General features: G+C 35.6%; 1 protein-coding gene across 1 annotated transcript; it reads right to left on the bottom strand.

Moving 5' to 3' along the window:
- Positions 1–12,269: 12,269 nt before the first annotated feature.
- LOC150086154 (uncharacterized) lies at positions 12,270–70,897 on the bottom strand. The gene is made up of 2 exons (XM_090373747.1): positions 70,681–70,897; positions 12,270–14,341 (listed from the first exon to the last, which is right to left on the bottom strand). Exon 2 carries the CDS (start codon positions 14,193–14,195, stop codon positions 12,402–12,404), a length of 1,794 nt encoding a protein of 597 aa, XP_090229873.1. The 5' UTR covers positions 14,196–14,341; positions 70,681–70,897; the 3' UTR covers positions 12,270–12,401.
- Positions 70,898–72,089: the final 1,192 nt, after the last annotated feature.

The following is a 72,089-nucleotide window of genomic DNA, read 5'->3' as shown; positions in this document are numbered from 1 at the left end:
ACTACTTGGGCATCTGTAAGATGTGTCCAAAAATGCTACAATGATCATAAAATATCAACTTTTTCCTACAGAAAAAGTTCACATTTCACTAAAAGCTAAAGAAATGAGACACTTATTTAAAAAAGGTTGTACTTTTAATTCTCATGAACATTTAGTATTATGAATGGTGGGTTATAAAAAAACACACAGGTATATTGCCAAGCAACAGCTTTATTATATATGCAGAGCCACTGCTAACAAGTGTGCGCAAACTTGAACAAACAACAGAACAGTAACAATGAAATAAGCAGAATAACAATATAGTACAGAGCTGGGAACAGTAATCCAAAACCTACTATGCAGCAGTAGGATAGAGTATTGGCAAATGTACTAGGAATTAATCTGAAGAGCAGCTAATTAATTTGGCTGACTAACACTGGTGGTACAAAGCAGACAATTTTATTATTGTTAACAGTGAATGCCATGATTAATATATACTGAGACAATGCTGTGAACTACAGAAGCAAATGTTGCTGTAGTTTTTAAATATCAGATATTTATGTTGGACTGCCAATTATGTCCATGTTTAACACTGTCCCATTGTCCAAAACAACATTTCACAGGGACAAAACTCCAAACATTTACAATACAACAACAAGCTTGAATGTTTATACTATTAGAGTGATCTGAATTAGTTAATAACACTTTCTTCTTTTAAATACTATGATAGAAAAGTTCAAATTATCACACCAATTGCTTAAGTCAAAGATTTATATTAAAAGCAAAACAGTGAGCTTCAAAATGTTAAAATTTCACACTTATTACAAACCATTCCAACTAACAAGCCAGGACCAGAGTTCTCTATATCAAAATATACTCAAGCTAATCAGTCATTTGCACATATTTTTCCCTTATTTGATACAGTTAAGTATATTACAAAAAAAAAAAAAAAAAAAAGACAGAATTCTTAAAACACTGAAAATGATTTATATATATATCTTGTACAACTTTAAGCTCTTCCATTCTTTCCTAAGCAAATGGATTAAGAAGCAAAATACAGTTGCTGATATGCACTTTGCAAATATATATTATTAAAAAAACATGGAATGTCACACATTTATGACTACTGCAACATTTTAGAGAAATAGGTAAAATATAGTTAGCTATCTTCATATTACTCTACCTTAATTCCTACTATAATTTAAAAATAAATCACTACAGTAACCTGCATAACTTCAGCATTTTGATTATAATGTAAAAATTTATGCATATCATTATACTATTTGACAATAATACTTCCAAAATTAATCTTTTCATTAAAGGAAACTTAGATAAAATTTTAAAATTCTCAAAGCAGTTTTATTCCATTTCAACACCAATTGTAAAAAAAAAAAAAAAAAAAAAAAACCAACCATTAAAAGCAAAAAGGTCAAACAATGATTTCCACTTGTACTAAAGCAATTAAAATAACATTATTAGATTTTCTATAAAACATTTTAAAGTAATGTCTTTGTTCAAAGATTACTTAACCATTCTAATAATTATTGCTTTGTCCTATCCCTTTAACAATTATATAATTTATATATACATATATTATCTACATATATGTATATAGTTATATATATAAAAACTGATGAACTAGATTACAAAAAAAATAATAATAGTAATCAAGCAACAAAGATACAAAAAAACAGTTGGTCGAATGGTAGTTTACAGTGTATTCATTACATAAATGAAACAAAAAAAAAAAGTAGATAAGAAATACTTAAGATATATCAAACACTACCAGAATATTAAAATATCAGCAACATAAGAATTAACCAAATCTTTCACTTAACATCAACAGAAACATTTATTAAGTAGTGACCAAAATTCAAGAGCATAGTAATAAATATAGTAATTACGGTTTTGATCATTTTGCTACATTTAAATTATATTGCTCTTAGGAAAAATCACAAGTAGAATTATTTTTAAAAAAACTTTCAAAACTACTTTGATATCACAAGCAGTTTGTTATGTAACACCTTCTCTCCCAAACCACTTTCTAAAAACTGAACAACACCTCAATATACCTATGAAAAAATTTTATCATTGTGACCACTTAATATTTCCATCTTTTTCTTATCTAAAAATCTGTTTCACATCTATAAACTTTGGCTAATGATTAAAATCTACAGAAATAATACATCCTTCCCTTCCTCTTTCCTTCCACCAAACTTTTAATTAGGTATGTATTTATGTTCAAATGAATGTAAAGATGGGTGGATGAATGTAAATATCAGATGCATGCAAACTAAAAATAACCAGAATAATTTTATTTACTTTGGTTTCTTGGGCATGAAAAAAGCATATTAAAGAGTTAATTTAATGCAACTCATATTCATATACGAGAAAATATTTTTCTCTTGGGATATATTAACATCTACAGTATTACACAAAGTGGAATACACTTTAATTACTTCAAAGCAAGTACTCAAACACAAAAGTTAATTATTTATATCTAAATATGCAAATTATAATAGCAAAAGTTCAGAACTTTTTAATTCAATGTTTGCTTCATGAAAAGATGTGAAGAGGTTTTCATCACAAGACTTTAGAAGGTGTGAGGGAAAAAATTAAGGTTTTGACCTATTATAATTAAGTTTATCCTTTCCCAGCATGCAGCTTTAAATACTTCTCTTATATTAATGAGTTTAAGCAATATTATATTTTGCTCCAACAAGACAAGCAGGAAGAGAGCAGAAGTAAAACTTACAGTTCTATAAAGAACTGGAATTTTTAACTGAATATGCAAAGGACAACTGGCAACTTGCTATATCAATCAAACATAAAATCACTTATTTCGTCCTTGTAGATAAGAGTGAAACAAAAGAAAACTTATAAATAACTTGATCATTAGCCTAAAAACACTGAAATTAAAAACTAAAACACTGTATACAAAAGTAAAATTTCTATAAAGAAATGTAAAATAATAATTTCTTAACGGATTTTAATTTTTTAAAGCTTTAATTCAATATTCCCTAATGTTACTTTATGCTTTCAAAGTACAGGGGGTCCCCAGTATTCAAGTCCCTGCAGTTATGATATGAAGAATACAATTAAAATAACGTGGAGGATTTTGGAGAAGCTTGAAAAGAAATTTCACGTAGATTAATGAATAACTCATGGAAATAGTTATACCCTGATGCTGTTCATGAATATGAAGAATGCAATGTGATCGGGTTACAAAATGAAATTGTAAGTCTTGAGCAGGATTCCATGAAGTTAACAATTCCTTGAATCAAGTGCAAACCCATTTACAAATGAGGAGCTAGCAGAATTAAACCAACTACCCACAGAAGAAGAGGAAGCCGAAAGGATAAAAATTGACAAGCACTTGAATATTTTTGTGAGAACAACCAACCCTCTTTGTGCAGCAAAAGTTAAGCGCAAAGTTAAAGATATAACTAAATGCTACGATACAATTTTATCTGAAAAACTACGGCAAAAAAAAACACAACTCTGGATTCATTCTTTATTCGTAAAATTGAAAAATAGTGCAACTTCAATAAACTTTACTTAACCTTACATTGTTCAACATATTATAATAATAAATGTCTAATAAAATAATTGTCTCATTTTTCAGTTCCTTCAATCCATTTTTTACTATGTACAACATTACAAAAATTTGGTCTCCGTTTTAAGTGGAATTTTGTGGAACCAATTATCCTCGTAATGTGAGGACCCCCTATATATTAAACGTAAAAAAATTCAGATTACATTAAATGTAAAAATAAATCAGAACTTTAAGTGTTCTGTTTTCTTTTTCTTATATTCTATAAAATAAACTGTTTTGTGTTTTATTTCTTTTATAACTGACTCATCGTTATTTTTTGTGCTTTATACAACAAATGAGCAAACTGTTTTTTTTTTTTTTTTTTGGAAAAATTCAACTTGTATCATTCATAAGGTTTTATAATTTTAATAACTTGGTCTAGAAAATTATAGTGTTAATAAAAAAACAAAAAATGATTACTTGTTAAACAGTTGTCTTGGTATTTTTTGACATAATTTAAACAATTTTAAATAGTGTTTTTTTATTTCAATTAAGAGCATTTTTTATGATTTTTTACAGTGACTAATGGCATGTAATATGTGTTCAGAACACTCTGTCCTGTCTATCCATTTTTATCAATTTTTCATTGCCAGAAACCAGTTACCATAGGTTAGTACGTATAAGCATACTGTGAAATATCATCACTACTTATGCTTATATAAGCAAGTAAACAAAGTGGGAATATTTTATTTTGTTAAATTTTCTGAAATAGTTATAAAAAAATTAATCTTTAATTAAACTATAAACAACGTAATGAAATATTAAATTTATAATAACATTAAGTATGAGAAATGTCAGGTAATTTCCTTTTTTATTTCAGATTAAAGGTTGTATAAAATTTCATAATGGTGAGGTGAGCAATAATGAAATTTCATTTTGTTGAAATAATTTTGTAAACCACTGTGTAGCCCAAGGTTATTATTTTCGAGAGCTGTGCTTCACAGCAGATTGCGTTTCAACATGTTACTGTGTAGTCGAGTTAATGCAAGCAACAAAACTGGTCTGTACTTTTTTTTGAGAATGATCATAGCAGAGCATCAAGTATTAGTATATGATCCAAACTTCTTATACCATAATTGCAGGAAAGAAAGAAAATCTTTATTTGTCCTATCAAATCCCCCAGGGACTCACATCTGGTGAGTATGGGCTTGGCACACCCAGGGTCCTGAGCTGGATATCATCATTCTTCTCTTTCTTGGTGATTTCTCTCTCTCTCTCTCTCTCTCATGGAATTTTTTTTTTGGCTGGTGCAGCATAAGCCTCAGGCTTTCTTGCACCATATGCTAATAATAATAAATATAAGGAAGTAAATCTGAGTGCAATTTCCACAAGATGGAGCCACATGTCATACAGCAAGGTCCACATTTTGCACAAAGTGTTCCAAAACAGATTAATTTGGTGTAATGAAGACAAATTGGTTGTCTCGAAGTTTCATGGCACTAGATTTCTTTCTATGAGGTTCCTTGAAGGAAAGCGTATATGTTTCCAAGTTACTGACCTTAAAATGGATTGAAAAGTATTGACAGAAGTCGATGCTATAACATGCAAAAACTTTGCCTTCTATAATAGAAAATATTGTAAGAGCACACTAGTATGTAGCACTAATCTGCTCTTGGAATATTTTCCATCATAAAAAGCCACAGATAAATATTTACCAGATATTTTTCATAAAGGATGTTGTAATAAATTTAAAATTTCAGTAGAATTCAGTATTAGTCAAGAACACAAAGGGATACTCTTACCACGAAAGACTTTGGTTCTACAAATTGCAGCATTTGGAAACTAGCCACTTGTAGGGAAACCTGATTGAAGTGTTTAAGGCTTTAGTGGATTGAGTAAACTGAACGATGATGGTATTCTTACTCTTTCTCAGAAAACACACACAAGTGGACATAAATTGAAAAGGATACATGTGTGAAAATCTGCTTTCAGCCAGAGAATAATTAATTGTTAATAATAATATTTCTTTAACTGTTATTGCTCTGGAATAATTGATCAATTTTGCATAGCTACTTGTATCAGTCGTTAGTTTAAATAGCCACAAAAAAAAATTTTGGTCCCACAACTTCAAAATTTACTAACCATAGTTTGATTGTAATTTGGTAGTTAAGGGCTGGATTAATCAGTAGAAACATTAATTTTTCATGGGGGTGATAAACAATGTCTGAAACTCCAATAAGTCTAAATTTTAATAGTTACTGAAGTAATCACATTCAGATATTGAAACAATTTTGAAATGGTCTCCTAATGGGATTCAATCTTTGCTTGCTTCATATATACCTCAATACATTTTCAGAAACTCTCATATACTGTGCCTTAAAACATTTTTGAAGATCCTCATACCCCTAGTATATAATATCATAAAAGCCTAAATATTTCTGTATAATTTGTCACTGTGCCAAATGTTTGTAACAGTAATTTGGCTATTTTACACTGGCCTGTCACAATGCCAACTGTCTGCAAGCAGGAACTTAGTTAATGTCTTACACTGGCCTGTCAGAGTGTAAATGTGAGATCATGCCATTACATCACAGTACATGGTCAAAGAGTATCTCACAGTATATGAAGCTCTTACTTATGGCATGTAGCCTTCATCAAATATAATGGTTTTAATAGAGACTGAAGTGTTTTTTTGTAAGTAAAGTTTGAAATGCAATTTTTCATAATTATTTCAAAGCATTAATAAATGAATTAATGAAAAAAAAAAAAAAAAAAAAATATATATATATATACACACACCATATTATTTTATTAAATATATGTATAAATCTATGGAGAAGGCATAGGTGAAGTATGTTACATATACACAAAGGATAATATACAAAAACTTATTGCTGTAGTTTTTGTATATTATCCTTTTGTGTTTATGTAACATACATCACCTACGTGCTCTCCGTAGATTTATCTAGGTATGCCTTTTACGATAATCTTCCCCATAAATTAATATATATATTTAACAGAATAATACAGTATATATATTACATTATCGATGCAGTGTATCTACTGCCACTACAATGGCACTAGCCCATAAATTCCGTATATTAATGATTATAACCATACTATATAACTCATTATATACAGGGTGATTCACTACCAGTGCGACAAACTTGCAGGTGTAGGGGGCACAAAGACGAATCGGAATCACATAGCATTGCAGGGTCCGAAATGCCTTTGTCATGCGGTAGAGGACTTTGAACGGGAGGTCGCGTGAACAGCGATCCCGCTGCAAGTCAGCATTTGTGAACCGGTTCCCGAGGCAGTAGGATGGACGAGTATTCAAACGTTGAACTGGCCAACATGCACCTCACGTATGGAGCTGCAGACTGTAACGGGTGCGCCACTCTGCACTTGTACCAGGAACGTTTCCCGCACAGGCGTGCTCCTCATCATACGATTTTCGCACGTGTGCACAGAAGGTTACGTGAGACTGGTTGTTTCACGAGAGGTACCATGAATTGAGAGCAAACGACGAGGACGCCAGACAATGAGGAGAATGTCCTACATCTTGCAGAAGGCAATCCGAGTACGAGTACTCGAGCGATAGGCCAACGATTGGGTATTTCCCAATCCACTGTATGGAGGATACTGTCAACAAACCAAATGAGTTCATACCATCTGCAACGCGTCCAATCATTGGAGCCTGCGGATTATCCACTCCGGAGGACTTTTGCTACTTGGTTTCTTCAACAGAAATGGTTTGCAAATGCTGACTTCCAGCAGGATCGCTGTTCACGCGATCTCCCGTTCAACGTCCTCTACGGCATGACGAAGGCATTTCGGACCCTGCAATGCTATGCGATTCTGATTCGTCTTTGTGCCCCTTGCACCTCCTGCAAGTTTGTCGCACTGGTAGTGAATCACCCTGTATATATTAGCATTTCACTGTTCATCTTCAGGTGTTCTTCAGAAGGCTAGTTTATATCATTTTTTTCCTTATCAATACCAGTCCATATAATATGATTTTAAAACGTAAGTAGAAGAGACTGACAAATCTACTGAGATTAGGAAAAGAGCAACTGGCCAAAGAACAAGAACAGTGCTGGTTGCAGCAGCAAAGCTCAAGCAAATGATAATATCACACATAAAAATTTCAAAGAAAACATTAGAATTTACAATAACAACTAAAATTTCAGAGAAACATAAGAATTTACAATAACAACTAAAATTTTAGAAAAACATAAGAACTTACAGTCGCAACTAACCTATATGATTTGCTCTTGCAGTAGATGTGATCGGCTATATGATGAAGAATACCTATAGGGAGAGTCTTCATTATACTGTATATGTGAATTTTTATTTATTATATGGAAGGTTATGTGAAAATATTAGGAGCATGTGACTGTAGTGAGCAGTGCCTCTCAAAAGGATCTCAAAAGTCAACTACATAATACAGTGACTACCACTTGTCAAACTGAAAGTAGACCCAGACAATTTATAGTTCCACATAAACAAATGATGGAAAGAGAAAACTTTATTTTGAAACACTGATCAGAAGAAAGATAGCAAAGCAGTATCACCTGCCATTAAAAAAGATATCCTCCAGATACACTCTTTGTGATAATACTAACAACAGGCTCAACCAGATAATACTAACAGCAGGCTCAACCAGTAAATGCAACATACCCACTGGAGTGAAAGCACAGCTTAAATTTTGTGATAACATGATCTAAAAGTGTACTTCTTTGAGATTATATTTACAAAAGAAACAATACAAGTAAACATATGGAATTTTATTTTTAATCTGTACCATTAATGTGTAGTTGCGCGTATACTTAATTATGTCTTAAATATTCATAAATTTGCTTCCAATATGCAAGAATTCTAGAATTAACATTTCCTAAACAGAAATCTGATAAAACTATGGCAAGCATAGCTTAATTGAGCTGCCCATTGAAAATAATTATTGCCACCTCTGGGTAAGCCATACTTAGATAATTTAACCGCCTCCCAACCCATTAAAATTAAGAAATAAAGGTTAAATCTGAATTTGCTAAGTATACTAAATGTCTTTTTGAAAGGACACTGATGATGTAAGAACTTTTTTTTATCCCCCAAATATAAGTGGCAATCACTCAGATTATTGATATAAATATGTACTGTGCTGAAGTCCTTTTCATATTTTTCTGAAAAGAAATAAAATGCACTATATACATGGGGAGGTTGGGGATTATGCAAATATGCTAATTTATATTTGGTGGGAAAGAGGAAGGGAGAAAAGGTAACCTTCATACTTAAAAATCCTTTCACATAAGCCATTCAACCTCTGTAGAATACAAAAAAATCAGTAAAATTTACACCTTTTATTAGGCAGCTTGCATCTCTTCAAAATGCAGTAAGAAATTATTATATATATAACCAAATTTGTCAAAAAATGTATAAAAATTTGCACTCAAAAAGTAGCAGAATCTTCACAAAGATACTTAGAAAAGAATTTTTTTATAATTATTATTCATTCTTTACTAAGTGATCTTGCACATTTATACATACAAACTACATAGGGTGGAATATTTCTTTTTTCCTTCTCAAGTGGCAGAAATACAAGATAACTTCACAAAAGTGTTAATATTTAAAAACTTTAAAATGTATTTAAAATTAAAACTTAATTTTAATTTTATTCTAATTGCACAATTAAAAGGGAGCTGTATATTCACTTGACAGTAATCTTTGTCATTTAAATTTTTCTCACTACAATTTTCACACTGAATCTAAGAACTAGCACCAATCTGGCAACTGTTTTCATTCTTTCTTGACTAGAGAGCACCTGGTTTTAAACCAAAATCTTACCATAAACCAGTAATTTTGCTGTAAGAGACAATGGGTTAAACATGGACTTTTGCTATGGTCTCATCTGATTGACCCACTACTACTTGAACTGAGCAGTGGCTGAGAAAACTCTTGTTTTACATGGGAGATCCATGCTAGGGATATACAGAACCTTAACTGTAAAGCCACAAAAGACACCAGTGGCCTATCTTTAACAGAAACTATTGTGTCAGCTGCCATTTCCTTTAAAAGGAACAACATACCTTTTTAAAAATAAACAAGGCAAGACAAAAACTTAAATGACCTTCCCCTTTCTATACAGATGTATTACAAAAATCACACAATCAATCCATTAAACCATTCTCATTATACACATACATGGCCATAAACAAGGCCAAAAAACGATGCTACAAAAGATAAAAATATAAAAAGGTTACATCATCTAAAAATATTCTACAAGAGGCATAAAATAAAGCCAAACACAGAATGGTAGAACAAATCCGACAAGAACAACTGGTAACAAATACCGAAGTACCTTCCCATTAGATGGGCAACAACAGGTTCAGTGAAACAGGAACATTACAGGCAAAGGGAATGAGAAACCCTTGTCTGCACCTACTATCTTACAAATTCCCTTAAGAAAAGGGTACAATGGCAGTTCTGTCAGACACAGCTGTGCTGGAGAAAAACTTTAGTCAGCTAGTAAATCACAGACAGATATATATATATATGGATATATATATATACACACACACGCGCACACACACTTTATATATAGTTACAAAAAAATCAACACTTGCAGATAAGACTTTAAGGAAAATGAGATCATTTTTAAAGGGTTTGAAGAATCAAAAATTTTAAAAATCATTTTAAACAATTTGACAATTTGAGGAATTTTTAATTTCATATTTTTAACTTCTTTTTCCTGAGCAAAACGGAGGGAGAGTGGAAGGCAGTAAATTCCACTCCTGGGTTTGGGCTTATAAAATAACAATCTACTGCCTTGCCCATCCTGTTACTCCTCTGTTGTCACTGCTCTTTTAAACATTTGTCTCTCTCTTTCTCTCTCCCCCTCCTGATATATATTTATATGCATTTACTTTTAATTACACTATCAGCGAGAACATTTTATGAAAAGGTTTTATAGGGAGGATTAATATCTTCTCCAGCACAGTGTGGATATTAACCTAGGCAGCCATAAACATCACAAATTATGAGCTAAAAGCCACACTCTTACTACTCACTACAGAAGGAACCTGTACACATCAATGTACAAAGCAACAGTACTTTTTACTTGTACAGCAGCTTTCCACTCAATATGGAAGCACACAGGAACTTGCCACCCTTGGAGAGCCATAGTCTGTATATTATGGTAACTCCTGAACATAATGAAGAGGTTTTTTTTTTTTTTTTTTTAATTCACTTTGACATCACAGGCATTTTGATGGAGACTCTTCTCGTTGGCACCAATTAGATCACATCACTGCTGCTGTTGCTGTCTCTATTCAACTGTGCACTGAATGAGTCTTGCTCTCAAAATACAAAGAATGTGGTGGAAACAACACAAGGCATTTTCTGAAAAGTACTTACCCTGAGACCATCTCTAGGTAAAAAGTAATCGCATAAATCCATTGGAAATATATATATAATATATGTTTGTATGTATATATATATATTTATATATATATATGCACATCTTGATTGCTTCGGAAGTTAACCTTATGGATACGTACAAAGCAGGTAAATGTTAACGGGGGGGAAAAAACTCTGGATCTGTACTGTGTCACATACAGAGGCATAAAACTACTGTAAAATGTACTTGAGCATTAGGTTCTTAGTTAGACTTAAACTGTAGGCAAGCTATCATTTCTAATGTGGACAACTAACAGATCAAGATGTTCACCCTGTATCGATATAATAAGAATATGGACAGACATCTACTGAATATTACAAATACTTATATATATATATATATATAGATGTATGTATGTATGTCTGCATGCATGAGTGTGTATGTGTGTGTGTGTGTGTGTGTGTGTGTAAGTAACTGTTAGGTCACCAGACCTCAAATTGGTCACACAATCTGTTATAAGACAAGCACAGAGAGGAGGAACGTGCAGTATTCTTGTAAATACGATGATTGAGTAAGTAGACACCAGAACCACAATGCAACTTTTATCACCAAAATTTTCTCTAATATAATTTTTTCCACTGAGAGTATTTCCTATATACAATATGTATTATATAAATAATAAACATGCAAGAAACTCCCCTCTGTTGCTCATTAACCACTTAAGTATATGTGATGTTTCATACAATAAAATCTCAAAACATGTTTTTATAGTAATCTTGACTACAATTATCGAAATGAGCATGTCTTATACTTTAGACTTGATATTAGCAGAAGAAAAAATCAACAACTGACTGAGTGATGAATATACCAGGCACATGTAATGAGCTAATCTCTGTTTTCAGTGCTTTCCAACTTAATGTCTTGCACATGGTTTGTAACCACCAATAACATACCGAGAGAAAACGAGATGAAAAAAAAAATTGGAAAATCCAGTGAGCAATAAGTTGAAATATTATACAAAGTTCATAGTACTACAATATTCACTAAATGTATCACTATCTTTCCTTTTAAAACTAATGCACTTAAGTTACAGGAAATATTCTGCTGTTCTAGATTCTGGGCTTTTTAATCCAAATCCCTCTAACTGTCTGCTTCCTATTAAAGCTAATTAGTCTAAAACAGAACATCTTTCGTAATGAAAGAGGTCTTTTTCTTCGTTATATTTTCCAGAACTTACTTGATCAAGAAATATAGTTTGTCTGAAATTCACAGAGTTTAAACTCTCCCCATGCATGGCTTTATAACATCATGCCAAGAGTATTATGACATATCACAAAAATGTATAAAAGAACTCACTTATCTGCAGGACAATTAAGGCTTTTCCCCCTCCAACAACTTAACCTGACTGGGTAAGCTATTGGAAAACAAGAGGGGAAAAAAAACTAGTAAAAAGATAAAGGCATGCAGTAAAGTCTCTTCAAAATGAAAATTTTAATCAAGCAACTGAGAAAAGTCAGGATTTCCAGGAGAATGGAACTGTGAATCATGAAGGTGCTGGGTATGAGAGTGCTTCTCTGAATCTCCTTGATTTCCTAAAGGATGGTGTGAGCTCATGGACCCAGATGCCAATAGAGATAGGCGGGAAAGTGGGGTGGTATGTTGAGACAAAGTATTGTAGGAACTTAAACTTGTGTGTGCCTGAAAATTGTCATAATGGCGAGAATGTCCATGAGGAAGCCATCGGGAAGTTGGAGTAAGAGGAGTAGGAATAGGAGTAGGTGGAGCTGAATAGAAAGGGCGGGAATCGATATCATGTGATGAAGGGTGACCAGAAGAGCTGCCCAATGGTAGTGGACTGGTGATGCGTGGTTGGTGTGAATTTGGTGAGAGAGCACCATGGATGTGTGACTGGGTTAATGAATCTACTGACATATGATTAGAAGGATGGGAATGTTGGAGCAATTTACTATGAAGAAAATGTGGCGAGCTTAATTCTTCGACTGGTGAAGGACTTGACAGCTGTGAATGTCGAGGACTTGGGGAGTTATCAATTTGCCTATGTACTTGATTTGAAGATAACTGCCTCACAAGTGGAAGGTGGCAATTTAAAGGAGGCTTGCAATCTACTGGTGATTCTGAATAAGGATTACCAATGCCAGGTCTGGGGCTGCCAATCTGTGATGGATTTCCTTGTGAAGGATTGGTTAATGGTTTTGGAGTAGTTGATGAATTAAGAGGAGATGTAGTAGATGCTTGAGAAGATATTGGAGATGACTGAAGAGGAAAAGATGAAATACGAGATGATGATGGCTGGAGAGGAAGTTGTACATCACTTGACGAACGGCTTGTAGCAAGTCGGGAACCATATGGTCTCTTTGAAGGCAGTTGACCAGTATGACGTTGCATGTGGGTCTTCAGATTTCCTTTCTGTGAGAAGGTTTTGCCACAGAGTGTACAGGGAAAGCGATCATCCTTGTTATGTGTCCGCATGTGTGTCTGCATGTTACCCTTCTGGGAAAAGCACTTTCCGCAGACACCACATGCAAAAGGTTTCTCCTTTGTATGGACACTTCGGATATGGGTCTTAAGGTTTCCTTTCTGTGTAAAGCGCTTTCCACATGAATCACAGGAAAACTCTTTTTCACCGGTATGTATTTTCATATGAGTATCAACATTTCCCTTTTGTGTAAAGCTTTTACCACAAACTTGGCAAGCATATGGTTTTTCGCCAGTATGAATCATCATATGCGTTTTCAAGTTACCTTTCTGGGTAAAATACTTGTGGCAAACAGGACAAATAAACTGCTTAGTTGGTTGTGGTCTTGGCTTGTTATTGGAATTTGAGGTTGAAGTCACTGGATTTGCTGTTAATGGTGGCGGTGGTGGTGGTGGCTGCGGCCTATCAGAAGAAATAGCTGATGGAATTAAGTTAACAGGCTTACGTTCTGGTGGTGACCCTGAATTTACTGGACTACTGATTGGCCTATTTGCTCCAGATGAGCAATCTGTTCGTAAGCTATTACAGAGTGATAAGTACTGCTGGCAGATCTCACATGGGTATGGTTTATCTTTGGCATCTGGATGAGGGCATTTTTGAGTTGGCTCATTGATATTTGACATCTTTTCGATATAACTTGAGGCAGCAGCTAATTGTGAAATACCAGTTCCAAAATGAAGTGGATTCTTTTTGAGAAAAAGGTCAGTGAGACTGGCCTGATAACCTGGAGGCCAGCTCTTCTGTGTCAAGGAAGAAGATGCCACCCAAGGATATGTCCCGTTCTGCATGGTGTCTGGCTTCTGAGGGGACTGCCAAAAGATATTAGATGCAGATTACCACAGACTTACATATTTTATTATTATCCTGGTATTTGTCAACCAGGAACTTGATCTGCTATTACAATGTTGTGCATCTTTCCGTGGGAACATCCACACTGTAAAAAAATGAAAATTTATATTAGAACATATTTACAAATAAATCAAATACAACATGATAAAAGCATAATTTTCACTTCAAAGTACACACTGAAAAGGAGAATGTATATTTCACATCTCAATTCATCTAAAAAATTAAACATTACTTAAAATTATTTCATAAATGAGATGAGACATTTATAAAACAACCGTTTGAAGCTGAGGTCTATTATAAAAAAAATAATTTTTTTTTTACTAATATCTAGTAACAAAAGTTTAAAAACATTATGTTTCTCATATTTACTGAATATCATTAGTATTAGCCATATGGTGCAGGGAAGCCACAGGCTTTTGCTGTACCTGCCAAAAAAAAGGGAAGAAAAAGTAGATAAAAAAACACAATTTTTGCACTTTCCTCCTCACATAAGTAACTATCCAGTTGAATTTCTTCAAACTTTCGGCCACAACTATCCACGAAGGCAGTAATCAATGACTTGTTAACTAAAAGAAAGCTTCCTATAATCTAGTCTATCTTCTGTAATTTGAATTTAAGCCCCTACTTCTGGAATTTTTTTTAATAGTGAAAATTCCACCTTTGTTTGTTTTACTAACTCCTCTCAGAGTCTTATAAACCTCAATCAGGTCCCCTCTAAGGTGCCTGGTTGTCAAGCTCTGTAGCCCACATAATTAAAGTATTTCCTCGTACAGTCGCCTTTTTACTAATCTCCCCATGCAAGTTGCCCATCTTTGGACCCTTACAAGAAACTAAATGTCACTTTTTAGATGAAGCCTTCATGCTTGAACACAGTATTCTGAATGTGGGTCTCACAATTGCCTTACATAGTGGGATTATGACCTCCCTATCTCTACAGAATACTGTTCAATATCATTGATATCACTGATAGGACACTATGAACTTTCCTGGCCACCTGTTTATACTGCTCAGAAAACTTCATATCTGCCAGTATCATAACTCCCAATTCTCTTTCTTCCTCTACTGTTTTTAACTCTACTCTACCAATGGGTGTATAACTCTACTCTACCAATGGGTGTATGGGTGTATAAGGGGTTGCTGTTCTCCAAGTGTAGGACCCTGCATTTTGCTGCATTAAAACACAACCTGCCATTTTTCTGACCATTCTTGAGCCTGTTCAAGCCATCCTGAAGGATGGCTTGAACAGGCTTCAAGTGCACTTGAAGTAGTACTGCTTATTAACGCCTCTCCCAATCTTTAGGTCATCTGCAAATTTTAACATCACACCCTTTAATCCCTTCATCAATTTATGAAAATCAGAAACAACAGTGGTCCCAAAAAAGGGGGACCTTTTTTGGGACCCACTTCTGACCTGACACCAATCTGAAGAATATCGATTAATCACAACCCCTGTGTTCTGCCCTGAAACCACACTGCAATCCACCTTAGAATCTTTCCAGTAATCTGAACATGTTCCAGCTTAGAGTAACTTCTCATGAGGGCTTGAGTCAAATGCCTTGCTAAAATTGATATAAACTATGTCAAAATTGTATCCCACATCCATCTCATGAATAATTGTGTCAAAATAGCTTACCAGGTAACATTTTCCCTTAATAAAACCATATTGTGTATCCTTCAGAATGTATATCTAAATGTCTCTGGATCGTACTCTTAATCACTGCCTCCAAGATTTTCCCTACCATTGAAATTAGACTAACCAGTCTTTAGTTACTGAGATCACTCTTAGAACCATGTTTATGCATAGGCAATATTTTGGCACTTCTCCAATCCAAAGGAATCTCTTCCAAGGCCAATTATGCCTTCACAATTAACCTTAATAGTTTCAATACACTGTCTGGCCACTTCTCTCAAAATTTCTGGGTATCTACCATCAACTCCAGGAGCCTTACCTGCCTTTAGGCTTGAAAGTTTTTCAACAAATAGTCATCTGTAATTTCAAAATCACTCATTTCATTTGGTTCAGTCTAACTTACACAGCCTCTCCTTAGCATGAAGGGTCTTTCATCAATAAAGACCGATATGAAGTACCTATTCGATTCACCAGCACAACATTAGTTGATTATTTGACTTTCCCGCACCCAGTACACAAGTATCTGATATGATTTATTTTCTTTTTATTCACATACATAAAAAAACTCGTCTCCATTCCTTGCTCTCATAGCCTGTGCTTTCTTGTGCTTAGTCTTGGACTCCCTAACTTTATTTGCGGTACTACATTTATTTTTTTTATTTATTTATTAAAGATAAAACTAACTGCCGTATGCTTCACTACTTTTTGTCACTCTGTAACTATCCCATGAAGGGCTGGATTTAAACTTGTTGTGGCCCTTAGCTATAACATGTATGAGGCTCTTCTCTCTCTCTCTCTCTCTCTCTCTCTCTCTTACTATTCACCTGTGACAATATTAAAAAAGGATTTTTTAAGATGTAGTGAGGACCCTTGTAATGAGCCCCCTAAGCTGTAGCTTGGTTAGCTTATATGTAAATCCAGCCCTGATTCCATGCTATCTTTTTCCGCTTTATTAGACTGGCCAACTCCTTTTCATCCATCTCAACATCCCCCTCATGCTATATTTTCTTAAGGTGTATATATATATATATATGTTTAATGGCTTCAGTGATTATTGCTTTAAAGGTATCCCATGATTCTAATAGGTTTTTCCAATTAACAGATGCCATGTAGTGCCTTAAGCTGTCATAGTTTTGCTGGTTATGAATAAATTTCCAAGCAGAGGGAAAAACATCAGTGGAATAAGAAATCGTAAAAAGGCAACCACAGTACAAGAGCAAGCACATATTTTGAGAACAAATGGAGAAATACCATACGCCCCTAGATTCAAAGGGCATCAAGATTGTTCAAAATTCTTCTGACATCTTTATTATGGAATAACACAGGCAGCACTGGGAAGGTTTTAACAGAGGTAGGAGTATAGATGGGAAAAAGTTGCAGCCAATAGATATGACAAGAGACCAGAATGCTTAACTACTGTTTGGACAACAACTGTTCATGGGGGCTGTACCCAACAGTCTCACCATCACGAAGGTGCAAGCAGGGGATTTGGTTGTAGCAAGAATGACTGAACTTCGCAAAATTTCCTTTCACTTGACTCAAGTGTCACAGAATATCAGTTCCATTAGTGTTTTAGACTTCCAAGTAGCAAGAATATCTGCAACAGCCCCAAAGACTAACTGAAGCATGACATGAGATGCCAATCTACCACAGATAGCATAGCTGGTCAGATCACAATCAGACCTATTCTTCCAGTGTGGCAAAACTTGTTTCTGCGAAAGTAAATATGCGAATACATACAAATTATGCAATTAGTTTTAGAAAATTTTAAGTGCATCAGAACGTCGAAAATCCGAACGAGCCAGCATTTATTTTTTATGCTGGTGCCATAAAATAATTACAGTAAGCACCAGTTATCGTGATCACGTTTGCAAATTGAATTTTGATTTATTAAACGGCAATTCTAATAAGCAAAAATTGGAGGAATATTATCCAGAGGCTATAAAAATGAAGATATAAAACAAAAATTTGTACTTTTATTACCTAACTAATTAACAAAATTAAATGATACATGAAAATCAACAAACAAAAAACAATGCTGTTCAACTCAACTCTTGTTCTCAACTCTGTTCAACTCTTGCTGAAAAGAGAGAAATCTGGCAGCAAAGAAACAAAGTTTGAAAATAGTGCAGCAAAAAATAAGTAATTATTTTTGTTAAAAGGCCTATACATATGTGTCATTGTGGCTGAAAGTTTAATTTTTTTTTGTTACCTATAAATAAAAATACATAAGTAGAACTTAAGTGTTTTTATTTCTAAACTTAATAAACTTTTTTTTTTTTTTAGTCTCTGGGACAGTATTTTTGAAAAGTTTGAAAATCAGAACAAATCGGAAGTCTGAACTACCCCCAGTCCCAATTAGTTTGAATTGCTCTAATGTATTTCTAAACAGAGAAGGTAATACTAAAGGGCAAGAACAAAAGATTGCAAATTTCAGTTTCACCTTGACAACAGATGCTTACAAAATCATTCATTAAGGTGCATGGGTGCTTTTAGGTGTACGCCAGAGAGAAAAAGAGAGAGGATATAAATATATCTGAGTGGGCATCAATTGTACAATTCATATCGGAATAAACACTGTGGTAAACATAAACGGTAATAAATTTTAACCTGTCATTTTTTGCACCAAAACTTATGGTTACATTAGGGTCATTTCAACACTTTAAAGGAAAATTCCTGAATTAATATAGAAATTAAGAAAAAACATTTTTTGAAAGGTAACGTAGATTATAGCTGGCGAACAGAGTGATTTTTCAGTGCAAAAGAGCAATTAAAAAGGAGGGGATTTAAAATGCATTTAATGCATTAGCTGCTGGATCAATATATAGCATTGGCTGCAAGCCTAATACAATATGAAAACCTCAAAGAACAGACTGCAAACACTATTGAGGAAATTAACAACTGCAGGACAGCTTTTTGAAGCAATGTACCTCAGAATCACTATGGTTTTAAAGAATAACAGATCACAAAAAACTGAGAAAGTAATAAGCATTTTGATAAGAAATAAACTCCATCCACTCTGTTCTAAATGAACAAATCTCATTTTGAGCATGGGGTAATGTAAATATTTCAAACCTATCACAATAACAGCAGGCACTTCCTCTCAAATATCCTATACTCTAGCTAAAAAAGAGCATATGAGAGCAACTGACTCATAAATATGTACAAAATATGAATATGGAACCCTTATAACATGAAAATATATTATCACTTTACAGATTATTTATAATCAAACATCAAATGCTTGACAGCTTTTGCTATCCCTGATAGCAAAAATTTCCTGTATATCATCGACAAAACTCCAAAGCTGTCCTTGCACAATTACCCCAAGGTATTTTTCATTCTCCACTTCTTGAGTATGGTACAACAGAGTTGGTATGTTAATCTGGGATTACTACTGTACATATGAAGTATCTTGCAGTTATCAATATTAAACTTAATTGCTACTTCTCAGCCCATCTACCTAATCTAGACCTTTTGCAGTAGCAATACCCTGATTACTGTGATTAACAACCCATCCAACCTTTGTATCATTTACACACTTAGACAACTTGCCCTTAATGCCATACTGGTCCAATTTATATACAAGTCTTTTATGTGTAACAGTAGCAAAAACTTTTCTGAATCTAAGTAAAGGTTTAAGCCTTATATGCCTTCATCAGTATTATTAGCCATATGGTGCAAGGAAGGCTGAGGCTTATGCTGTGCTAGCCAAAAAAGAGTCGAGAGAGAGAGAGAGAGAGAGAGAGAGAAATCACCAAGAAAGAAAAGAATGATATCCAGCTCAGGATACTGGGTGTGCCAAGCCCATACTCACCAGATATGAGCCCCTGGAGTTATATCATTAATAAATATAGAAAACAACAGTGGGCCCAGCACTGAACCCTGGGAAACTCCACTAATAATATTAGCCCAAGAAGAGCAGTGCCCATTGATAACCATTCTTCTCCCACTCAAACCACCCCTTTATCTACAGCAGCAACTTGCCCTTAATGCCATACTGGTCCAATTTATATACAAGTCTTTTATGTGTAACAGTAGCAAAAGCTTTTCTGAATCTAAGTAAAGGCAGACCTCTCTTTAATGAACTTCCATATAGCAAATTTTTTTTGATTTTCCCTTGGTCATTATATTGAAAATAGTTTCCATATAACCAACTGATTTCGAGAGACCTAGATATGCATTGTTCACACCTCTGGCCAGTGGCGTAGGAATGCCTTGGCATTGGGGCAGGTGCCAAGGGTGCCAATAGGAGAAGGGCACCACTGACAGGCCACATCAGTACAGTGCCAAGCTATTTCGACACCCAAGGCTAGCTGACAAAATAGAGCCCCTTGATGATGTCGAATCAAGATTACAGCACAGGGAGGGTGAAAATTAATTTTCACACAGCGATTCAAGCCTGCATCCATCCTTACATCTGAGTACATACTGCATAGCATCAGATCGGAATGTAACTTTGAAGGGACTAATCAGGCGATCACTTCATCAGCGCATGCTCAAATGCATAGTAGTTTGCAATTCACGCATTGTGTACTAACTGAATAGGTTATAGTGTTTTTGTGATTGCTATATAAACAAGTAATCGTGAATATTGTGATTTATAATTTAAATAAAACAATAAAGGCCAAATTAATTTTAGACATGCCACCAAAGGAAAAAAGTGGACATCAGTACCGTGTAGAAAGACTGCATAAAGAGGAAATTAGAAAAAAACATTCCACTAGTTTACAAAACTGGATTACAATAAGCCACTCCAAACCTGAAAGTGACAAAGAAAACGAACATGATTTGAATGAAGATGAAATAAATGATGATGCCACTGAAATGGAAGTCCAAGAAAAAGTTCAAACAGTTGAAGATCTTTTAAAAGATCTAAAAACATATGTCTGAATTTTAATGATCCGACCATATGGAACTTTAATGCCCACAAAAACAGATCTTTTATGGTGCAACACGGTCCAGAATATATGCAACTGTAGTCTTAAATACATATCCTGTCACTAATGGCGGATGTTTCAATAATTCGTGGAAATACAAAAATGAAGGTATTGAAAAAAAAGAGAGGATATGGTTATTTTATTGCAAAAAAAAGATGTAATATATTGTTTTCCGTGCCTCTTATTTGTATCTGGCACAAATAATGTTCCATTTTGCAGCTCAAATGGATTTAAGGATTGGAAACATCTAAATCCAAACGTTCTTTTTCATGAGAATTCATTACAACACATAAACAATTTCACAAAATGGAAATTATTAGAAAAGGATCGACTAATTGACCACGCTGCACAAGCAGCACTAAGAAGCGAAATTTCGAAATGGCATCATATATTGAAAATAATATTGAAATTTATATTGTTCTGTGCTGAAAATAATTTGGCATTTCATGGACAAGCTAGTAATATCGATACCGAAGAAAAAAAATTGTGGGGTATTTTTAAACTTGATAAAATTTGTCAGCCAATTTGATGTTGGTATGAAAAATGCTCTGGAATCGCATATTAAACATGACACTAATTATTTATCTCCAGAAATTCAGAATGAATTTATTAATTTGTTAGCAACAAAAGTACGAAATGAAATAATTTAAAATAACTAAATGCAACAAGGCATAATATGTTAAGAGTAAGAGTTTTATATTTATATAATATCGGTGTGGATACACCATAGATAACTCTTAAGAAAAAACTATGATAGTAGTGTGGGAGGCATCATTTCCTCTGTATCTCATATTGTGCTCGATGATAGGCCAATAGCTTTGAAACGGTGCCGTTTCACTTCCACGAAACAATAGATGACCGCTTGTCGGGATAAAGGAAAACCACTCTCTTCTAAATCTCCAACAAGGTGTTTACAATAGAAGGTTGACCAGAGCCTAATGTCCGAATGTTTAGAAGTCGAGTTGACCAGCTCAACTTCTCGGTATGTGGGACAGGTAGTCGGATAGGTTTTACGGGTCCCACTGAGTTGCAGATGGTAATCTCTTTTATCTTTTAATTCGGGCATAACAACAGCACTATTGCTTGCTTGAAGGCCATGGGTGCGAACGATGTGTACCCAGTTAAGTCTCGTAATGCAGTCGTTATATGGAAAATTTTCTTCGTTCTACAAACAAAGAAAATTCCATAAAACGAAGAAATAAAAAAATTCAGTAAAGAATAAAATTCTATTTAGAGAATTCTAAAAAAATTTGGTAAAAAGAAAACATTTATCTCTAAATAGAAAAATTCGCTATAAAGAAGTTTGTTAAACAGAGGTCCGACTACTTATTATTTATTATGATTTTACCAATTATCGAAAAAAGGCTCGTGGCCACGAATTTGCCAAGGGCGCCGAAAACCTAGCTACGCCTCTACCTCTGGCCTTTAGGCAATAGAGCTGATGCTGTAGAAAGCATTAATTTAGAGCTATAAGGATTAAGAATTAATCCCTTTAGCTTTTAAGAGCTATAGGAATTAATCCTTAAGAGCACAAATTAAGAGTTAAAACATTTCACAATTTAGAGGTGCCCATGAAACCTATACAGTTGCCTCTATTGTAGTACTGTTAAAAGATTAAGGCATATTCCTGATGCAGACATTGGCTCTGGTCAACATGTTTTCTACTGTAAGCACCTTATTAGAGAATTAGGAGAGAGTGATTTTCTTTTATCTCAGAAATTCATGTTGTTTTGCAGAAATGAGCCATCCACATTTTCGCTAAATTTCCCATCTCTGTTTACGTGGTAGTACAAGTGGTCCCTAAATCAGTTTTGTTTTAGCTGCTGTGCAAGTAATCTTACAATGTCTAAGAGGAAATGGCACATTATGGCCTTTGCTGCTCTTGCACCGTAAAGCCTACAAACAAACTAAGAGGAAATCCTTGAATGTAGCGGAAAAAAATTGAGGTGCTTAATAGTGTACATCAAGTCATTAAAAAAAAAGAAAGAAATTGCTTTAAAACTTGGTATCCCTGCCAGTAGTGTGTCAACCATTCTGAAAAACCATGTTTCACTTCTCAAACTGTTTGAGGAAATGGGACCCAAGTTGGAAGCTGTTGTTGTTTGGTTTTTAGTAGCATTAGCAAACTAAGGCCATATTGCTACGGGGATATGCAGTAGTCATTCCCTGACCTTTCCACATCCTCCGTATTTGGTGGTCACGGGCTCGAACCCCGGTCTAATCAAGAAGCGTGCGCTACGCACTGCTGCTCCTGCCCACCTGGCTACGGAGGCGCCAAGTTGGAAGCATGCAAAATTATGCCTGTATGAAGATGTAGATGTTTTTAAGTGGGTGAAGTTGATTTGAGACCAAAACATGCTGACATTAGGAGACCATTAATAAAAGAAAAGGCTATGGAGTACACACCTTTTCTTGGGCATAAAACATTCCAAGCAAGTTCTGGTTGGCTGGACAAATTTAAAAAGTGCCATGGCTTACTCAAAAAAGTTATTTCAGGTGAAAGTGGAGTTGTAATCAAAGAAGCTTTGGTTTTTTATGGTGCATGGGTGACTAAGGCCATAATGTGCCAAGTCCAAATCGAAGAAGCCTGTATTCATTGTTCTGTCAAGCAGTGCAAAACAGCATATCATGTCACATGTGCCTTTAAGCATGGCCTAGAAATGAAAGCAATGTTTGATGAAGATAATGAAAAGGATGGTGTTAAACTACCGGTAAGGGGAAAAATAAAATAAAATAAACTTCAAAGCACACGACTGAGTTCATGCATTGTGCAATCCTGTGCACACATGCCACCACGTGGTGCACACAAATTTTCCTGCTGCATGCTGTTGGTATTATACTTTGAAAATTTTCCACTGTATCCAAACTGAAAATTTTCCATTTTGGATATGCTTGTCCAAGTGGCAAACAAGATTTTTATACTCAATGATTAAAAATGGTCTTTATGATGAAAATGGTTGCCTGCCAACGATCTAATTTTTGCAATGTTTTTACTCACTGCTGCTTGCCTGATTTCTGTTAAACAATCTGTTAATGATGAAGTTATAATTTTTTTGGTCTGTTGAAGTTGCATTTCTACCAGTAATCACTGATAATTTTTAAATACATCTGATTGATTAATTTTATTAATTACATGCCATAAATAATCTGTGCAGGCAGTCTTAAAGGTAATTTGTAGAAACTACACTTGCACATCCATTTCGGGTCAAAAAATATTACAGAATAAAATATATTGAGTAAATTAATAATGTGTATAACAAAATCAAACTGTGTATGATCATATTCAATTATTTAATATCATTCTCATAAATGACATCGAAGGGATAGAAGGGTTGTTGTTGTTATTTGGTTTTTAGGAGCATTAGCAACTAAGGCCATATTGCTCTGGGGATATGCGGTGGTCATTCCCTGACCTTTCCGCATCCTCCGTATTTGGTGGATCACAGACTCGAACCCAGGTATAATCAAGAAGTGTGTGCTACACACTGCTGTTCCGACCCACCTAGCTATGGAGGCGCCAAATAGAAGGGGTGATGTCAAAATTTGCAGATGATGTAGAGATTGGCAGAGTCATTAATGTTCAGTGCCAAGCAGTGCTCCTTCAGGATAACTTGAACAGACTTCGAAGATGGTCAGAGAAGTGGCAGCTATGTTTTAATGCAAGATCTTACACATGGGGAATAGCAATCCACAAATAAATTATATATGGTGGAACTGAATTAAAAACAGTGGAGGAAGAAAGGGGACCTTTGGAGTTACAATACAGGCAGATATGGAGTTTTCTGAACAGTGTGTAAACAGGCAGCCAGGAAAGCCAACGGCGTACTACAATGATTTAATGAACATTATCCTGTAGAGATAGGGAGGTCATAATCCCACTGTATAAGGCAATTGTAAGACCAGATTTGGAATACTGTTTACGTATGGAGACCTCATTTGAAAAAAGACACTGAGCTTCTTGAAATGGTCCAAAGATGGGCAATTCGAATGGTGAGATTGGCAGGACGACGGTATGAGGAAAGACTCAGATTATGTGGGCTACAGAGTTTGGCAACCAGGAACCTCAGAGGTGATCGGACTGAGGTTTATAAGGCTCTGAGGAGATTAGTAAAATGAATGAAGGTGAAATTCTTACTTTTATAAAGAATTCCAGAACTAGGGGTCATAAATTCAAATTTATCGGTTGAAGTTTATATTAGATTGTAGGAAGTTTTCTTGTAGCCAATGAGTCATTGGTTGCTGGAACAAGTTGCCCTCACAGGTAGTTATCTAATTGTATTTATTTATTTTTTTTGTCAGTGCAGCAAAAGCCTGTGGCTTTCTTGTACTATAAGAAAAATACTATTACCATAAGACTGTACCCATTGGAAAGAAACAGTTTTGAAAAAAATTATGGAGAACTAAGAGCCCAAAGACATATCAACGTCGATGAAACAGGTATATTTTTTAAAATGTTTGCTGAACAAGACACTGACTTTTAAAGGTGATAAATGTTTAGGTGACAAAAACAGGAAGGAAAGAATTACAGTCTTGGTTGGTGCAAATATGGTTGGTAATGAAAAACTAGAGCTTTTGATAACAGACAAAAGTAAACAATCTCACTGTTTCAAAGGAGTAAAGTTGTTAGAGTTGGACTACAACTACAACTTGGATGACAAGTGAAAAAAAATCTTGGATGACAAGTGAAATTTTTGAACAGTGTATTTTAAATTTTGATAGAAAGATGAAAGAAAACAGAAAAATCACATTGTCGAAAACTGCACTGCCCACTTTTTCACTCAGTAATTTCAAAACTTGCAAGTGTGAAGCTTGTTTTCTTCCCTCCGAATACCTCGTCTAAACCGGGACCCACAGACCAAGGCAGTATCAAGAATTTGAAAATGCACTACTGAAGGCACATACTGAAAAACATTATACTGAGAATAGAAACCAACCAACATATAGATACTGAACAAAATTATATACAGAACAGAAACCAAGCAACCTATAGATTCTTTATAGATTTGTGGATGTGCATATCAGAGTTGGAGAGAGTGTGGGGTCAAGATGTGACAGAAACAACGGTTAAGAACTGTGCAACAAAAGCAGGTTTTGCTAAAACACCAATTAACAGTGATGATAGAGATAAACTACTACAGGATATTGAGTAATCTTGGGAAGAACTCCAAGCAAGAGGTTTGAACAGTGGAGAAATTGTTCCTGACGTATTTTTAGGAATTGATAATGTCATAGCAGCTGAATATCTGAGTGACTCCAACATTTTGGAAAGTATTCAAAGAACTAGTGACAATACTGATGACAAGTTGGATGAAAATGAGGGCAACAAAGGCAATATTAAACCTTCCAAACATGAAATGTTGGCAGCATTTAAAACTTTGCGTTGAGGCCTTCCGTGTGAAGAAAATGCACCAGAAAATATATTTGAGTGTTTAAACAAATGTGAACATACTTATGAATGATGTACGGTAAAATCCAGTGTACAAAAAAAAATAAATAAATAACCAAATATTTTACTAAATAATTCTTAAAAGTGTACTAATATACAGGGTGTCCCATAAGTCCAGCATCATAGGGTTAATGTATATTCTTATATTTTTACAGACCATGATGTATCTGAGCAAAGAAGAATGGATCCAAATAATTCTACTCATAGGAAATTGAAGTCAAAGAGAAGCTGCTGTTGAATTTAACAGACTGTATCCAGACCGTGAGCCAACAACACAAAGTTATATTAGCAGACTTGTTGCAAAGTTTAAGGAAACAGAATCCATACAAGATAAACCATGCAGTGGACTTTCAAGGAGATCAACTGATGATGACATGGTGACTGCTATCCTTGCTCATTTTAACAGAAGTCCCAAAAAGTCTCTTTGCCGATTGTCCACCAAAACAGGTGTTATTTTTCCTATAATGCTGGACTTATGGGACACCCTGTAAGTAGTCATTTCTTATCATGTATGTATTAATAAATTAATTGTTTTAAAATGTTAGAAAATTTATTCATTCCCACTTATTTCTGATTTATTTCCCATCTTTTACTATATTTGTGAATGCTGAATTACAGTATTTTTCATTGTTGAAAAGGTCATATTCCTTTATAATGAAATTTCTGTTTAATGAATTTTTTCAAGCGAACGATCAATTTCGTTACATAGAGGTCTAACTGTATGTAATATCAAAATTATTTTTTGCATCCAGTTCCTTTGTTACTGTTTCACAGTAGCCAATCAGATTGATCAAATGAGATTGCCCCTTGTTGTTGTTGATGGGGTTTTAAGTGCAATGGCTACTTAGGCCATACTGCACTTATGAAAGTGGTGCATACTGCCTGCGTTTGTTGATTTAGAAGAAGTTAAAAATGGCTATACAATGTGTAAACAGGCAGCCAGGAAAGCCAACGGTGTACTACAATGATTTAACGAACATTATACTGTAGAGATAGGGAGGTCATAATCCCACTGTATAAGGCAATTGTAAGACCAGATTTGGAATACTGTTTACGTATGGAGACCTCATTTGAAAAAAGACACTAAGCTTCTTGAAATGGTCCAAAGATGGGCAACTCGAATGGTGAGATTGGCAGGACGACGGTATGAGGAAAGACTCAGATTATGTGGGCTACAGAGTTTGGCAACCAGGAACCTCAGAGGTGATGATCGGACTGAGGTTTATAAGGCTCTGAGGAGATTAGTAAAATGAATGAAGGTGGAATTCTTACTTTTATAAAGTAAGGAAAGAGAAGAATTGTGAGATTTGATTTTTTGCCTATGATATGGCGAAGCGACAGTTTCCTTTAAATTTTACAGAGAACTGAATGACACTAGTTGAACATTATTATACAGAGTACATTCCAGAAATATGTGTTTGATGGTGAGTGGTGTATGACAATGATTACACCGAGGAGGGTCATTCCCTGACAAAAGGAACAGATGGGTTAAATGAGTATGGCTGATTCTGGCTCTGACTAGAATTACTTCTTCTGTTTGCAATGGGGCTAGAAGCCCATAATTTTGGTAAAGGTTTTATTTGAAGTAGTTTATTATGAAATTGCACTTTCACTGAAGAGTCCATTGACCTTTACATATACTTTGTATATTCATTTTACAATCTGTGAACGGTACTAGGGAATTTGTTGGGGCTGAGCTGGATGCATTTTTGGCAGCATCATCCGCAATTTCATTTCCTGGTATTCCAGTATGGCCTGGGATCCAGCAGAAGATAACCTTTTGCTGATGTTCTCTGAGGCGTATCAACTGTGTTCTGATGAGCTTTAATAACGGGTGAGTAGGTGAGGATTTGTTTTGCAATGCTAATATGGAACCTTGCGAATCTGTGTACATTATGCTCTTTTGAATTGACATATGGAAAATATTTTCTAATGCAAGCTTTATGGCATATAATTCAGTCGTGTAGCTACTACACTCTGTTGGAAGAGATAGAGAATGGTAGTATCAGGGAGTACCACTGCTGCACCCAATCCACTCTCAGACTTCAATCCATCCGTATATATTTTAGCGAAGTCAGGATAATGTTGAGTATGCTCAATGTTTAGCTGTTGGATGTTAAAGTCTGATAGAGAGTGTTTTCCCCACAGGTGGAAATAATTGTCACAAGATGGCATGATGACAGACCATGGGGGATTGCCCCTTAACAAATCCACGCTGTGACTGCAGTATAACTGCATTCCTGTCTAGATGGCTCTGCATTACTTCTTTAACCAGTCACTCCATAATTTTCTCTTGAACAAAGTCAAGCTAACACGTCAAACATTGACCCCTTTATGAATTAGGGATACATTTGCACTTGTCCATCCCACAGGGACCTCCTCTGAAACCAATGATGCGCTCATAATTATGGCCAAAGGTTTGCTGACCTCTTTTGCTGCCTCTCATAATATAATTAGATAGATCCCATCCACCCCAGGTGGATGAAGTTAATTCTTTGCATCCAGTTCCCTAGTGATGACCTCATGCAGCTAATCAGAGTGGTTAGGCATGATCTCCCCTTAAATGTGAACTGCTACGATTGTCTTATAGCTCATTCCTATTGAGATGATCTTGCAATATTTCAACCTATTCACTCCACTAACTTCCTTGGCACAGAAATAAAACTTTCAGGTCTGTAGGCTTTAAGGGTCTACTTTCACTTTGGACTTCTGAATCAAGATTGCTCTCTGTATTACAACTAATAGATAAAGGTCTGATTACCTTTTTTGCTGCTACTTTTCATATAATTGAACATATTCTATCAGCTCCATGTGCAACAAAATCTTTCAGCTTCCTTTCAGGGTTTTTTTTTTTTTTTTAATGAAAATTCTAAACATGAAAGGTATTAGAACTCATAATACTTAGTACCATGCATGCATTGAAGGCTGGAAAAACAGACGATACTTGTTGACATTAGATCTGAATTTTTATATATTGTAATTGAAATACATATGAAAGAACATTATTCCACAAAAAATAAGCAGAAATGAGGAAGAGAAAAAGCTCGGTCTGTGAGTTTGGAATTGGACAGCAAATGTAAGCTGACTGGTTTGGAAGAGGGTGGAGAAATTACAGATGTCAGTTCAGAAGAACAGTGCCCATGGAACTATCTATACAGGGTGTCCCAGGAGGAAAGGTCAATATTCCAGGAGGTGAAAGGATAGGTCATTTTAAGCAAAAAAGTTCATGTAAACATGTTGCCCTATTCCGAATGGTTTCCGAGATAGAGGCATTTGAATATTTATTTTTCAAGTGACAAATTTGGAACAGTTTATAATAAATTTTCAAAAATGCTACCATCAACTTCAATGCACTTTTCTACTCTCATGAGAACATGGCGTGTTGCTTGTCTAAGTGTATCTTCACATTCCTTTATATGGGCAACAGCGTCCATTATGCGAGCTAGCAGATCATCTCTTGTATCCACCTTTCTTCTGTACACTTCACTCTTCATCCAACCCCATAAACAAAAATCTAATGGGGTTAGGTCTGGAGATCTTGGTGGCTGGTTAATGGCATCACCACGACCAATCCACCGATTAGGGAAAATTCGGTCCAGATGTTGCTTCACACATCTGGTAGAATGAGAAGGGGCCCTGTCATGCTGAAAGTACATAGCACACCGTGTGGCCAAAGGAACGTCCTCTAGTTGTTCAAGCTGGTGGGCAGGAGCAGCAGTGCATAGCACACGCTTCTTGATCAGAATGGGGTTCGAGCCCTTGACCACCAAATACGGAGGATGCGGAGAGGTCAGGGAATGACCACCGCATATCCCCGGAGCAATATGGCCTAATTTTGCCTTAAAAACCAAATAAAAAACAACAACATCTAGTTGTTCACTTAATGTATTTTGCAAAAATTGAAGGTAATTGTGTCCTGTCATTCGATGTTATAAAATAATGGGACCTACAACAGGTTATCAATCATACCGCACCACACATTGATTAAGAAACAAACTTGGAAATTTGTTTCTGCTGTACCATGTGGATTCTCGTGCAACCATCAATGAGTGTTACGTGTGTTGTTGATTCCATTCTGGGTAAACGTGGCTTCATGTGGTTTATCAATATATAGTACTGATGGAAGCACTTCATGATTGACATTTAACAATGACAAAATTCAAGACGCGTGGCACTGTCCCCAATCAACTGATGGCTGGCAACTGACAATCAAATGCCACAGTCTGATGGGAGGGAAGGAAAATATTGGACGTCAATTTCAAAACAAATGTACATTAAAGTAGCTCTATCTCGGAAACCATTCGGGATAGGGCACATGTTTATAAACTTTTTTTGCCTAAAATGACCTATCCTTTCACCTCCTAGAATACTGACCTTTCCTCCTGGGACACCCTGTAGAAAGGCAAGTATCAAAAACCAAACCTCTATCAGACAGAGTGGACTGACGTTAAGAGATGGGTCATTAATTAAACTCACTACCCTCTTTTGAATAGGGCCTAGACAGATTCAAAGAGGTTTTGGGGCACTATCCAAATGTGGGAAACATTCTACAGTAGGGTGAAAAATTATAAAATGCAATAAATTGAAAATTGCATTAATTGAAACCACACTAATCAAAGATTGCTTTATTTGATGTTAATGTTTTTTTGTTTTTTTTTTAATTCAACTTAGCAAAAGAGCAACAAATTTTTCATATGCTCAGCACGAGGGTCTCAAATTACATGGGAGGGGAAGCAGTTCCTTCCTAGAATTTCAGGAAGTAAAAATTAAAATATACAAAATGCCACTACGATTTATTTTATTCAATCATTCATTCAGTCAGTTTAAAGTTGGAACATGCCTCTGAACAGCAATAGCCAGCTGGGAAATGGGGTGGTGCATTCATACTTACAAATAGATAGATATAAATTTTATAACATATGCAGGTAAGTTAGTGCAGAATGTCAAATATTAACTTACATATTATATTAAAGTTCTGTACAAGGCAGTATGGGAGCAATATATAATATACAATTAGGGCTATAAAAGAGAGAATACTTCAGAGTGCACACATAATAAATGGAAGTGTAGACAGAATCTCAGAAACTGTAGTCATTAATATAATTACACAGGTGCAAAATTATTAGAGCTTGTATGAGCTAGAGAGTTCTAAATGATATTATTTCTGGGTTGTCTCACCATCTTTTAAAAACCTAACCTAGACACTGTTTGCTGCTTTTTTTATTTAATGCTAAAGTTAGGCCTTTGCCCTAAATTCAACGAGCTTGCAAAACTTTTGTGTCATCAGTGACTTCATGTGCTATGGATACTTCTCAACACTGAGTCATCAGGGCATTCACTTTATGTCCCACTATGTGGTCACTTATTGTCATTCTCTTTTTTGAAGCCCCACCGATGACGCTCCAAAAAAAGAGCCAAAATCCAAGTATAGTGAAGTGGTGAAGTATCTTGAAGTGGTGGAACCCATGTTTAGTCTCTAGAGCTAAGTTCCGGTCAACCCTTCCCTATCTCTTCCATCATGCAGTATGGTTGATGACTTTTGAAGTTATGATGAACGTCGTGGCGACATCCAATATTCCTTACATTTCGAGGGTACAGCTCTAAAACGGTTTTCGCAGGCCGGCCGCTAGTTAGTACACTGGACCGAACCTATTGGTAACTCTCTAGGAGGCTTCCGGATCAGCTAGTGTATAATCTTGCTACCTCTACTCTGCCAGATAGTGACTGGAGGGAGTCCAAGTAGTGTGTATGCGGGGAGCATTGTCGAGGCCACATTATGTCAAGGATCTGGGTATATTCTTACCACATATACGCCATATCCAAAAATTTCATTTCATCATACAGCATGTCCCACCCACTTTTTCTTACTATTGAATACACCATGAATTGTCAAACTAATAGAACAAGCTTATCTGCGAAAAGATCTAAACCTCCCAAGGACTTCCTAATTCATTTCACAAATATACGTGGTCTCAATTCTAATCTCAACGATGTCCATTTCCACTTGCAGTCTGCCAAACCACATGTACTTTTTCTGACAGAATCTCAGTTATCGGTTGATTCAACTACTGCTCATCTCAGATGCCCAAATTATTCGCTGTATGATTCCTTTCGCCTCAAAGGTGGTACTTGTGCATATGTCCGTTCTGATATTCCCTGTCAGAGACTTGGCAATTTGGAATCTCCTCTCTTTGATCTTCTCCGGCTTAAAATCTCTCTACCTCATTGTGTCAAATTCATCTGTTGTCTCTACCGTTCTCCCAACTCCACTAATCACTTGGAGTTCTTTGACTTCCTCTCATTGCAACTTGACTTTCTCCAGTCCAACTTTCCTAACAGTGAGGTAATTTTCCTTGGTGATTTTAATGTTCACAACTCCAGCTGGCTTCCGTTTTCTAGTCACACCGACCCAGCAGGTCGAGATGCTGAGGCTTTTGCAATTACTAATGACCTAGCACAGATTGTTCATTTACCTACAAGAATACCGGACAATCCGAATCGTACAGCCAATACGCTTGATCTTTTTCTCACAAACAACCCTTCTAAGTACACGGTCGAAGTGAGAGGTCCTTTAGGCACTTCAGATCACAACTTGGTGATTGTCTCTTCTCCAATGGAACCTTTATCTCATGGCTATTCCCAACCTCGTGTTGTTTGGCATTACAAGAATGCAAAATGGGATGACCTGCAAGACTTCTTTTCTTCTTTTCCTTGATCGGATTACTGTTTCAAAACTCCTGATGTCAACGTTTGCTCAGATCGTGTCAGTGAAATTATTCTTGCAGGAATGGAATCCTTTATCCCACACTCCACTTTAAAATCTCATCCTTTATCTAAACCTTGGTTTTCCAATAAATGTGCTAAGGCTGTTCAAGAGAAGAATGTTGCATATCGTAATTGGCTTGTTTCTAATTCTTCAGTTTCATTTTCTGCCTACACCAAAGCTCGCAACAATTGTAAAGCAGTTATTAATCAGTCCAAACTAGAGTTTGAACAGGCTAAGAGTAGAAAACTTGCTTCTTGCCCTAATGGTAGCCGAGCATTCTGGTCTCTTGCCAAAGCTATTGGCCGCAACTTTTGCCCATCTCTGCTTCCACCTCTGTCCAAACCAGATGGTTCTGTTGTCACTTCAGCCAAGGATAAAGCTGACCTGCTAGCATCCCATTTTGCTTCCAGCTCATGTATTAATGAACTTGGTAAAACACCTCCCACCATTCCCAACACGGTCCATTCAATGCCTCCTGTGGTCTTCCGTCAAAAGGATATCAGAAGGATTTTGATGAATCTTGATGCTAAGAAAGCCCCAGGTCCTGATGGTATTTCTCCACTTGTTCTCAAAATCTGTGCTCCTGAACTTACTCCTATTCTTTGCCGCCTTTTTTCACTTTCTTATTCCAAAGGTGTTTTTCCTTCTGCTTGGAAATTTGCTCATATCCAGCCAGTTCCTAAAAAGGGTGACAAATCCCTCCCATCCAATTATTGTCCCATTGCAATTACTTCTACTCTTTCTAAAGTAATGGAGAAATCAATTAACCGCCAACTCTTAAACTACCTAGAAACCTTCCGTCTGATCAACTATCACCAGTATGGATTCCGTCAGTGTCGATCCACTGGTGATATCCTGGCTTATGTTACCCATTTATGGACTACTTCAATGGAAGGTTCGGTGAAACACAAGTAGTTGCTCTTGACATCTCAAAGGCTTTTGATTGTGTTTGGCATAAAGGTCTTCTAAACAAGCTTCCATCTTATGGTTTGCCAACTGTTTTTAGTAATTGGTTATCCAGTTTTCTCTCTGATCGCTCACTGAGGGTGATGGTAGATGGCTCTCTGTCTTCTAACTTCTCCACTAATGCCGGTGTCCCCCAAGGTTCAGTTCTTTCCCCCACTCTTTTCCTCTTGTATATCAATGACCTTCTTCCATTGACTGGAAATCCTATCCATAGTTTTGCCGATGATAGCACATTGCATTCAACTTTCCGTTTTGAGAAATCTTGTCCTGCTCAATCAGCTTCAACTTCTCGAAAATCTGCTACCAATTCCTTAAATGCTGATCTTCAGGTAATTCTCCAGTGGGGCAAAGACAACTTAGTTGATTTCAACCCTTCTAAAACTCAGTCTTGTCTTATATCTCGCAAAAAGGATTCTTCTGCTCCTATGCTTATCTTTAGTGACACTCCAATTTCTAGGCAAAAGGATATATCTCTTTTGGGGATTATCCTGACTTCTAATCTCTCTTGGCACAAGCACATTACAAATATTGCTTCCTCTGCATCTAAAAAACTTGGTTTTCTCTTTCGCTTTTCTTCCAAACAGCTGCTCACTCTGTATAAATCGCAAATCCGCCCTGCCATGGAATACTGTTCCCACATTTGGGGTGGTGCCCCCAAAACCTCTCTCAGGCTTCTTGATTCCATTCAGAAGAGGGCAGTTAGGTTAATTAATGACTCATCTCTAACAGAGTCTCTCCACTCGCTTTCTCATAGACGCACTGTTTCTGCTGCATGCCTCTTTTACAGATACTTCCATGGGCACTGTTCTTCTGAATTGGCTTCTATAATTCCCGCTCTCTCTTTCAAAACAGTCCGAACATGTGCCGCCACCAGCCAACATCCATTTACTGTCCAACTTCAAACCCACAAAACCAACTTTTCATCTTCCTCATTTATTCATTCAACTGCCGTTTTCTGGAACAACCTTCCTTCATGCGTATTTCCTGAAAATTACAATCTACAGAAGTTCAAGTCCAATGTCAACAAATATCTTCTTTCGTCTTCTCAACCTCCAACCCAAGCACGGTACTAAGTACTATAGGTTCTAATACCTCTCGTGTTTGGGGTTCACATAAAAAAAAAAAAAAAAATAGTGAATGGCAGATGTTTTAAACAAATAGAAATATACTTCTCCACTGGAGCTTTGCTTTTATCTAAAGTGTATAATGCAATACTAAGGCAATCCATAATGAAATACCTCCACAACATAAGATCGATGCAATTAGTAGGAGAATCCCCAGGGGCTCACATCTGGTGAGTATTGGCTTGGAATGTCCAGGGTCCTGAGCTGGATATCATCATTCTTCTCTTTCTTGGTGATTTCCTACTACTTCTTTCTCTCTCTCTCTCTCTCTCTCTCTCTCTCTCTCAGGGTAACTCAGAAATGTTTTTTTGGCTGGTGCAGCATAAGCCTCAGGCTTCCTTGCACCATATGGCTAATAATAATAACTTAGTTTGCTCAATGCTATGTCCTATTTGTATAATTACATATAAAGTTTTGTCTGTATGTAATTGTTATCATTAATAACCATCTATTTATATTCATCTACTGAAGGAGTTTATTATTTTAACATCTGACATTTAATGGGGATGATATATCAACTGCAATCTCTCAACATGTTTATTTTGGTTCTTTAAACAAAATGTATAATAATTTTGTCATATTTGTCTTACAGTACATCCCAATTAATGTATCAGTCAATTAATCAATCAATCTCTCTCTCTCTCTCTCTGGGCGCCTCCGTAGCCAGGTGGGAAGGAGCAGCAGTGCGTAGCACACGCTTCTTGATTAGACCGGGGTTCGAGCCCGTCACCACCAAATACGGAGGATGCGGAAAGGTCAGGGAATGACGACCACATATCCCGGAGCAATATGGCCTTAGTTGCTAATGCTCCTAAAAACCAAACAACAACAACAACTCTCTCTCTCTCTCTCTCTCTCTAATGCCTGCCAAAGTATTTCTTCAAAATGCTTGTTCAATGTACCTATACTAAAATAGTTGTCATCTCTTGATACTATATTAAAGACAATCACAAGCTATAATTTATAGCTTGAATATGAATATAATTTATTAATCAAAAATAAAGATCCACCCTCAGTCCTATTTCACATACATTATTTCCAAAGAATAAGGTTAATTTTTTCCATTTCTGATGAAAATTTACTACTTTACCCCTGAACTTGAATGGACTAGCCAGTTGGACCCACTCTTATGTAATGTCTCTAGCATGGCAAATAAGCCTTATAACCTATTTTCCTAGCATGGTAAGGATTAACATCAATTACCGAAGCATTTCCTATCATTACCTGTTGCTTAAAAGTGCCTTAATGAAATTAAATACAGCAATACCCCACATAGCACTGATAATTGGTACTGAAACTATTCCGTGTTATGTGAAACCTTGCTGATTGAGGTATAATTATAATGGGTTTTAATTGAATGCGTACCAGAGAAACAGTCTACAAACAAATTATAATAAATCTATAAACAATTTGCACTTGATAGCCAATTAAAAGGATTTGAAATTTAAAAAAATATTGCAAAAATTTTATTAATGAAAAGGTAACATCATGAGAGATGTGAAAAAAAGCTTTAAAAAAGTGGTTGTTTATTTAGGTATTTCAATAATGAAGTCTGGTGAAGCCATCTCTTCTTTTTCTCGGCATACAAGTCTTTATAACATCAAATCCCATCTTGTAAAATTTGCTGTATCTTGATGCTACGTTCAACATTCGGATCTCCATTCTTAATCGCCTCGCAGGCCATGTCAACCCCCCAAAAACTTTCTCCAGTTCTGTTGAAAATTGTTTTGGAGGCACTTCAGTGTTATCCACTTCAGAATTGTTTTCCTCTTCTGCATATGCAGTTTGCTCATCAATTTCATGGAGAGTTGCATCATCTAAGTTGCATGCGAGTCAATGCAGTCACGTACATTGGCAGTGTCCAAAGTTTCGAATCCCAAGTCTTTTCCGACCTTCACAATGTCTTCGGAAATTACCTGAACTTGCGATTCAAAACCAGTGAAATCATTTACCAAACAGGGCAAAACATGCTGCCAAACAGAATGCATGTTGTTGGCAGTGATTTCTAGCCAAGATGCAGATATATTTTCGATCATATTTAAAGGGGTAAAAAATAAATTTTGAAATGAAAAGTTTGAAAAACTATCATGTCATCTCGTCAGGATGGAATTAAGAATACCGAACACTGTTGCAGTCTGTACTGCAACGTGCAACAGACTGCTTTAATTGCAGTGTGTACTGCAATTAAGTTTAAATCGAAAATTTACCGTACATATTAAAACTCATTCAATAGTCTAGACAGGTACTAATACACATATGCTGCATTGTCGTATGTATTGTACCTGTATAGTACCCGGCTATGACAATGCAGCATATATGTATAGTACTTGTCTAGGCTATTGAATGAGTTTTAATATGTACAATAAATTTGACTTGAACTTAATTGAAAACCATGTACTAGTGAAACCAGTGCTGTTTGAAGCCGTGCTAAGCGAGGTATTGCTGTACTATGAAACCAATATTTGATCAAAGAACATAATTTAATGATGAACAAGAATCAATAAAGCTACATATACACAAAACAAGAAGCCAATTGGAAAAAACAAGAAAATATTTTCAATTATAAAAAACATATACTAGTCAACCACATAAGAAAAGATAGAACCCACTTAAAAATTCCTTTAAGATGGCTCGTTAAATCTAAAAAGAAAAAAATCCCACACAGATAATCAATCCTTTAGAACCACAAACTCCTTAAATATTTTCAATTATAAAAAACATATAGTAGTCAACCACATAAGAAAAGATAGAACCCACTTAAAAATTCCTTTAAGATGGCTCGTTAAATCTAAAAAGAAAAAATCCCACACAGATAATCAATCCTTTAGAACCACAAACTCCTTATGGTACTCCAACATCTTATGCCATAAATTTTCATCATTGCTTTCAATTTTGATGAAACTGTTTTGTATTAAAAGTACTTTCACAACACAAAATTAGTAAAGCACTAAAATAAACATGAAAAGGACAACAGCCAATGGCAATATATCAATTATTATTCAACCATAAAAGATATACAACCCAAAGCAAAGTAGCAGTTAAAATAATCAGAATACAGGGTGTCTCAAAAATATTGGTACAAACGTTCAGGGGAGGTAGGTAACATTTAAAGGAATGTGAATCGCATAGGAACCCATAACCGGAAACGTCACGGGAAAGTAGTAGCAGAGGCACAAGAAGCAGAAATGACACAAGACAGTAATTAGTGGCAAACATTTATTTGACAAAATATTAACAATGGAGTACGAGATGGATGCATTTCATGATGTTACAACAGATGCTCGAAGGTTCCACCATGAGACACGATACATGCGTGACACCGGCACAGCATGGATTGGTGGACACGGTCGAACACACCTGGAGTTTCTTTGACTGTAGCAGCAGCGCAGACGAGTCTCGCCACGAGATCCATTTCCATCTCCACAGGCGATTCATACACGATAGATTTGAGGGCCCTCCACAAAAAGAAATCAAGGCTCGATAAATCAAGTGAGCATGGGGGCCAGGCAACGGATCCACCACGTCCAATCCATCGACGCCCAAAACGCCTGTTCAAATGGTCACAAACACACCTTCCATAATGGGCAGGCGCCCCGTCATGTTGAAACCAAATGTTGCGTCTCACATTTGCTGGAACATCATCAAGTAACCCTGGTAGAATTTATTCAAGAAAGATCCGATATTTAGCGGAGTTCATGCGGGATGGTAACAGGTATGGGCCGACTAAGCAGCCACCGACCATACCTGCCCACACATTTATTGCGAAGCGATGTTGTGCCACATGGGGGCACACACCGTGTGGGTTATTGTGAGCCCATACACGAGCATTGTGTTGATTGAATAAGCCTTCCCGAGTGAAATAAGCCTCATCCGTGAACAAAACATAGGCTGGAAAATTCAAGTCTTGAACACTTTCTTGGAGAAACCACTGCGCAAAAGCCACATGTGCAGGATGATCTTGGGGGAGCAGTAACTGAACCCTTTGGAGATGAAAGGGTGTAAGGAATCGTCGTGCCAGACACGCTGTACACTGCAACGAGACACTCCTAAGGCAGAGGCAACGGCACATGTGCTGGTAGTAGGATTATTCTGGACGACATTCAACACACTTTCTTCCATGGCGGGAGTTCGGTCGAATGTGGTCTGCCCGCACTACTCCTGTTACCTCTAAATGACCCATAATTGCACAAATTTTGATGCACACGTGTAAACAAACGGTGGTCAGGTACATGTCTGTCTGGGAAGCGTTCTCCAGAAATTTGTTGAGCGGCTCGTCCAGTGCCCTCTGCTAATCCATACACTAGGTGCATGTCTGGCAGCTCACAGTTCGTATATCGATGCATGCTCTTTGTGCGGCGACTACCGACTTACAGTGACGTTTCCGATTATGGGTTCCTATGCGATTCACATTCCTTTAGATGTTACCTACCTCCCCTAAATGTTTGTACCAATATTTTTGAGACACCCTGTATATTTATTATTTCCATTATCTATTACAAGTATTTCTTTGCAAAATATTTCTGTCATTTTGTTTCCTACTGCCCACTCTAGGTTCTTCAAATAATAACAGATCAAAATCAGCTTGAAAGCCGTTTCATACTCTTGATTAATAGCTTCATTTTAACTACATTTAATCTACTCATCAATCTATTATGCAAATACTATCATATAAATTCAACCCCAGGGGGTCACATCTGGTGAGTATGGGCTTGGCACACCCAGAGTCCTGAGCTGGATATAATCATTATTCTCTTTCTACTTCTGACTCTCTCTCTCTCTAAGGGTAACTCAGAAATTTTTTTTCAGTTGGTAGAGCAAAAGTCTCAGGCTTCCTTGCACCATATGCTAATAATAATAATAATAGTAATAATATATAATTAATTTTGAACGCTCCACAGTCGCCGAGCATTATTGGGTTGAGCAGCACAATCTTGATCCCCAACAGGATTTTGAAATCGTCGACTATTCATGTGGTTACCGCCAGCACTCATGGCTTGAGGCACTGCACATAGCTAGCAGTAATAGTACCATGAATTGCACTAGGGGAGTGCACTTGCACCTCATTATGGAATGTACTATTTTGCAGTGCAATGAGTGCTGGCAATCATCATGTGTACATAATTCTGTTCTGCAGACACCAGACTCGTGATACATGATCATGCCCTGCTGACTTTTGCTATTGTAACCAACAATATATACTGGAGTACACTATTCACTGACTAAGCTGATGAAGAGGCACTTCTTCTGGAAAGCTACTGTGTATTTTAATGCTTTTATCATATTGTATTTTAATTGTATTTTAACGCTTTTACCTTAATGTATTTTAATGCTTTTATTTTATCTTATTTTATTATATCTCTGTTTTTGTATTTTATGTATATATTATTTATTTCAATAAATTTATTTTAACTCAGTTAGTCATTCGTCGCTAGAAAATTGTGATATGCAACCCGAAGCTCAAGGTCTGTTTTCCAGAATAAGAGCAGGTTAATGTATATTTGCATGTACATCAATGCTAGGAGTATAGTAAATAAATTTGATCAATTTAAAGTGCTGGTCAAGATATCAAAGACATGTCACAGGTGTCACACAGATATAAGGAATACAAAATTGGAATTTGGGGAATACAATGTGTACAGACATGATAGAAGGGGAGGGGGGGTTATGCTGTTAGTTAAGAAATGCATAAAATCTAAGGCAGTGCATTTAGTTGACATGGGTGTACAGTGCAACACTGAGTCAGTTTGGTGTGACATAAGCACTGGGAAAGCAAAAATGAGGGTAGGAGTGTGTCATAGGAATAAGTGCAGCGAATAACTGTACAGAGAAATAGAGTGGGCCAGTAAATCAGAATGACTTATAATGGGAGATTTTAACTTTGCAGATATTGACTGGAACTTGTGGATTGGTCACTCACAACTATTGCAGATTTACTGGTTGCATCAGCAAGTTTGAGAGGCAACCAAGGGAGTAACACTCTTGATCTGATTATCAGCAGTGATTATTCATGCATTAAGAATTTGCAGATAAAGGAACCACTAGTTGGCAGTGATCACAGTGTACTGATGTGGGATTTACTTAAAGATGTAACTACCATCAGGAGTAAAGGGAAGGGTTTTTTTCCTTTCATAAAGGTGACTACAATGGTCTCAGACAGTTTTTAAATTCTATACAGTGGGACCAACTGATGATGTTACCAACAGCAAATTCTAAATGGGGAGCATTCAACGAATTAATCTTGGAAGCTACTAGGCATTTCGTACCAACTAAGAAACACTGTTCAAGGTTTAGGCTTAAATGGATGTCAGATGAACTAATGAGATTTGTGGCAGAAAAGAAAAATGCATGGGATGCATATAAATTATCAGACGACACAGAAGCATATGGTAGATATAAGGTAGCATGTAATCAAGTCATAAAAGAGGTAGTGGTAGTAGTAGTTGCATGTGATGCAAGAAAGCAAGCAAGTGTATGAGCTTATGCAGCATCATCCAAAAAAAAAATCACACCATTCCCTCCAAATGCCTATCCAGTTCCTCCTCAAATTTATTTAACCTATCAACTTCCACAACGACAGATGGAAGTTTGTTCCAACAATTAACCACCCGCTGGCTAAAGGCAAATTTCCGCACATCTATTCTACATCTGTCTTTTTTTAATTTGAATTTATGCCCCCTTAGGTTCATAATCTGAACAAGTGGAAGGATCCCATCAGAATTCAGGGTGCTGAACCCATTCAAGGCCTTATACACCTCAATCAGATCACTGCGCAGGTGCCTAGTCTCCAGCCACTGCAATTTGCAGAACTTAAGCCTCTCTTGGTAAGAGGATCCCTTCATTCCCCTCACCAATCTTGTTGCCCTTATCTGTACACGCTCAAGCAAATCTACATCCTTCCTAAAATGACGCCTCCAGACCTGTCTGTATGCAGTACTCAAGGCGTGGCCTGACCATTGCCTTATACAGAGGAACAATCACCTCCTTTTCCCTGCTAGCAAAATTCCTATATATCATTGACAAAACCCCATGACCTGTCCTAGCAGCCTGTCTGCATTGCTCAGAAAACTTCATATCTAACTGCACAATTACTCCCAGGTCTTTTTCATTTTCTACCACCTTAAGTGTAGTACCACACAGTTGGTACGTTTCTCTGGGGTTACTTCTACCCATATACAGTACTTTGCATTTGTCAAGGTTAAACTTCAGTTGCCACTTCTTAGCCCATCTGCCCAAATTATCTAGATCCTGTTGCAGTAGCACACTGCCATTACTGTCATTAACAACCCTGCCAACCTTTGTATCATCTGCAAACTTTGACAGGTTAGGCTAGCAAAGGCAGATTATGACAAATCTTTAGCAAAGGATGCAAAGAAAAATAGCAAAGATTTCTTTACTTATGTAAACTCTAGAAGGAAGCGAATGAATCAGATTGGTCCACTTGATATTGGTGGTTCAACTGTTAACGATCCTGCTCAGGTAGCTAAAAAACTGAATAAGTATTCTGCATCTACATTCACCCATGAGGAATTCTGTAGGGAAGTGGAGCCAGAAGTTTATCAAGCTCTAAGAGGGAGCTAAATGATATTCTAATTTTGATGGAAGGTAACATGAGGTGGATGGGATCAATCCAGTTATATTAAAGGAGGCAGCAAAGGAAGTAAGCAAATCCTTAGCCATAATTATGAGAGCATCCTCGGATTTGAGGGAGGTCTCCAAGGACTGTAGATGTGCAAATTTATCACGAATTCACAAAGGGTATCAAAAGGTGACATGAGTAATTACAGACCTGTTACTTTAACTTCTTTTCCAGAGAAAATAATGGAGTCACTGGTTAAATTGCAGGATCATCTAGACAAGACTGCAGTTATAGTTCAGACACAACATGGGTATGTTAAAGGAAAGTCTTGTCTGACCAATTTGATTGGATACTATAATGTGGTCACAAAGGAACTGGATGCAAAAAATAATAATTTTAATATCATACGCTTGAATTTCAAGAAAGCTGTTGATGCTATTGCACATGGAAGACTATTGTACAAATTGGAGCAGCGTGGCATTAAGGGGAAGTTGCTGCTATGGATAAAGGGATGGTTGAGTGGGAGAAGACAGAGCAGTAATCAATGGACACTGCTCTTTGTGGACTAATGTTATTAATGGGGTCCCCGACGGTTTGGTGTTGGGCCCACTGTTGTTTTCTATATTTATCATCAATAATATTGATGAAGGTTCATCAGGCTTAATGTCCAAGTTATTTTTTTTGGCTGATGCTGTATAAGCTTGCTTCCTTGCATCACATGCCTCTACTAACGCTAATGACAAGATTAAGTTTCCGAAGAAATTAAATTAACTAAGTTATCTTTGCCCCGCTGGAGAATTAACCGGAGATAAGCTCTTAAGAAATTGTTAATGGATATTTGTAAAAGTTGAAGCTGTTTACGCAGGGCAAGGTTTCTAAAACTGGAAGGTGGAACACAATGTGTTATAATCAGCAAAACTATGGATATGTTTTACAGTCAATGGAAGGTCATTAATATAAAAGAGGAAAAGAGTGGAAGAAAGAACTGAACCTTGAAGAACACCAGCATTAGGAAGAAACACCTCATTTTATAAGGATGTACAGTTGTTGGAATGAGTACAAAGAAGAGAAGTTAGAATACAGTCCATCACCCGCAGTAAGTGGTCAGAAAGAAAACTGAATATGCAATTTCAAAAAATAGTTGGCAAACCATTACATGGAAACTTATAAGAAGACCTTTATGCCAAACATGACCCAAACTCCTCTGAAATATCAAGAGCAACTGCTTGAGTTTTACGAAATGTTTCCATTGAATTTGTCCATAGATGGGTAACATAAACCATCACGGAATATATACTGGCAATCATTGATCGGATGGAATGTTTGTAGATAGTTTAGGAATTGGTGGTTAATGGATTTCTCCATTACTTTAAAAAGAGTAGAAGTGCAATGGGACAATCATTGAATGAGAAGGATTTGTCACCCTAAAAGGGTTACATATGGGCAAATTTCCAAGATGAAGGAAAAATACCAATAGAATAAAAAAGTGTAAAAATGCAACACAAAGCGAAGTAAGTTCAGGAGCACGGGTTTTGAGAACAAGTGGAGAAATACCATTAGGACTTGGCACTTTCTTGGCACCAAGACTATTCAAAATTCTTCTGATAGCCTTCTAATGGAAAACCACAGAAGAAAATGAATGGAATTTAGTGGGAATGATAGAAGGTGGTTTACCAAAATAATCAATACAGGAGTTAAAAGAAAAGTAGGAAGACAGGCTTTACCTCCAGCTAAGGTGGCAATACAGCAATTGGGTTTTAACAGAGGTGTGAGAAAGTATGGGCAAAAGATTTTGCCAATAGCTTTGGCAAGAGACCAGAATGCTCTACAGGGGATCCTCGTTATCCGAGGATAATTGGTTCCAAAAAATTCCACTTAAAACAGGGACCAATTTTTGTAATGTTTATTATTTAAATGCAACTAGGCATAATATTTTAAGAGTTTAAGATTCTTATGTATATAATATCAATGTAGATACACCATAGACAAATCTAAAAGAAAAATTAAGATAGCTGTGTGAAAAGCATCATTTCATCTGTATGTGATATTGTGCTCATTCTTCACGAGTTGCCATGTATTGCACTACCTCGAATAAGTAACGCTTCACTAATAGAGAAGACTATTGTTACTTATTCTCGGTGGGTGCCACCACCCAGACGGCACCATTTCGAATTTAGTTGGCTTTTCATAGGTGGGTGAGCAGATATCCTGGTATTGCAAGTGAAGCATTACTTATTCGAGGTAGTGCAATATATGGGCAACTCGTTGTGAAGGATGAGTAAATATGGTGTATCTACACTGATATTATATAGTAATGATTATTATGTACTTGTACATAGCAAAAAATGGGTGAAGGAACTGAAAAATTAGAAAATTTTATTAGACATTTTTTATTACAATATGTTACACAACGTAAGGTTAAGTAAAGTTTATTGAAGTTACACTATTTTTCAGTTGTACGAATAAAGAATGAATCCAGAACTGTTCGTGTTTTTTTTTTTTTTTTTTGTTGTATTTTTTTCAGATAAAATTGGGCCATAGCATTTATTTATGTCTTTAAGTTCGCACTTAACACTTATTGCACGATCATGAAGAAGATCGTTCTCACAAAAAATATTCAAGTGATTGGTCAATTTTCTCAAGGAAAAAAGCTTTAATTCTTTAATTTTCAAATCCTTGTAACTCCGGGGACTTGGATAATGAATACTCGGATACTGGGGTCTCCCTGTACTAACATTTGGAGGCCAGTTAGCATTAGCAGTGGAAAATGATTCGAGAAAGCAAGCTTATATGGTATCAGAAAAAAATAATAATAAAAACCTTCCCATTTCACCTGTTCATTGCCCAAACAATCTGTCTAGTTCTTCCTTAAATTTATTTAAGCTATCAAACTTCCACAACAATGGATGGGAATTTCTTCCAGATTAACCCCAGAGGCTCACATCTGGTGAGTATGGGTTTGGCACATCCAGGGTCCTGAGCTGGATATCATCATTCTTCTCTTTCTTGGTGATTCCCCCTTCTACATCTCTCTCTCTCTCTCTCTCTCAGGGTAATTCAGAATTTTTTTTGTCTGGTGCAGCATAAGCTTCAGGCTTCTTTGCACCATAAGGCTAATGATGATAATAATAATAATAATAAACCACCCACTGGCTAAAGGCAAATTTCCAAAATCTATTCTGCAACCATTCTTCCTCAGTTTGAACTTATACTCTCTTACGTGCATAGTCTAAACAAGAGGAAGAATCTCCTCAGCACTGAGCTTGCTCAATCCATTCAAAGCACTGTACACTTCAATCAGACCACCTCGCACGTGCCTAGTCTCCAGATGCTGCAATTTGCAGAACTGAAGCCTCTCTTGGTATGAGCACTCCTTTGTCCCACTCACTAATCTTATTGCCCTTCTCTGTGCTTTTTCCAGCAGCTCTATATCCTTCTTAAAATGAAGCCTCCAGACCTGTATGCAGTACTCAAGATGTGACCGGACCACTGGAATGGAATAATACATCTTATACAATGGAAAAATACATCTTATATAATACAACTTATACAATGGAATAATCATCTCCTTATCCCTACTAGCAAAACTGTATATCATTGACAAAACCTAATGGGTTGTCCTGGCAGCATGTCTGCACTGCTCAGAGAATTTCATATCTGACTGCACAATTATCCCAAGGTCTTTTACATTTTCCAAATCATGTGGCACTGCCCTAGTGGCTAATCTGGGTTTCTGCTACCCACGGCTGTAGTGGAGGGTATACATGGCAGGTATATGCCATATACAGTCTGAATTTTTTTTTAGGTGAATAGCATATACCTTCTGGTTTTTGAAAGACTTGAAAAACAAATATTATTAAAATATTTACTGAAAATTAAAATATAAATTTATTAGAATTTGATTCTTTAGGCAAAACTTAGTTTTATTATTTTTAATATATACAGGGTGTCTCAAAAATATTGGTAAAAACGTTTAGGGTAGGTAGGTAACATCTAAAGGAATGTGAATCGCATAGGAACCCATAACCGGAAACGTCACGGGAAAGTAGTAGCAGAGGCACAAGAAGCAGAAATGACACAAGACAGTAATTAGTGGCAAACATTTATTTGACATAATATTAACAATGGAGTACGAGATGGATACATTTCATGATGTTACAACAGATGCTCGAAGGTTCCACCACAAGACGCAATGCATGCGTGACACCGACGCAGCATGGATTGGCGGACACGGTCGAACACACCTGGAGTTTCTTTGACAGTAGCAGCAGCGCAGACGAGTCTCGCCACAAGATCCATTTCAGTCTTCACAGGCGATTCATACACAATATATTTGGGGGCCCCCCACAGAAAGAAATCAAGGCTCGATAAATCAAGTGAGCGTGGGGGCCAGGCAACGGGTCCACCACGGCCAATCCATCGACACCCAAAACGCCTGTTCAAATGGTCACGAACACACTTTCCATAATGGACAGGCACCCTGTCATGTTGAAACCAAATGTTGTGTCTCGCATTTGCTGGAACATCGTCAAGTAACCCTTGTAGAACTTGTTCAAGAAAGATCTGATATTTAGCGGAGTTTGTGCGGGATGGTAACAGGTATGGGCCGACTAAGCAGTCACCGACCATGCCTGCCCACACATTTATTGCGAAGCGATGTTGTGCCACATGGGGGGGGCGCACACCGTGTGGGTTGTCGTGAGCCCACACATGAGCATTATGCTGATTGAATAAGCCTTCCCAAGTGAAATAAGCCTCATCCATGAACAAAACATAGACTGGAAAATTCATGTCTTGAACACTTTCTTGGAGAAACCACTGCGCAAAAGCCACATGTGCAGGATGATCTTGGGGAAGCAGTAACTGAACCCTTTGGAGATGAAAGGGATGTAAGGTATCGTCACGCCAGACACACTGTACACTGCAGGTATAAGGTATGTTCGTGTCAGACGGCACCTGGGATTTCTCCCATCTCTGCATGTTTCGCTGTATCGAGGACAGTACACTGTCAAGCCAGAGACTTGAAAGTGTGTGGGTTGTCTGTGCAGTGTGATATGTTGTGCCCATTGTTTATCCGGATAAACTGGTGGGGCCCAACGTTGCCCTATGTTGCTGTACACTGCAACGAGACACTCCTAAGGTAGAGGCAATGGCACATGTGCTGGTAGTAGGATTATTCTGGATGGTATTCAACACACTTTCTTCCATGGCAGGAGTTCGCATCAAACGTGGTCTGCCCGCACTACTCCTGTTACCTCTAAATGACCCATAATCGCACAAAATTTGATGCATACCCGCAAACAGTGGTCCGATACATGTCTGTCTGGGAAGCGTTCTCCATAAATTTGTTGAGCGGCTCATCCATTGCCCTCTGCTAATCCATACACTAGGTGCATGTCTGCCAGCTCACAGTTCGCATATCGATGCATGCTCTTCATGCGGCGACTACTGCTTGAATGAGTAAACCAGAAATTTTCCCTCTCGCGAACTGATGAACAGCACCGTGTACCGACTTACAGTGACGTTTCCGGTTATGGGTTCCTATGTGATTCACATTCCTATAGATGTTACCTACCTCTCCTAAACGTTTGTACCAATATTTTTGAGACACCCTGTATAAGTAAATATGCCGTATATATATATATAAACACAGGTATACACCATATACCCTCTGGAATTCGATTAATAAGCACAGTATACTCTCTGTATATGTAACATGCACAGAGTTTACCTTCTGCTAATTTTACAATAGCACTGCTGCTACCCATATGCAGCACTTCGCATTTCTAAATATTAAACTTGAATTAGAATTTCTCACGCTGTCTACCTAACTTTTCTAGATCCCATTGCAGTAGCATACTGTCATTACTATCATTGACCACACTGACAACCTTTGTATCATCTGCAAACTTGGACATTAAGCATAATATGCCTTCATATATATATTAATAATAAGTTAGTATGAATCAGAGCTGTAATACTCAATACGTTCTACGTTGATAATAATATTTGTAAAATAATAAGAGAAGTTTACCTCAATATAGTATGTAGAACACTTCCGTATGATACCCTCCAGAAATTAAAACGGAAAAAACGAAATAAAACCGACAACTTTCCGGTACATTAGAGTAAAATGTAAATAATTAAAAAACCAATTTAACACAATTCAATCAATTTAAACAATTAAAAATCAAATTAACACAATTAAAAGAATCTAACGAAAATATTCAAAACAATTTTTCTTCCTATTTTTGAATATTTTCGTTAGATTCTTTTAATTATGTTAATTTTTTTTTAATTGTTTTAAATTGATTTGAATTGTGTTAAATTGGTTTTTTAATTATTTACATTTTATTCTAATGTACCGGTAAGTTGTCGATTTTTTCGTTTGAATTTCTGGAGGGTATCATACGGAAGTGTTCTACGTACTATATTGAGGTAAACTTCTCTTATTATTTTACAAATATTAATAATAAGTATAAAAAACAACAATGGGTCAAACAGCAAACCCCACTAATTAGTCTATGAAGAGCAGTGTCCACTGATTATTCCTTTCCTTTCCATAGCCATTCCTTTATCCATGGCAGTAACTTGCCCTTAATGTGACAATGCTCCAATTTGTATGGTAGTTTTGTATGAACAACAGGCCTGACGTAGCCAAGTGGTCAGGGCAGCATCACACTCTTTGAGTGGACCTGGGCTTCAAGACTGTGACTGCTAAATACGATTAACATCTGTACTAAAGATTTATTGTGAACTCCACTGACCTGGTGGTCGTGCCGGAGTATAAACAAGAACATCAATCCCCCGGCATTTACTGCCATGAAGGGAATCTGTCAATCACCGATATAACACTTATTTAGTATGGTAGGACAAATAGAGATTTAATTATTTATTTATCTAAAATAACTAAATGCACAAGGTATAATACATTAAGAGTTTAATATCTATATAATATCGGTGTGTAGATACACCATAGACAACTCTTAAGAAACTACAAAGTAGTTGTTGTAGGCATCACTTGCTCTTTCTCATATTGTGCTCTGCCTTCACAACGAGTTGCCATGACATTGCACTACCTCGAATAAGTAACGCTTCACTAATAGAGAAGACTATTGTTACTTATTCTCAGTGAGTACCACCACCCAGACATGTTTCAAGGCTATTGTGAATTTAATGTGGAAAAAAAAAACCCATTAGACCAGATCTATCAAACAAATGAATTATAAAATTCAAACCATTTGTCCCTATTAGACTTAGAAAAGCAAAAAGGTAGAGGGAAAGTAATAGTAGTAGTGGAAGAGGAAAAGAAACATGTCGAAGAATGAAAGGGACAGTAACTCTTCAACTCACACCACTCAAATTCCTCCAATAGGTAACGCTTCCCCAGTAGAGAAGACCGTTGTTACCCATTCTTGGAAACTCCGTGAATATCAGGCTCCCCAGACATGTTTCAAGGCTATTTATATATGTATGTGAATATCTACTCGAATATCCACTTGTCCCTATTAGACTTAGAAAAGCAAAAAGTAGAGGGAAAGTTATAGTAAGAGTGGAAGAGGAAAAGAAACGGTGTAGAAGAATGAAAGGGACAATAACTCCTTCAACTCATACCACTCAAAAACTCAAACTCCTCGAATAGGCAACGCTTCCCCAGTGGAGAAGGCTGTTGTTACCTATTCTTGGAAACTCCGGACATCATCAGGCTCCCCCTGGCGGCACCGTTTCAAGGCTATTGGCCTATCATCAGTGGGTGGGCAGGTACCCTGGTATTGTAGACATGACGACCCAGTTGTGAAGATAATCAAACAATATGAGAGATGCCAAAAGGTGTATATGACAATATCTAAAATAACTAAATGCACAAGGCATAATACGTTAAGAGTTTAATATCTATATGATATCGGTGTCTGGGTGGTGGTACTCACTGAGAATAAGTAACAATAGTCTTCTCTATTAGTGAAGCGTTATTTATTTGAGGTAGTGCAATATCATGGCAACTCGTCGTGAAGGCAGAGCACAATATGAGAAAGAGCAAGTGATGCCTACAACAACTACTTTGTAGTTTCTTAAGAGTTGTCTATGGTGTATCTACACACCGATATTATATAGATATTAAACTCAATGTATTATGCCTTGTGCATTTAGTTATTTTAGTTATTGTCATATACACCTTTTTGGCATCTCTCATATTGTGTGATTATCTTCACAACTGGGTTGTCATGTCTGCAATACCAGGGTACCTACCCACCCACTGATGATAGGCCAATAGCCTTGAAACATGTCTGGGTGGTGGTACTCACTGAGAATAAGTAACAATAGTCTTCTCTATTAGTGAAGCGTTACTTATTCGAGGTAGTGCAATATCATGACAACTCGTCGTGAAGGCAGAGCACAATATGAGAAAGAGCAAGTGATGCCTACAATAACTACTTTGTAGTTTCTTAAGAGTTGTCTATGGTGTATCTACACACCGATATTATATAGATTATTTATTTATTTATTTAGTATCAAAATATTTCATGAAATCCAACTATATGATAACAAAATTATTTTTTGCATTCAGTTCCTTTGCGACTGCATCATACTATTCAATCAAACTGGTACAAGGTCTCACCTTAACAAACCCACACTGTGACTGAAGCATAACTGCACTCCTGTGTAGATGGTCCTGCATTACTTCTTTAACCAGTGATTCCATTATTTTCCCTGAAACGGAGGTTATGGCCTGTAATTACTTGTGTCACCTTTTGATCCCCCTCCTTGTGAATGGGAGATACATTTGCATCTCCAGTCCACTGGGGACCTCCCCTTAATCCAAAGATGCTCTCATAAATATAGCTAAGGGTTTGCTTACTTCCTTTGCTGCCTCTCTTAATATAATTGGACAGTCCCATCACCCCCAGGTGCCTTTCATATGCCTAACTTCAACAATTTCTCTTCCACTTTCCTCTCAGTCATTAGAAAAATCATTTAGCTCCCTGTCTGCTCTCTGTTTTATTCCAGTTACATATCCATTTATCCATAGCAGTAACTTGCCCTGAATGCCACATTACTTCAGTTTATACAGCAGTCTTTTATGTACAACAGTACCAAAAGCCTTTCTGAAATCCATGTATGTGATATCAAAATAATTTTTTTCATTCAGTTCCTTGGTGACTGCATCGTAGTAACCTATCAGATTACAATGACAAGACTGCCCCTTAACAAATCCATGCTGTGACTGCAGTATAATTGCATTCCTGTCCAGATGTTCCTTCATTACTTCTACTATGTCTTTAACCAGTGACTCAATTATTTTGCTTGAAACAGACATTAAGCTAATAGGTTTGTAATTACTTGTGTCACCTTTTGATCTCCTTTTGAATCTGGGTTACATTTCCACATCTCCAGTCCACAGGGACCTCCCCTGAATCCAAAGATGCTCTCATAATTATTGCTAAAGGCTTGCTTACCTCCTTTGCTGCCTCTCTTAATATGATTGGATAGATCCCATCCACTCCAGGTGCATTTTTTATGTTCAACTTCAACAGTTCCTCTTCCACTTTCCTTTCAGTTATCACAAAGTCATTTAGCTCCCCGTTGCATTTTCATAAGCTTCTGAGATCAACTCCCCAAAAGAATTGCTCATGTGTGAATGTAAATTCAAAATACTTATTCAAATTTTCATCAACAGTCGAACCATCAATATCAATGGACCAATGTGATTCATCCTCTCCCTTCTAGAGTTTACATAAGAAAGCCTGGCTGTTTATCTTTGTATCCTTTGCCAAAAGTTTCTCATAGCTTGCCTAACCTCCTTTATGACTTGATTAGACTGGTTTATATCTACCATAGGCTTCTGTGTCACCTGATAATTTATAAGCATCTCATGCATTTTGATTCTCTGCCACAAGTCTCATTACTTCATCTGACATCTATTCACAGTATTTCTTAGGTGGTATAAAAAGCCTAGTAGCTTCTATGATTAATTCCTTGAATGCTTCCCATTTAGAATTTGCTGATGGTAACATCATCAGTTGATCCCACTGTATAGAATTTAAAAAATATCTGGGACCACTGTAGTCGCTTTTAAGAAAGCAAAAATCCTTCCCTTTAACCTTGATGGTAGTTACATCTTTAAATAAATCCCACATCAATACACTGTAAACACTACCACCTAGTGGTTCTTTTATCTTCAGATTCTTAAATGCATGAATAATCACTGCTGATAAACACTAAGATGCAAGGTTTTGATTTTTGTAAACTAATAGCTGTTTTTAACTGTGTTTTATGCTGATTTCAGAAATGGTATTCATTTTTTTCTATCACATATCGTTTTTTCATAAATCACTTAAGTTCATGTCACGAATTGTATTATTGAATATATTAAGTTAGGATAAAATGCTGGAAATGTGTAAACTAAAGCTTCACGTGGTGGCAACACTGACTTTGGTCATTTGTTTCTTCAGCTTCACAGCTCCATGCAGCAGTGTTTGTTTATTAGTGTGAGCTCAGTTTATTTTTGAGGTTATCTTATCAATCTTGTGTTGAAAAGTGAGTAAAATGTCTTCATGCAAATATTTGAACAATCTGAACTTATTTTATTATATTTGTGGAGGTTATGTAGTCTCAAGCAAAGACAAGATATTACAGAATTTGTTAAAAATGTATATTGTGCTTATTCTTGAGTAAAACTCTGTGAACAAGTTAAACAAATAACCTGCTGATTCCACGCCCATATAAAGTTTGCCAAATCTGTTGAAGAATTGAAATTGTGGAAAAATGGCAAAAAGAAGGCTATGCCATTTCTAATTCCCATGATTTGGCAGGAGCCTACAAACCACTGTGATGACTGTTACTTTTGCTTAGTTAATGTAGAGGGATACAATGCAAAGAGTAGGAAGGGAATTGCATATTCTAACATTCCATCTTCCATTCGACCAGTTCCACACAGAGATAATCTGCCGATTCCATGTCCTCCACTTATATTGGAGAATGTAGCAGCAAAGAGTGCTGAAAGTGAAGCTTCTAAGATGAAACTGAAGTCTACATACCTGAAGACATTCAGTCCAGCTCGCAAATGTTGATCAATAATCAACAGTTGAGGGCTGGACTGAATGATCTACTAAGACACTTAAATTTACCAGAGCAGAGCTCCTGGTTCTAGACTTCAGTAAAAAAATCTTCTAGAACATGGGATGTTTTTCTCATAGTAGAAACACAGAGAACAAGACCAAGTCCTCTACTTTTCTGAGGACAATTTTATTTATTTTTTTTGAAGTAATATAAATGACTTAATGAACTATTTAGGAATTACACAGCGGAGACTTTTTATTAACTCATCAAAGAGAAGTGTCAAAGGTGTGTTGCTCCACAATGGAAATAAATATGGGTCAATTCCAGTAGCTCATTCTCTGCATCTTAAAGAAACATGTGAGAGCTTGAAGAAGTTGTTGACAAATATTAAGTATGAAGAACATGATTGATTGGTCTGTGCTGATTTTAAAGTGATAGGCATGTTACTTGGACAGCAATCTGGCTACACAAAAATGCCTTGCTTTTTGTGTGAGTGGGTCAGTCAGGCAAGGAGTGAACAATGGGATGTCAAGATCTGGCCAAAGAGGGGCAGTTTCTTGCTTGGATAAAAGAACACACTTCATAAATCACAGGTAGTCCCAAAAACTGATGGTCCTCGTTCAACCCTTGCCAATCAAACAGTTTGTGAAAGCTTTACCTCGGGAAGGTCCCTGCTTCAAATACCTTTGTACTAAATTCCCATCCAAGAGAAGATCACCCAAAAGAAGCTAAAACAAGGTATTTTGTTGACCTCAAATTCGCAAACTGATGAGGGACCAAGATTTTAAGGGAACTATGAATAAAAAAGAAAAACGGGCATGGATTAGCTTCATGTCTATCGTTGAGAACTTCTTAGGGAACAGCAAGAATCCAAACTACAAGAATATAGTTGAAAATAGGTTGACAACCTTCAAGAAGTTGGCCGTCAAGATACATTTTTTTTTAACTCCCACATCAATTACTTCCCAGAAAATCTAGGAAGTGTTAGTAAAGGATAGGATGAGAGGTTTCAGCAGGACATTAAAGATATGGCAGTGAGGTACCGGGGAGGTGGAATATCAAATAGCTGACTGCTACTGAATGCTGAGGAGGGGGGGGGGATGTAAAGTAGAAGGATATGCCGGAAAATCAAATAATTGAAAATTTGACCCATCATAGATCAGTTTTTAAAATGAGAGATGAGTATTTAGTTTACTTTTTACAACACTGCCCTTTTTAATAGTGTTTTCACAACATGTATTTTAATATAAATGTCTGGTAAAAGTAGTATTTTGTTATAATTTCAGTGCACAAATTCTGCCAAATTAATAAAAACTTGTGAAAAATCAAATTTTCTTTCATGATTTTTGAAGAAACCTGATTGAAACCAGAAGTCATTTTTTAAAATTAGCATTACAATATGATTCAGAAGAAACACCCTTTTCTGAGAAAACAGTGCATTTTTCCAAAATGCAGAGTAGTGGTGGGTCCAAACTCACTAATCATGCTATAGAAATTATCCTGTGAAGTATGACCTTATGCAGAATAGTGTAATCAGATCAAGAGTATTACTCTCTCATTGCCTCTCTATAACATGCTACTCTATTGAAAACAGTCATCCAAAACTCTTGCTAGTATTTGAGTGACCAACTCACAAGGTCCAATATATGGAAAGATAAAATCCCCCATTATAAGTCATTCTGATATACTGGCCCACTCTCTGTACAGTTATTCATTGTACTCATCAGAGTCATTACACCTGTAACACACTCCTACTTTCATTTTTGTTTTACTAGTGCTTATGTCACACAAAACTGACTCAGCATTGCACTGGCCACCCATGTCAATGGATGCACTGCCTTAGATTTTAGATGCTTCTTAACTAAGGGCATAACCCATCCTATTCTGGTTGTCCTTTCTGGGTGACACCATGTCTCTGATATCCCAACAATATTTTATGTCTTGACCAGCACTTAAATTCATCAAATTTATCAACTATGCTCCTAGCAATGGTGTACATTGGTGCCCCTGGCCTTACTCTTAGTTATCCTGACACAGCACAAGTATTTACTTGTTCCATGACGACTTCCAGCAGTCCTTGAAATCCCCAGTACCTTGCTTTCTGGGCTTCTGCTGGTTCCAAGAGAAGCAGTACAACAATCACTTTCACTTCTACCTGCTACTACTCTTAATCTATTAGTTTGTGTGTATCCCCCCCCTATGCTAGCAGTTTTCCTGACCCAACTAACACTGCCTTAATAGCATCGGCAAATATTCTTGCACCCTTTTATTTAATTAAGGTTTGCTAAAGTTCAAATGCTAAATAAGGTTTGATAAAGTTCAAAGTGGAATCAGATAATCACTTTTTAGCAATGGAGAAAGTATGAGTGATTTGGGAAATAACTTTTTCCTTTTTTTGGTAGATTCAGAAAAAGTCAGCTTCCCTGCATATTTTAGCCATTCTAATACTGCTACAAATTTAATCAAATGTAGACAGTTCCTCCTAAATCTTACTCTCTTTTTTGAAGTAAGCAGAAGCTACATTTTCTGTTGCAAAAAGGGCTATTGCATTGCTATTTCATAATGTTGTTCTTCATTTCTCCTAGCACATAAAAATATTTCTTGAATCATGAATTAATTAATTTAGTAGGAGTACTGAGGAAACTTCTAGGTTTGTGTAAATTGTAAATTAACTTTTCTTCTTTATTTTTCTCACCAACAGGTTTTTTCCCTTTGAAATGCTGTTGCTATTTCTTTCATTACCATATGATATCCAGCCTCATCTTCTAGCCACATTCTTATATCCTTTAAATATCCTTTTAACTTGTGTTGTGTAACCAATTTTGACAATCTTCCATTCCTTCTAAATAAATAAGAATATTGTCATTGTTCAATAGCTTTTTCTTGAATAAAGCACAGAGTACATTAGATATTGTACTCTGCTTTATTTCATTCCAGCTTACAGCCCAGCTGTAAATAACATTTTTATTAATGGAATACATAATATAAAAAACTCCTCTGACCTCTGGTTGTCCCGGAGTATAAACAGAAATTTCATCTAAAACTTGAAATGAAACACTTTTATTAACACTTTATATAAATGAAACACTTTTTTTTACACATGTAAGTTTTAGTAAATTGATTTTATTTTACTGGAACATGCAAGTGTACATATATCACTTAGGCACCTTACCAAATCTAAAATCATTAGAAACATCTCTGTTTTTCATTTTCAAGATGACAACTGTGATGTAAATAAAAAAAAAATTTTAAAAATCGAGATAAATTAAACAATGTTGTGGATATAATCATGCTTAAATGTAGATTAAAACCATATATGTTTTACTACTTGGTAGTTTCTAAACCAGAGAAATCATAAAATCAGTTAAAGTTATGTCATGAAATATCAAACTCTAATTTACACAAGATTCAATTCTAGTGAAATTTCATCTAATTATAATCAAAGTATAAAAATTGGTATCTACATGGAATGCTTGGTGCCAGAGCTTGTGTATGACTTCCATCTCCAATAGTTGCAGGTTGAGGATGTAAAATGGGAAGCTAATGTAACTTAAAGGCTTCCAAGCAAGTTTACCAAAACTTGGCCAAAGACCTGAGAAAGAAATTCAAGAGTCGGATGTACTGAGAACTAGGTATTCCCTCAGTGTAGTAATGAACTATTAGAAACTAATGAAACTCAAGGCTGCCAGCTGTGATATCACTGAAGTGACCACACACAAAAACACCAGTTTGACCACCACAGTCCCAGTGATCTGGCAGGCACCACATTTATACCAATTTAGCTCAGGGCAACAATTGTACTACATATGGGAAACAGCAACCCCAGAGCAACGTATCAACTCTGTGGTACTACACTGACAGTGGTAGAGAATGAAAGGGACCTGGGGGTGGTTGTGCAGGCAGATATGAAGTTTTCTGAGCAGTGCAGACGGGCTGCAAGAGTAGCTCATGGTGTATTGTCGATGATATATAGGAATTTTTCTAGCAGGGATAAGGAGGTGATTATTCCCTTGTATAAGGCAATGGTCAGGCCACACCTAGAGTACTGTATACAGGTCTGGAGGCCTCATTTCAAGAAGGATGTAGAGATGCTGGAATGAGTACAGAGAAGGGCAACAAAATTGGTGAATGGAACAATGGGGTGCTCTTACGAAGAAAGGCTTAAGTTTTGCAAATTACAGTGTCTGGAGACTAGGCACCAGCGAGGTGATCTGATAGAGGTGTATAAAGCCTTGAATGGTTTAAGCATGCTCAATGCTGATGGGATTCTTCCTCTTGCTCAGAATAATCACCTGAGAGGGCATAAATTCAAATTTAGGAAAGACAGATGTAGGATAGACGTGAGGAAATTTGCCTTTAGCCAATGGGTGGTTGGTTGGTGGAACAGACTTCCATCCCTTGTCGTGGAGGTTGATAGCCTGAATAAGTTTAAGGCTCAGCTGGACAGGTATTTCAAACGAACAGAGGGGTGAAGTGGAAGTGGTTATTCTTTATTTATTTATTTATTATTTTTTTTTTTTGGCTGATGCTGCATAAGCTTGCTTTCTTGCATCAAATGCCTCTACTAATGCTAATTGAGAATAACACAGAATGACACATAAAATAAAATGCAGTTTTACAATGAGTTAAACAGAAGGAAAGTAAACCCAAACAATGAAACCTGTCGACTATTCTGTATCATGGCACAGTTCCCTTTACTCATGCTTAGTAGCCACTAGTCTATTGACTAAATTTCTTAAAAAAAGAGTAAGTGAGGTCATTAATAATTTAATGGTACCCTAAATTACCATCATTTATGGTTCCTAGAAAAGCAGTATAAATTAAATACTAATTCACAGAAAAAAAAAAAAAAAAAAAAAGTTTGGTTTTATTATGAAAGTAATACTTAAAAATGATCAAGAAATACAATGCAATATTTGTGGAATGAAACTGTCTAATACTTGTGGTTGGTCTGATATTAACGATCAAGCAACTGTTAAACTTTGTACAATCCTACCTACTATCAAGAGCGCTTGCAACTCCAAATATATTAGTCAATATTAGATTACCAAATTAAATTAACACCTTTTCTTTACTACTTGGACATCTGATGCTAACTGATTATAATATACCAATTTCACTGTGACAATTGATTTATCAATTAAGAATTAATGTTGCAGATATATTAGTTATTTTTTAGTTAAGATGCAGATTTTAGTATCAATAACTAATTTTCAAGAATTTTTAACTTTTTTCCCCTCTCTTTTATGGGTACTTGATTTTTCACTTTCAAAACTAGAAATCTCAAAACACTGCAACATTAAAATCAACCATCCCAGTTTGGATTACAGAAAATTGGGTCATTTTAGAGATTACTAAAATTTGACCAAGCGGGAAAAAATCCTAGAACAAGGTGTGCAGTAGTTGGGTATTGTCTTAGTGTATTAAACTGATGAATTTTAATTTACTTAAATAAATGTAAGGACCATGAAACATAGGAATACATGTATGGACGAGGTTAATTGTTGAAAATACCAATTTGCTAAATCGCAACCAAGCAATTTAGATTACAAATAAAATATTGCAATACTCTTACAAATTTGGCTTCTGAGTTGATAATTACGGTAAGTTTTGGGTCTTCTGTCTTTTCCTGATATGTTCAGATTGGACTTTTGTCTATTATTTTCCTGGACAGGCGTCTACATGTTCTTCTTTCTTGCTTCAACCATAGTCCAAGTAATCTACATTGGTTTTCTGGAAAGAACTTTTTTCCTTAACCTCTTTACAGATGCCACTTTTTTAATTTTTTTTTAAATCTGGAAATAAAATCAAATCCTCCCATGTAACTTTCCCCATCAATATTCTCTAATTGGTTATAGAATATTTTCTGTTTTCATTTCAATGTACTACGGATTATGACACATTAAATTTTTGTTTGGCATTTAACAGACCTCAGATAAGCAAAAGTGTCAACTTTTCTTCTAGGAAACTCCCATTCACTGTGACATTTAAGAAGATGGGCTGCAGTATGATTGTCAAGATACATTTTTGAACTCCCACATTGACTACTTCCCCGAAAATGTAGTAAGTGTTAGTGTAGAACAGGGTGAGAAGTTTCACCAGGACATTAAAGTCATGGAGATCAGATGGCTGATTAGATGTGGTATCTGTGAGATACCAGCAACAGGTGTCTATCTTGCCATAATGCTTTGATTTTGCTGGCAAAAATGCAAACAGCTCAGAAAAATACATTCGTGTATTTTGAAAAATCTAAAAAATTTGTGATAAAAACTTTTATTATACTACTCTGCATTTTGAAAAAATTCACTGATCTTTTCTCAGAAAAGGGTATTTTTGAATCAATTTCTAATGCTGATTTCAAAAACGACTTCTATTTGTTTCCACACCTCAGGTTTCTTAAAAAATCACAAAAGAAAATTTGATTTTTAACAATTTTTTATTAATTTTGGCAGAATTTGTGCATTTTTATATTTAAATACATGTTGAAACTATTAAAAAGGGCCGTGTGGTAAAAAGTCCACTAAACACTCATCTCTCATTTTAAAAACTCATCTATGATGGGTCAAATTTTCATTTCTTTGATTTTCTTGCAAATCCTTCTACTTTACAGTCCCTCTTCAGCATCCAACAGTAGTCAGCCATCTGTTATTCCACCTGCCCGGTACCTGATCTCCATGACTTTAATGTCCTGGTGAAACTTCTCACACTGGTCTACACTAACACTTACTAGATTTTCGGGGAAGTAGTCAATGTGGGAGTTCAAAAATGTATCTTGACAATCATACTGCAGCCCATCTTCTTGAAGTTTGCCAACATATTTTCAACTATATTTTTGTAGTTTGTATCCTTGTTGTTCCCTAAGAAGCTCTCAATAACAGACAAAGCTAATCCATGCTTGATTTTCTCTTTTATTCAGTTCCTTCAAAATCTCAGTCCCTCATCAGTTTGAGAATTTAGGTCCAACAAATATACTTTGTTTTAGCTTCTCTTGGGTGATCGATGGGAATTTAGTACAAAGGTAGTTGAAGCAGGGACCTTCTGAGGTAAAGCTTTCACAAACTGTTTCATCAAACTCACTTTGATGGGCAAGGGTTGAACAAGACTACCAATTTTGGGGGTCTACCTGTGGTTTATGAACTATGTCCTTTGATTCAAGAAACAAATTGCACCTCTTTCACCAGACCTGGATATCCCAGTACTTACTCCTTGCCTTGAATGTCCCACTCACACAAAAAGCAAGGCATTTTTTTTGTAGTCAATTGCTGTCCAAGTAACATACTATCACTTTAAAGTCAGCACACACAAATCAATCATGTTCTTCATACTTAATATTTGTCAGAATTTTCACATGCTTCTTTCAAATGCATGGAGTGAGCTATTGGAATTGACCCATATTTATTTAAATTGTGGAGCAACACCTTTGAGACTACTTTTTGATGAGTCAACAAAGTCTCTGCTGCGTAGGATTGTAACTAATTACTAAATAGTTCATTAAGTTATTTATATTACTGCAAAAAATCCACAGAATCATCCTCAAGACAGAGGAGGATTAGTTCTTGTTCTCTGTGTCTCTATTATGAGAAAAACATCAAGTGCCAGAATATTTTTTTACTTATGGAGTTCTGCAGATTCCTTTGCTAAATTTAAATCTCTTACCAGATCATTATGAGTTCATGCTGTAAAAACAAATGAGGGCTGGACTCAATGTCTCCAGGTGTGTAGACTGCAATTTCATCTTCAGAAGCATCACATTCAGCACTCTATGCTGCTACATTCTCCAATGTAAGTGGAGGGCAAGGAATCGGCAGGCTATCTCCATGTGGAACTGGTCTAATGGCAGATGGAATATTAGGATACACAATGCCCTTCTTACTCTTTGCATTATATCCCTCTACATTAACTTCTTTTTTTTTTGTTAGTTGTTGGTGCATCGGCTTCTGTGGCCATATTGTACCTCCCAAGGTACTGTGATCCAAGCCCGAGACGGGATTCGAACCCACGACCTTTGGGTTGCCAGGCAGGCACTCTCTTGCCAAATCATGGGAATTGCAAATGGCATAGCCTTCTTTTTACCATTTTTCCACAATCTCAATGCTTCAAACAGGTTTGGCAGATTTATATGGAGCCCATTGTTTATCTTTTCATCAAGTTTCTCTCCAAAATAAGCACAATACACATTTTTTTACAAATTCTGTAATATCTTATCTTTGCTTAACTACATAACTTCTAGAAATATAACAAAATCAGTTTGGATTGTTCAAACACTGCATGAAGACATTTTACTCACTTTTCAACGCAAAATTGACACGAAAACTTCAAAATAAACCGAGCTCACTCTGATAAAGATTGCTACATAAGAGTTCTCAAGGTCAAGAAACAAATGACTGAAGTCAGTGTTGCCAACACATGAAGCTTTAATTTACATATTCCCAGCATTTACTCCTAACTTAATATATTCAAGAATACAACTCATGACATGAACTTAAGTGATTTATTAAAAAAATGATATGTGATAGAAAAAAATTAATACCATTTCTGAAATCAGCATAAAAAACAGTTAAAATCAGCTATTAGTTTTCCAACATCAAAAACCATGCCAGGAAGGTATTATTTGGTTCTCTCATTTGTTATTTTTAATTGAGTTTAGCAAACCATAATTAAGAGATCATTTTCAATTCAGTAAAAATGCTAAAACTCATTTTTTATAATTAAAACAAAATAGGGGGTGTAATAGAAGCTACATAAGTGTACTTATTACAATTGAGAATGAGAGTGGATGAAGGTTAAATGGATAGAGGTACACATCTCTAAAGTGTACTCCCTCCTTTATGTTTTTAAGAAATGTTTTAATGGCTCCTGATATAAAATGATTATTTATTCTTTATATCAGGAGCCACAAGAATATTTTTTATGAACAGAAAGGAGGGTGTGCACTTTAAACAAGTTCACTCCCTCCATTTTCCTTAAACAGATGAAGGTACTCCATCTGCTTAAGGAAAAAAATTCTTTCAGAAAACCAGTACAGGACCATGGTTGAAGCAAGAAAGAGAACATTCAGAAGCCCCTTTATTTTACTGGATGCAGTAAAATAATATATGGAATATCCAGTGCAAACAGATCAGGAGAAGAATCAAAACCAACTATAACTATCAACTAAGAAGCCAAATTCTAACAGTATTAACTTAATACATCAATAACACAAATCATGACATCAATTTAAGTGATTTGTGAAAATATGGTACATGATTACAGTACTTGATTTGTAACCTGAATTCTTTTGTTGGGAGTTTAGCAACTTAGCAGTTTCACCAGTTTACTTTGCCTACACACATACTGCTACAATTTGGCCCATACTTTGATTTAAGTAAATTTTAAATTCATTACTGCATTAACAGAATACCTAGCACCAACCCTTGTTTTAGAATTTCTTCCCATTTGTCAGGTTTTGCTAATCTCCCAACTGGGAGCCTTGAGACACATTAGCTTTTAGTATTTCATTACTACAGTAAGGGATTATCTAGATCCAAGCACACTTGGTTCTAGGATTTCTTCCCTGTTGATCAGATTAGGTAATCTTGCACCTAGGAGCCTTGAGTAACATTAGCTTCCTGCTTGAACTCTTTATTCTGTAACTACTGGAGATGGAAATCACACACATGCTCTAGTGCCAAGCATTCCATGTAAGCATCAATTTTTGTACCTTACTTCATAACTAGTTTAAAAGTTTTTACTTTGATTATAACTACATAAAATTTCACTAGAAACTGAATCTTGTTAAATTAAAGTTGGGTATGTCATGATATAACTTTAACTGATTATTGGGTTTCTCTGGTTTTGGAATTATCAAGTAGCAAAACAGTTATAATCTACACTGCATAATTATATCCGCAATGTTGTTCAATTTATCTTGATTTCTTTTGTTTAAATTACAGTTGCCTTGCACACAAAACACAAAAAATGTTTCGAAATGTTGAATAACTGAAAATAGGTCTACTGATTTTAGATTGATAGGATGCTAAGTGATATGTACACTTGCATATTCCATTAAAAATGAAATTAATTAATTGAAAATTGTGTGTAAAAGTGTTTGGTTTCATTAATTTTCAACATTTTTATGTTAATTTTTAATACTAGCTATTGTCTTTCTCTTCACTGTCAGAATCTCCACAAAACTACAATTTTCCAATTGTTTTCTATAATATAAATGTTTATTGCTGAATATGACTCCCTGATCATAGGCTGCATGAGGACTAAAAAGTATTGGGATTTAAGAACAGATATTTAACATTGCCATTATCACTTGATAAAAATTTCAGTGGAAGGATGTGCATTACCTAACAACAGCAGTGCCTTAATGCTTTCATTTGCATTTAATTTTTCATTGTCAAACTAGTTTACTCCTTTTACAAAATGATGTGAAGCTATTCCAAAATAAAGTTTGGAAATGCACCATTAAATTCTCATTTAAAAATAATCCCCATTCTGTATTAAAAAAAAAAATACACACAGGATGTCCCATAAGTTTGCTATCACAGGAGAATTTGGTTATTTAACAAAATACCAAAAAGCAAAAAAAAAAAAAAAAAAAAAAAATTACAAGTCATTCATTTCCACCAATCTGAAGTGTTGAAATTTTTTACCTAGGACGAGCCATTATGGCACTATCCTGTTGGTATATTAATAGTAAAATGTGCCAGCGATGTTACTGCTTTGACATGGTGGCAGAGGGAGTCACATTTCCACAATAAGGAGAAGCAGTACAACAGAAAAGACAAAAGGTGAATGAAATCAAAGTATTTTATTGAACTCATATGGAAATAATGTTTCAATATGACCAACAGTGGCAAGCACTACAAAGTTTTTTTTTGCTGAATTTGTATAAGTTTGCTTTCTTGCATCGTATGCCACTACTAATGCTAAGTCAATGAAACTATCCACATGTAAGTATTAGTGATGTTTTACAGTACATGTAAATAAATTTTTACAGCTTTCTTCTGCAAACCATTTAGCTGCTTGTTTAGATTTAATACATTTATTCATTGCTTGACATAAGCTTGTTAACTGATGCTACCTGTTTTCAGATTATGGAACCAAATAAGAATTATTCACAAAAAAGAAACAGTTCTGAATGGTCACAATAGTACCTTACAGTTCCCTTCTTGGTGATATTATAAAATTAAAAATGATATTAGCAATTGTAGGTTGACTTATGTTGTTTTTCAGTTTGTTGATGCATCAGTAACTGTGGCTATAATGCACTGATGTCTATCTAATATATCTTAAGTTGACTTATGGATAAACAAAGTCATTTCTAAAGAGCATAAGTTCATGCTGTCACAAGAGGGACAATAACGTTCCCAGACAGCAAAGACAGAAAAACATAATGCTGAGTATCGTTATTTTCTCAAAACTTCTAAAAAATGTAATATAGCATTATCACTTTTCACGTATATTAGAAGTCCTAAACATGCATATTATTTAAAGAACATACTTATTCCCTATATGACTTTTTCTAAATTTCTATATGACTTTTTTTAATTGGAGTGATAGCTCCAATTAAAGAAGTCTTTAAGACTTTTCTTCCAGTTTCCAATGAGATTCAAACCCAGAACTCTTCAAACAAGTAGCAACTGGCAAAATTACTATATGGTCACAGAGAACTTGATTGTTTCTTTTATGATATAGCATTTCTTTATATTAAAAATTTTAAATCTTCTGAACTACAAGGTGCATACAAAAAGTTTGAACCAGCAGATTAATTACTGGAATAAGTTACCTCTCTGGGTGGTTGAAGCTGACAGCTTGGGGAAATTCAAAGGTCAATGGATAGCCACCTACATAAGGAAGAAGTCAAATTGGTAGCTTGTTTTATTTTATTATTTATTTTATTTGGCTTGTTCAGAAAAAGTCTAGGGCTTCTTTGAACTATATGAACTAATTAATATGAGAAATACATTACAATGCAATTAACATTTCTGACCTGAGAATATTTGTGCTTAAAAGCACAAATATTCTGAGATATTTGTGCAGAATAATTATATCCATATAACTGTTAACTATTTGCTTATCATTTAAATGTTCACCCTAAGTTTACAGTGAATTAAACAGCCTTCTCAATATAATACTTTCAAAAATATCAAGTAGGCCTTGAAAACAAGTCTAAATGCAGTTAGCAGCAAGCCACTGATCATTTGTATTATTTCACATAGGCACTGCAAGTCAAGTTGGGCGTAAAGTCAAGCACTGCAGAAATAAGTATAGTAAACAATCTATGATCTTAGATGATAAACAAATATTCAAGATATCACATTAAAATGCATACTTCTCATTTTTGTTAATAGACTATTTCTTTGCAAATAAGGAAATATCAATTTTTGGAAGCACTGTCATCTATCTGCTATTAAGAATTACTAATGCTACCTTTTAAATCTCTTACACATTCACAGTTATAAATAATAATAGGTATGCTGGCAAAAGGTTTGTTTCTTTTTTTCAGCTTACTAGCAAAATGTCTGTTCCTATGCTAGTATCTAAAATCAGTGATTCCTAACCTATGATGCATGTACCATTAATGGTATAGACAAGTGGTGATACGTGGGGGAGAAAATAAGCAGGAAAAAAAAAAATTATTTTTCAACAGTGTTGCTCAAAGTTAACCTGTACAAGGATTTTGACCTTTTTTTTTTTTTTTTTTTCTCTCCCCACTTCCAAAAATGCTTTTGTCATCAACTATTTCAAAATAATTTTGATGCAATTCATGGGTAGACTACTTTCCACATCTTCCACCTGTATATACTAGATTATATTCATTTTAATTCACATAACTATGCATTTTTAGATCTTACAATGAGAATTTGGGAGGAAAAGAGATATTATAAATCATTGCATTCATCCAGTCATAGCTCACAATATTTTCAAGTTATTTCCTTCATTTTTTAAAAATTTTCTGAATAGGGTTGGAATGACTCCAGATAAGAGTCTTTGCACAAGTGTCACCAGGTTAAACAAGTTTGGAAACTCCTGTTTTACACGATATAACTTTTTTTTGGCAATGGTCAAATTGAGAATACGGTGATGAAATTCTGAGTGTGTACAGAGGGAGTGAGAGAAAACAGTGACAATCCGGCTGTTATCTAATGCCAAAAAAAAAAAAAAAAAAAAAGTTTCTCTGTCAGTTTCTTTATCTATTCATATCCCATAAGAGTCAGCAAGACCAAACTTTGTACTATATCTGCTTTTGTCCAGGATAAGTTAGGACTATATTCAGATCCAAAAATCCTGATAATTCAGGGGGCTGGATTACTACAGGTGTTAGTCATCAAACAATTATTTTGATCAAGTGGTTTCTTCTACTGAAAGGTGAAGGGCTACATTTGGATTTAAAATTTTGTATCCATCCACTTCCACCAGGTACTGATGCTGCAACGCTAAGTAGTGATATCCAAGCATCGAAAATGTTTCAAAATAATAGAAACATTTAAAAAAAAATTTAATTCCAAAATAATTTAGACCTATTCAAAGCATTCATTAGTGTAATCTGTCAATGATTTACAAATCTGTCAGTGGTTAAGCAATATTGGCTCTAAGCTTCTTTTTTTCTCCTCCTAAGGCTAGTCATACATAGCCTACTAAAATGATGCTTAAACTAACAATTATAAACATTTCATAAAAACAATTATAATAAAAAGGACTGAATTGGATCACCAAGAGCTCCAACTGAATATCATATGGAAAAATACAGACTCAGTAGCAGAGAGAAGTTTGGAAGAAAGACAAAACTGTCAGTTTAAGTTATCAATCCAAATAAAGGATAAAAAATATTATCACATAGAGTGAAGTGAAATTATCCTCAAAACTACTAGATCATCAATTATTTCAACATATTTTTTGTTATAATCCATGGACTACTTTCCACATTCCTGACCTGTCATAAATCTAGATTATAACTAGATCTTAGAATGATAATTTTTTAGATCTTACAAAATTTTTAGATCTCACAATGAGAATCTGGGAGAAACAGATATTAAGCAGAAGACAACAGGCAGCAGGATAACTCTTAAAACTACAAATCTAACAAAACAGGAAAATAAAATTTGCGCTGTGGTTTTAAAATTTGTCCACTGTTCAATGAATGGGAGTCATTTTAACCCTCATGTTTTTTTGTTTTTTTTTGCACTCTAAAACCATTCTATTTTCACTCTGTGGTGAAAAAGTACCTTGGAAAGCATTGCAAGTTACTCCTGAGTGAACAGAATAGTTTCAAGAGATTTCTTGAATTTTTAATAGAGAAATCTCCATTTATTAGGGTTAAATGGCAATATACTGTATATGATTTCAAACAATTTCCAGCAGGCAAAAATAAAATGGACAGGAAGAGACTGAATTATGCCAGAGAACACACACATATATATATTAGCATTTCCTTAACAGATACACAATCATCTGTGCAATTCACAACCACCAACTTAAAAAATGACCTATTACTCTTTCAAAAGCATATTAGATCAATAAAAATAATTAATTTTAAATTCGATCTTGGATAAGTAGTACTTTAAACTCAGTAAGAAAAACGTATCATCAAATGGTATGAAAATTACCTTGCATTTCTGTGATGATATGCAAGAAAAAAAAATTTTCAAATAAATATCAAAATAAATTTTAACATATTTGCTACAAGGGATGTACACCTTAATATTTTTTTTTATGCCAGAGGCTTATCTTTCCTCTTACTGTTAGAAGGCTGATAATGATGTCATTAAATGGTGTTTTTGCTCTGTGTAATATATTAACAATCACGTCAGATTAAATGTCAAAAATATTAATAATATAACATAAAATGTTGAGACCATTTTGTTTCATACCCACAGTCAGCACAGGGACTTCATGCACACTACACAAACCATTGTCTTATGCCCTACAGTTTACTTTTCAAAATTATACTATATATCAGTATAGTAAAATCTGTTTCCTGAGATAAAAAAAATTCTGTAATACAGAATTTCTTCAGATATACATAATGCAGATTTGCTTGATAGCCCGAATCTCGCTTTCATCCTACTGCCAGATGTTTTCTAGTGTCCAAAATAAGAAACAAAAAAAAAAAAAAAAAAATCATATACATGCATCTGATTCCTGATAGTTATAAAGTTATCACTGCTTGAATTTCAAAAAATGGCTGTGCAGGTATAGTAAAAAATAAAAAAAAAAAAAAAGCAGAATGTACCTAGTAAAATGTTTATTCATACTAGGTATGTATCTACTTATTCTTTTTCATTATTGTTATTTTTTTTACCATTGAAAATTCCATGGCCATTTTTAAAAAATTCAAATGGCCACAGCTCTGTATCCATTTGGAATCATAAACATATGATTTTTTATTTTGTATACTAAAATACATCCCAGAATTTTTTATTTTTCACACATACTCTCACATTCTGCTTAATGGTTAAAAGGGCTTCAGTCATAGAGATTATTTATTTGTAATACAAAAACAGATGTTGCTTCTTTAAGTATTTTCAAGTATGCTTTTTGTGGAAACATCCCTAAGATACCACATTAATCAGGGCACAAAACACAACCAATTTTAACTGAACTACCAGTTGTGCAGTTATCTTATTTGGGACATTTTTATTTTCAGTAAGTGTTAAACAACTTATTCTACAAAGTTTTGGACAGTCAGTAAAACACAAGTATCTTCATCCCAGCCAAATATTGAATAAGATGCCCTCAAAGACTCCTTAAAAATCAGGCACAATCTATATTTGAAGGTTAGCCAGGTTTAAAAATGTCAAAAAAATTATATATTTTTTTTTTCAAGCTCTAAATATCTGTTTTCATGAGTGGTATTCGAATAAAATCAAAAAGAAGAGATTTATTTATAGTATTAATAAATTTAAGGGTGAGAACCTCCTTTCTTCCAGGCAGTTTGACATCAAAATGCCAAAGGCCCATCACAACAGAAGCATTTCTTACGAAAAATATAAACTGTTTCAATTAGTTCAGACTGGATTAAAACTTTTTTTTCCCTTTCCTATTCCCAACAGAACTTAAAAGAAAAATCTAATATGAGATTTTTTTTCCCAAGGTAATAGAAAAAATTTCTTTCCTGAAGCAAAAACATTTCAAAATATTATTTCAGGGTGTCAAATTATTAAAATATTAAATATCGGAGACATATTTTGGCTTGTATTCCAAATAAAATTTTAATTAGGCATATACAGTTTTTAAAGCTAAACATTATTTAATTCACTTTCCTTAGAAGCAAAAAGTAATAAATGAGTGGAATAAGTAAACTAGAGATGTAAATATTTATATTAGAAAAACTAGCCACTTAAATTATTACATTATTTTATTAATAAATTATTTTACATTAATCTCCAAAAAATAATATTACTTTTAAGTGACCAATAACATTTCATTTTGAAATTACTATAAATTAAATAACTGAAAACGTTATTAAATTTTTATTAAATCTTAAATTCTATAAATATTTCAATTTCCTTCAGCATCTGAGATCGCAATATCTTATCTGTGATGTTCGGGATATTTTTATCTGGCAATTATGCTCGATTACGTATGAACTACACTTATAAAAAAGTTACGAAAAAATTAACTGTCGAACAGTTAGGTCAGGTAAGCTATTAAAGTAAAGAAAATATGATCGAAACTTGTGGCATTAAAGCTGAACACGTGTAAGAAGTAGTTTAAAACGTACATTAAGTTATTAATAAATATTTTCAAATAATTAATTTTAAAAAAAAGATCGTCAGAAGGCAAGCAAATCAAAAACCGCCATATCGTTAATTTGAAAACAAACGAGCGCACGAAGGAACAAATTAGGACCATCACTCTCAGACATAAACGTTAAATTTAAATAAATACACATCCCAAGGTTTAACACGAATTTTGCGTGTCCTACCTCTCTCAGACATGGTGGAATAGGCACGTCGGTCTGTTAGCGCCAGACACAACACAACACAGGACTGTGCCACTGGCAACACAATTTTTCCACAAATTCTGTGTCATATAGCTACACTGATCGTTTGTTACTTTATCACTGAAAAATAATGGAATTTCTCCTTTACTACAGTACTCGTCAAATGTCGAAAGTACAGTGACTGCAGGAAAAAGAATAAAATCTGCCAAGGTTTGACAGCTTAACAAGAGCAATAAGCGTCAAAGACTCTGTCTTGACGCATCCGTCGAGCAGCTGAGAAAAAACTAACCCAGACAGCCAAAAAAACCGCCGTCGCCGTTTACGATGCTCTGGATTACGCGCTACATAAACTTCACTGGTCCGCATAGATTGCATTTTATTAATCCTATACTTTGCAATAATATCACACCTATGCTATGGAAAGGACGGAAAAATTATCTGCAAAAAAAGAAATAAAATTCAGCGATTTTTTTATTAAAAAAAGAACGTGAACGTCCTTGAGCCTACTATGCACAGTCTGCAAACATGTTGTTTCAGAGTTTCACCACCACCTAGCGTCAACAAAATAAAACAGTTTGAAATAAACATAGTAAGCTCAGTCAATAGTGTTGTATACTACTCGAAGTTAATAGAATTCTTTCCTAATACGTGTCATGACTGCCTTCGTAGTTTAGATTTACCTTTTTTTTTTTTTTTTTTTATTTAGGAAGAGCTGGTAGCATGACTTATCGAAGTATTATTGGTTAATAGGCAGAGTGAAATTTTAAATGGTGATACTTAAGCGCTGTTTGTGCGGGTGATTTCAAAACTTTTCTTGAGACAAAATCACCCGGGATTACTAAATTGAAGCTGTATCTTTTAAATTAACATTGTCGGATTGGTATTATTTAAAGAGAATATTGGATTTTTTTTTTTTTTATTATTATAAAAAGGTGTTTGTGTGGGCAAGCATATAAATATAAAAGTTTGTTGAAAACAAAATAACTGAACAAAGAAAAAATATATATATTTAATACTTCACGTCCATCCTGGCCAGGGCCTGTGCTTGGAAAGCTTTCAAGCAACTATAGCTAAGAACAATTCTGGTTTATAGATCCCATTTCTTGAACATAATAAGCAAACAGCTCATAAATTAAATATTTAATAGCATGCGTGGCAATTTTTTTTTTTTTTTTTTTTTGAGAAAAAGCTTAGCTAATAGCCTTTTCCGCTCGAAATCCTCATTAATTCACATGGTAAAAGGGTAGTGTGGTAAATTGAAATATCTCACCTTCTTTAATATATTTTACAAACCAAATATAAGACATTTGCATGTTATTATTATTATTAATATTAGCCATATGGTACAAGGAAGCCTGAGGCTTATGCTGCACCAGCCAAAAAAAAAAAAA

This window comes from Mastigoproctus giganteus, chromosome 5, assembly GCF_048544385.1.
Source record: "Mastigoproctus giganteus isolate SK-2022 chromosome 5, ASM4854438v1, whole genome shotgun sequence".
Lineage (NCBI taxonomy): Eukaryota > Metazoa > Arthropoda > Arachnida > Uropygi > Thelyphonidae > Mastigoproctus > Mastigoproctus giganteus.
The sequence above is the reverse complement of the archived record's forward strand: the minus strand, read 5'-3'. Positions and strand labels throughout refer to the sequence as shown.

Excerpts from the sequence above, each read along its gene's own strand:
- LOC150086154 (XM_090373747.1), bottom strand. The coding sequence starts at position 14,195 with ATGCAGAACGGGACATATCCTTGGGTGGCATCTTCTTCCTTGACACAG.